Consider the following 72,089-nt stretch of genomic DNA (forward strand, 5'->3'; position numbering starts at 1 on the left):
GCCTCTACAGCTGACGAGATGGGACATAGCAAGGCCGTCGTTGGAGATCTTTTTGGCCGACTTGCCTGAGGTTATAAGAGTTCAGTCCTCTTCTTTACAATCCTAACCAAAGGCTAAGCCAAAGAGGGTAAAGAAAGCCCAAGCAAAGGCAACAGTGACTCAAATCGACTCTGAGGACACTTTGCCGATTTCCAAGTTGACCGAGGCTGAAAAAAGTACTCCTTCAGCCAGCAAGAGGCCAGCCAATGCCGAAGCGTCTAACCCATCATAATAAAAAAGGTCGAGAGCCAGTGGCTCCTCTGATCCTCCCAGTTTCCGTGCTGACGCTCCATGGAATCCTTCTATTATGGTCGGAGACAGACTACTTCTTGCTGGGGATAGTGCGCTTGACAGCCTAGAGGTTGGTGCCACCATATCCACTACTGTTCTACTCCCGGCCAATATCAACAGGATGACCGAGCTCTCGGAATATGAAAACTACGCCATGATGATGCAGCACTATGTCTTGGTAAGTCTCAACACTTGTAGTTTTTTTAATTTAACTTTAACTCTGGTTTTCATACTTTAACGAATTTTCTTTGCACTCTTACAGACTATCCAGCAGGGTCACTGTAGACGCGCCCGCGGGCCTCCACTACAGTTTGGACTCGATTTGTGTCACGGTTCTTAATCTGAACCAAAGAGTCCAAATCTGGCAAATCGTTTTGAGAAAACAAATTTTTTTTGAAAGAAGTGCCAAACATGGACTGCTTTGCCAGATACAGAGTCGTCACCTAAATATTTTTTATGGGGGAATTTAGGAAACCCTGACTCGGTGCCGAAGGCCACATGTCCGTCATCATCGGAGTTGTCTCGGCTCGGGAGCTTGGGTACGATCGGGGAAGGTCAGCTATGAGCACCCCCTCTCGCCCGATCCGAAGATCGACCTCTACTAACCGTGATATCCATTTTTGAAAACTTTATGTGTTCTTATTCCGGTTATTAGCCTAGAATTACTATGTTATGCGCACAGCAAACAAGTATAGACCAAATCACCTAAATTGGAACAAAACATCTCATGCTTGTTTTGAAAATGGTTTGCTACTCGCAAGTAAGCTAAAATGCAGGTTGTGCCACCCTCGAGTGGGCTTTTTAGAAAAGATGGTTTTGCCACTATCTAGTGGGCTTAAAATTCACAGTTTTAATGCGTTATCCCAATTTAAGCAATTCGACCTCCATCCACAGGCATTCAAGCAGTTATATCACATGAGCAGCTAGCCTCATGGTAATCATGCTGTCATGGCAACACTCACATGCATGCAAGGATGCTAAAGCAAAAGAACTTACAGAGTACTCCAAGCCAAAACAGAAACTAGTTAGTAATCATATGCATGATCCTAGTTCATGTTAAGATGGCTAATGCAACACATGAAAAATGCAACTATAATAGGCTCGGCTATCCTAAAGAATGGCATGTGAAATACTGCAACTAACAAGTACTCAACTTGGATTTGAAATACAAGTGCAGTTAGCATGATGTGCCGAGCCCGATGCATGTAAGACAAATGTATGGATGCACGCATGTATAGCATAAGGTATGCTAATTTAGATATGCCCTAATACTAACCATTGAAAGCAGGTAAATAAAAGGGAAGAAAGACGTGGGGTTGGAAGACATACACACACGCACCCACACTTATTACAAATTCGCCCTCGCCCGGAGGGACCAAAAGAATATACAATTTAATTAACCTACAAGCTAATTAAATATTACAAGCCCTTAATTAATTAATAAATTAACTAAGCCATGGAAAGCAGTAAAAGGCCTCGGGAAGAGGAATGAATGCATGCATGCTCGGCTTTGCTCGGAAATCCAACGCCATGCACAAGTTTGCCTCTGTTTTCCCTGCTCTGTTCCTTTGAAAATTGCACAACTCCCAAGGTTGCTTCTCTGAGTGTTTTGGAACACCACCGGCTGAGTGGGATCATCACCGGCCATTTAAAATGGTCATCGGCTAAACATTAGACTATCGGCCAAACACTCTTTGCCGGTCGGCACTCAACACTGCCGGCCGGCCAAATCTTCCTGCAAAAACTGGTTTGACAGCAGCAGAGGACAAAACATGGCATGGCAATGCATTTCAAGCAAATGTGTGCACCACCACACTCCATATCATGTTTAAGACTCAAGGGAGTATGGTGCTCGACCCTCGGACCACCAATCACGCATTTCAATGCATGATGGCCCAAGAAGCCAAAGTGTGCAATTTCAATGTGGAATGAAATGCACATAAACAAACAATGAACTCAACCTCTATCACACTCAATTCAAGAGGCAAAGTATGCATGCCAATGTAATGCAACCTAGGCATGTGAGCTAAGTGTGCAACATGATCATGCAAACAACAAAACCATGTGCAATGGGCCATGAACTAAACAAGTAAGCATGCAAGGCATATAACATCAATGTTAATGACACGCATGCCACATCATGAAAGGTATAACACATGTAAATGTGCAAAGCAACTTAACACAAGAAGCATGCCAAATGCGACGACACTTAAACATGCAACATGTTAATAGACTAAGTGCCTAAACATACAAACATGTATAGCATGCAACAACATGCCAAAGGGATGGTCTTAAACTAATTTGGACAGCTCTCTACTAGGTCCAAATCAGTGGCCAAATGCCATGGAAATGAGGGCCAAAACACATACAAGCATGCATGCACACAAGGTTCAACACTTAGGCACCAAAGAGCAACTTTTAAACACATTTAAAAGAGAATAAACATGGATACATGGCATGCATAGAAAGCTCTGAAATCATGTTATAGAAGGTGCAAAACCAAGTAAACAAGACAAGCCAAGCATGCAACAATGGTCTAAAACTCAAGGCAAGCCAAGGGGGATTACATGGTAGCTATACAAAGCAAAGCATGGATGACCCGAATGACCCAAAACAGATCTCAAGAACACTAAAACATGCAAAAAAGCTTCACAAAGCTAAGCCAAAACAAGTGAGCATGGTAGTCTAAATGCTAGGCACATGTTAAGGCAATTCATGGCATTACAAGACAAGTATGCAAAGCAAGCATGGTGTGTCTAAACCAATTAAAAATAGTGCTATATCATGGTAAAATAACCACAAATAATACTTAAGACATGGCCAACATGAACTTAAAAATGGTGCTCACACATGAGGCTAAAATGGCATTTTTTGAAGACAACAAGGAGAGGGGATGGCCCTCTCCTTCTTAGGACCTTAAACCACCATCCTCACCACTGAAATCCCTCAAGATTTCAGTGGTGAGGAGGCCCAAACAAGGTGGTCCCGAAACTCACCAAAAATAGCACAAAATGGGGCCAAACAAGGCCTAAAAAGGGGTAAACGACCCCAAAAACAAAAGTGACCTTAATGAAGTATCTTAAACACAAAAAAACAGAACTTTTTTATGTTATACACGAAGCTCAAAACAGCAAGCAAGACAGGCTAAAATGGTGTGCAAAAACGGAGAATAAAGAGGGAAAATGGGTTACCTTTGTAGCCAAAAGGGGACAGCAGCCTCTAGACCCAAAAATGCAACCCTCAACCTCTGAAAACAAGACCCAAGAACCTCCAAGTGATGATGGAAGTGTTGTGCTAGGAGGTGTAGTTCAAATGGCCAAGAACTAGACCCTTTTGGACCCTCTAACCCACCCAAATGTAGAGAGAGAGGGAGATATATAGAGAGAGTGATATATATATCTTATATATCAGATTTTCTAACCCCTAAAATGGAAGGAGAGGCTCTCCTTATATAGAGAAACCAATGGGGCAAAGCTTCTCTTAGAAGCTTTGACCAAAAAGGCCAAGCTTCTCTTAAAAGCTTGGAGCAAAAGGGCCAAGAAGGCCAAGCTTCTTGGAGAAGCTAGACAAAAGAGCCAAGCTTCTTGGAGAAGCTAGGCAAATGGGTCAAGCTTCTTGGAGAAGCTAGACAAGGGTCAAGAGGTGCAAGCTTCTCTTGGAAGCTTAGAAGGGTTCAAGCTTCTTGGAGAAGCTAAAAAAGGGTCAAGCTTCTTGGAGAAGCTAAAAAGGTTCAAGTTTCCTCAAGAAGCTAAAAAAAAAAAAGGTTCAAAAAGGTCAAGCTTCTTGGAGAAGCTAAAAAGGTTCAAGCTTCCTCAAGAAGCTAAAAAAAAAGGTTCAAAAGGGTCAAGCTTCTTGGAGAAGCTAAAAAGGTTCAAGCTTCCTCAAGAAGCTGAAAAAAGGTTCAAAAGGGTCAAGCTCCCTCAAGAAAAGGTCTCAGCCAGGAAAAGTGGCCGATTGATCAAAAACAGTGGCCGGCCGACCAAACACAATGCCGACCGACCATCAATAGTGCCGACCGGCCATCAAAAATGGCCGGTGGCGAGGAAACAAGGCCGGTGGCCTCAAGCCATGGCCGATGAGGTGTGGGGATGGCCTACAAGCTACTTCCCACCCTCAGAAGCAAAACAACAAGTGTTTGGTGCAAAACCAGACACAAAACAGTCGAGTCGAGAGATCCTGAGGCAGGGCGCGTAACCGAGACCTCCGGAAACTCAAGACGAACACGAACAAGGATGATCACCGAGTGTTCAAACGATGACGTCCAAGTCTTGAGGTCGGTCAAAAATGGGGTGTTTACAGTTGCCCCTCTTTGACAGAACTCGAAAGTCATAAAAATGACGGGAGTGAGTGTCAAAGCCCAGAGACGACCCATTTTTGACAAGGCCGAAGACTTAGACAAAAGCATACAAGCTACAAATAAAGGTATGCGCCCGAGGGCAGGGGCAAAATGCAAGACAATGCACAAAGCCGAGCATAACATATGATCATGCAAGAAACATAGGGACGTATCCCGGTGTTTCGGAAATTTACAAGCATTGGAACGTATTCCAAATGCTCTTAACCAAAGAGGGAGAAACATAGGGACATATCCCGGTGTTTCGAAGAGAAGGAGAAACATAGGGACGTATCTCGGTGTTTCGGAAGGAAGGAGAAACATGGGGACGTATCCCGGAGTTTCGGAAGGAAGGAGAAACATGGGACGTATCCCGGAGTTTCGGAAGGAATGAGAAACATAGGGACGTATCCCGGAGTTTCGCAAGGAACGAGAAACATAGGGACGTATCCCGGAGTTTCGCAAGGAACGAGAAACATAGGGACGTATCCCGGTGTTTCGAAAGGAGAGAGAAACATAGGGACGTATCCCGGTGTTTCGGAAAGAAGGGAGAAGAAACATAGAGACGTATCCCAGTATTTCGAAAAGAAGAGAGAAACGTAGGGACATATCCCGGTGTTTCGGAAAAAAAGAAACATAGGGACGTATCCCGGTGTTTCGGAAAAAGAGAAAGAAACATAGGGACGTATCCCGGAGTTTCGAAAGGAGAGAGAAACATAGGGACGTATCCCAGTGTTTCGGAAAAAGAGAAAGAAACATAGGGACGCATCCCAGTGTTTCGGAAGGAGAGAGAAACATAGGGACGTATCCCGGTGTTTCGGAAAAAGAGAAAGAAACATAGGGACGTATCCCGGTGTTTCGAAATGGAGAGAGAAACATAGGGACGTATCCCGAAGGTTAGGGACGTATCCCAAAATTAGGGACGTATCCCAAGGATTAGGGACGTATCCCAAGGATTAGGGACGTATCCCAAAGATTAGGGACGCATCCCAAAGATTAGGGACGCATCCCAAAGATTAGGGACGTATCCCAAGGATTAGGGACGTATCCCAAAGATTAGGGACGTATCCCAAAGATTAAGGACATATCCCAAGGATTAGGGACGTATCCCAGAGATTAGGGACGTATCCCAAGGATTAGGGACGTATCCCAGTGTTACGAACAAGGAGGAGCAACATAGGGACGTATCCTAGTGTTTCGACAAAGGAGAAGAAACATAGGGACGTATCCCGGTGTTTCGGAGAGGAGGAGAAACATAGGGACATATCCCATTGTTTCGAAATGGAAAGAGAAACATAGAGACATATCCCGTTGTTTCAGAATGGAAAGAGAAACATAGGGACGTATCCCAGTGTTTCGGAGAGAAGGAAGAAACATAGGGACGTATCCCGTTGTTTCGGAATGGAAGAAGAAACATAGGGACATATCTCAGTGCTTCGGAAAGGTAGGAGAAACATAGGGACGTATCCCGGTGTTTCGGAAAAGAAGGAGAAAGAGAAACGTAGGGACGTATCCCGGTGTTTCGAAAAAGGGATAGAAACAAAGGGACGTATCCCGGGGTTTCGGAAAGAGAGCGAAACGTAGGGACGTATCCCGGGATTTCGAAAAGAAGGAGAAACATAGGGATGTATCCCAATGTTTCCGAATAAGAGAGCGTGCAAAACAATGCAATGCAAGTGCACAAGACAGTGCGATAAAATGCATTTTCTAAGTATGGGGGCATTTTCTATGCAACATTGAAAGCATATTCTATGCAGAAACATGACGATGCGCGGCGCGCATGCAACCGAAGTGTATATGAAAGTTCACATTCTATGCAAATGGAAGGGCATTAAACACGTATTCTGGTGCCTCCGATTTACCTTTCGGAGGACTTGGCAACACAACTCTGCTCGAAAAAGGGACACCCTGTTTACATTGGCGAGAGATAACATTTGCTGCTGCTTTAATTGCCATTCTGACTTGAAGCAGGCTTAAGCTTGGAGTAGAGGCACACTCATTCTTCGGAGCACTGACAAGGCCTGAAGAGGTACATCCGGAGCACAATCACGGAGTTTTTCGAAGTTGAAGCACACTCAGATACTCGATATTTTCCTCTTTTGCTTTTGTTTTGTAGTCTGGAACCCATATAGCTTCAAATAGGTCCTGGTTTTACTGTTCTGACATGACTTGGGTTGAACCCTGCAGTTTTATGAAAGAACGAATCTTGTTTTGCACAAACGTGAAGAATGGCACAGCACTCTAAGCACAAAGCGATTTTATTTTTGAAGTTAAAAAATGAGTTCTTAGCCGGGTATTGAGTCTACGACTGAACACAGCGCACTACGACTCAACAACGGAAAACAAAAGGTAAACAACCTAAATACATCGAGACACGCTCGGAACGACTCAAAGCAAGAATCGAGACAAACAAAACAAAAGACACGACACACAGACGTGCACAGGGAGCCTGTTTCACCCGGTATTGTTTCCCACCCTTTCTCATTTGTGATCCTTACATCACTCAGCCCTCAAGCTCTATTTTTCTAAAAAAGCCCTTTTTCACTTTTTCTCTCATCGCACATCTCTTTATTCTTCAATCTCTCATTTTTTTCAATCCCTCCCCTGGGTGGTTGATGGATAAACAGGAAGTCGTGGGCCCTTTCCCCTGGTATTCTACCAGCTTTTGATTCTTGCTCACAATAGTGAATTCCTCTCACATAGGGGTTGCGCTACAACTGGGTATGTAGCAAATCTGTAGCTGACATCAGTTGATGATGCTCTGCTGGAAAGTTCGGACATGATCAAATCTATCCAGATGAGGGAGTGGAATATCTCGCCCCGTTCCAGTTCGTGCTTCGCACTTGTCTTGATACCTCGTTGCTTGGGGGATGAGAGAGCTTTCAGCCCTTTGTTGTTGACTTCAGTTGTGCCCTTTCTGGCAAGTAGAGTGCCCTTTCTGGCAAATGCATTGACAACAGGGAAAAGAGAGGAAGCCTGACTCAACTGTGCCCTTAGTTCATTATTTTGACCATTTTTTTGTTTTTGCTTCCTACTAAAACAATTTTGACCAACATGAGAGTTAGATTAACACACTTGTTTGATTTTTTATTTGAAATCATGCAAGTCAGGCTATGAGCACTGAAAATTTTCCCTTTTTGGGTCCAAAAAATGGTCCAGTTTTGGAAAAGATGGAATAATTTTTGAGAGATCAGTCAACCTCAGTAAAAAATTCTCAAAAATTGTTTTTGCAAACAGCCAATGCTTAACAAGCACGAAACCTACTCTTGAGACGCACAACCTTGGATTTGGAGGAAAATTGCCCCCTTGCTCGAAGAGAGCTGCATGGCAACGGAAAGTTGCCCCTTGTTTGAACGGCACGTCAGCGCATTGAATGGCAACGGAAAGTTGCCCCTTGTTTGAATGACACCGCGGTGCATTGAATGGCAACGGAAAGTTGCCCCTTGTCTGAATAGCACCGTAGTGTATTGTAATCAGTCCTCAGAGCGATGATTGCAACCGAACTCCCGGATACAGAAAAGACAAAGATGACTAAAACCATCACATGGACACAGTTGAATTTGAAGTATTTTACGGCTGGACTTCAGAATGAAGTTGCCTACGTATCCCAAAGATGGGAATCAAGCCTCACGTAGTTCGGGGTAAGGTACACTCAGGTATTATTCTCTCCTTTTTTGGCTCTAACTTTTGCCAAGGCGCCCGTTGCGGGTTTTCGACCTTGCGAGCTTTGTTCTTCTTTTCTTTTCAATTTTTTTCATTTCTTTTTCTCTTCTTTTTCTTTCTTTTTTCCTTTTCTTTTTTCCTTTTCTTTTGCATTTTTTTTTTGCTTCTTTTTTTTTTTGTATTTTTCTCTTGCTCTAACTTTTGTCTGGGTCGCCCTTCCGGGTTTTCGGCCCAGCGAGCCTCTCAAAGGGTAAAAGTGTAACAAGTCCACGCCAAATGGTTTTAGGGTTTTGAAGCCATCCGTATCCAGGAGAGTGGCTATTGTATTGATTTACTAAAGGATCCATCTTCGGCTCTTCGAGCATATCTGACATTTTTGCCCCTAGTTTGAGGGGGGGCTTATGTTCCAGCTTCGCAAGCCTCTTCTATGAAATCTGATCTTCTTGATCTGACTTCTTGCCTCTTATTCGAGGGCTGCTTTGAATCTGGCCACACAGGCCTCACATGGCGGTTAACCATTGAACGTTCTGAATGGGTTCAAGGTTCGAAAACAAATGGATTGAATCTTGAGGCTGAGAGTGATCCTAGGCTGCACAATCTCAAGAGCGATTCCATACAAGTCTTCACAGGACCGCGCAAAATATTTTTTGAAATTTTTTGAGAAAGCGACAAATCGCTCGCACCGAAGACAGTGTAGAACCAATCTGGATCAAGCCAGGATCCTTCTCAGTACTCACATTAACAAGCATGATCTCAATCATTAAGGGCTTAGCATGCCTCTCTTTCTCTCAATTGATCAAGTTTTGCAAAACCTGAGGAATTCCTTCCTCTTCGTTTTTATCACAATGTTTTGAAAAAAGTTTTAAAAAACTTAGGTCATTACAATGACTTCAAAGGCACAGAAAAGGCAGGCGAAGAGCACTGTCATTTCATTCAAACTTCTGGCACAACTGGCACACGACAGAAGAAAACACAAGAGTGTGAAAATCACTGCTGTTCCATTCAAATCTGTTGGCATAACTGGCTCCAAGGCAAAAACAGACTCAGAAGAAAGCAAAAAGACAAACACAAAACAAGATAGTGATGTCCGAGGTGACACCCCCAGAATCACCCGACTCTAACAAAACAGGACTGACTCGATACAACAAGACAGACCCGACCGACTCAGTATGAAAAGACTGACTCAATACAAATTGAGAAGACTAACCCAATACCCAAGTCAGAAAACACAAAAACTAGCATTCGCAAAATGCTCAAAACAGTGCGTGCCAAACGCCACATCTTGGAATAAACTGAGCGCCGCCTGCAGATGGTTCATCCCTCGATCACATCACATTATCCCCCACAAGTTCACTGGTCTAGTGTCGATAGACTTTGCAGGACCTGGTGCGGGGATGACCTTGTTGTCAATCAAATTTTGTATCTCGTGGCGGAGACGGACGCAACTGTCGGTGTCATGACCGGTTTGTTGATGGAAAGCACAGTACTTAGTCGGGTCATGCTTTGCAGGGAGAGGATCGGGTAGGGGCCGTTGTTCTAACGGTTTCAGATGCCCTTTCCTGACTAGGACCCCTAGAGCTTTAGACAAAGGCATAAAGAGCGGGGTGAAAACCCTCTTGCCTCGGGGTAGATAGTCTGAAGTTCGGGGGTTTGAAGTGGATGCACCAACAAAGGGGGTGGCTGCTCTCGGTGTGGTGGTGGCGACCATGCCCACGTCTGAAGTCCTAGCAGCTGCATCACCGCTGGTGGTCGCATTCGAACTGCAGGTGAACGCCCTCTTGGGCTGCTCCTTCTCCTGGTCAATGAGGCCCTGCTTCATGGCATCCTCGATCTGTACTCCCATCTCATGCAAATTTGAAAAGGTAGGGAAGGGGAGCACGATCATTTTCTGCATTAGTTTGGATTGGAGGTTGCGCACAACCATCCTTATCTGGTCTTTGTCGGAAGGCCTTGTAGCCATCATCGAGGCCTTTGCTCTCTACCTCGCCACAAACTCTGAAAAACCCTCCTTTGGCTCTTGGCGGGTGACTTCAAGATCACGAGTTGTGACCTCAATCTGTGTGTTGTAGGAGTATTGATCACTGAAGGCCTCAGCCATCTCTTCCCAATTCTGTTTCACAGAGTTCTCCAATTTCGCATACCAGATTGCGGCTATCCCAGACAGGGTCCGGCCAAACAATGATAGCTTCTGTAATCTGGTGAGGCCCATCGGCCTTAGAATGTCTGAAAACAGCCGCAAGTGTACCATGGGATCCCCGGACCCATCGAAACGGTCAATATGTGGCATCTTGAATCTGTCTGGCAGCGTCACAGCTGCATCTGTATACCCATCCTCGATGTTCGGGACGGATTTCATGCCTTGAGCCTTCTTGAACAACCTTTCAAGCTTGCTCATCTTTAGCGCCGTTGGATCCGTCTCTAACTCAAAAGGGGAGTCCGGTAGGTTGATGGGTGTCTTGGATAGCTGGGGTAGAACCGGGGGCGGAGCTGGCCCGACTGGAATGTCCGTATCATCCTGGACGTGGGTTGCCTCCCCGAGTATAGGAACTCTTGGTGGGGGAGGAGCCTGGTGCGAAGTAGATACTCCAGTTTGCTGCTCCAATCTGGCAATTGTCTTTGCCTGTTGGGCTATGACCACAGCCTGTTGCTTGGCGAATTCTGCTTGATGGACAGCGTCTTGCTGCATGGCTTTCATACTATCCTGGAGTTGGTTTACCATCTCTTCCAGACTCAACATACTGTTCTAATCTAACTGAGCAATCGGTATATCTGTGTCGGCAATAGGCTCGGAAATCTCAGCCCGACTGCTCAAAGATCACTGATCTGGTAGCTATTGTACTGGTGGTCTGTGCCTGACTAGCCTTCTCTGGCCCTGATTACCCTTGAACTGAGTCTATGACCTGACAAAGTCTATCAGTACAAGTCCAATGAACCTCGGGGGATATTGGAGCCTTCTGAAGCTATGGTTCCAGGACTACCTAGCAAAAGAGAAAACAGGCAGCATCTCAGCCCAATTTCATTAGAACAGGCATAGGCATAACTGAATAACTGTATTCTACTACTGATCACTGTTTCCAAAAATCGCTGCCCCAAATCTGAATCTGATACCCGCAGATATAACTGATTCTCAAAACACTGATGCCCGCAGGCCTGATACCCAGACTTGCAAACTGATATATGCATTCTTGTAGAGGCCAACTCCAAAAAGCACATAGCAAGAAAATGAGAGCCAAAACACCCCTATGTTGGGGTAGGGTTTCCCTGTCCTATTTTGTTAGGAACTAGGGTTTCACTACGCACACAGCGGTTTCAAACAACCTAACATCGGGTGAGCAACCTGTCCTAGTTTGGAATGGTCACTATGGATTTCAATATGTATAGCGATCCCGGGTTTACCCTTGTTGTACAGTGATCCGGACATGTGTCCGTGGATGTTGGTAGTTGTTTATTTTCTAGTTTGCATCCTCTTTACTTTGTATATTGAGTTATAAGATGTGTTGGGCAGGTTTGTTTCAGGTTGGTTGGGTGTGGGAGCCTAGTGTTGCTGCCCAGATTTTTGGTCCTTCGCTCGAGCGAGGAGTTTGTCGCTCGAGCGAGAGTGGTGTTGCGTCTGGTTCTGGACCTGAGAGTTGCATTTCCTGGCTCGAGCGAGCTTCTCGTGGCTCGAGCGGTCTGGGTTTTTCTTCGCTCGATCGAGAACTTCTTGGCTCGAGCGAGAGTTTTCTGTGTCTGGTCGCTCGAGCGACCAATCCTTCGCTCGAGCGAGCGTGTTTTATATCAGCGCACAGCAGCGTCTAAAACATAACTTTTTCACTTCTTTTCTTTGAGCAAACCCTTAATCCGACACTCTCTCTCTCTCTAAACTTGCACTCTCTCTAAGGTTTGATCTCCCTAGGGTGTGAATCTAGCCTAGGGCCTTTGTTAAAAAGGTAGAGGGTGTTGAGAGCTTCGATTTAATCTGAAAAAGTTTGGATTTGGAGCAAGTTGATCTTGGAGTCTTCATCTCCTTTTGGGCTAAAACTTCAAGGTAGGGATATCCTACTCCTCTCTATGGGTTTTGTCTTTAAATTTTGGTATTTTGAGATGTTGGGCTTGGTTTGGTAATTTTGTGAAAGTTTGGGGCTTTTGTGTAATTTTACAAAAGTTGGGGTTTTATTCATAATAAACCTAGATGCATGTTTGACATAGAAAAAATGGAATGATTGTTGAATCATTGATGAAAATGGGACCTAAGGGTTGAAATAGTAATTATGGAAAATGGCCTAATTACATTGTTTAATTAATTGGGATAATTAATTGGTGAGAAATGAGGAAATGAAATGTTGATTGAATATCCATTTGTGCATTTATTTTCTGTTTTAGAAATAACTGCTTGGGGCTATCGGTGGAGGATAGTCGTGATTGTTGTAGACAATGCATGATGATTAGGTAAACTGAAACTAATCAATGAAATGTGTCATGGAACTTGACGGTTGATAGAATACATTATTTGTATGTATTGGGTGATTGTATATAGAACCATTGTGTTTGTATACGTTATGTGTAGATGAGGAGATAGGGGATGTACTCCGCGGTTTAGGGGAAGATATGGGATGTACCTCTAAACCGGATAGGTATTGGGAGGAGATAGGGGATGAACTCCGTAGACACAGCTCATATGCTTGTCTAGAGAAGTGAAGATAGAGCTCATATGCTTATCTTTGTGAAGTGTGGATACAGCTTGTATGCTTATCTGTGGATATTGTTGATATACATATCTGTTGTAGAATGTGGATACAGCTTGTATGCTTATCTGAATGTGAGATATAGTTTTTATACATATCTGTGGAAATGATGATAGAGCTAGCATGCTTATCTGTTGAAAAAGGGAAAAATGAAAAGTAATTGGGACTTGTAAGTCGTTGACATAAATATGTAATTTATGTAATTGTATCAGTGTTGACCAACTATCAATTGCTAATGTTTTAGTCATTGTCCATGGTTGGTTTAGTCTATTTCTACTGGGCTGTGGCTCACCCTATATGGGAATATCATTTTCAGGTGCAGGAAGCATGCCACCTCCAAGGACATAGCTTGGGAGGCTAGAGGCGGACATAGTATAGTTGTTTTACTTTTGATGTATTACATGTAACTACAAGCCAAGGGCTTAATGTGTAAACGAGTTAGTACTCTTTTGTTGAAACCAAGTGTTAACTTGGAAAGCTGTAAGCCCGTAGGGCATTTTGTTTTGATGTTAACATGTAATACTTATGTAATGGAATTCTAATGAATGAAAGGAATGCGGTTAGTTTAAATGTAAATGCATGTCTTATCTGATGGGTTTATTGTTATTATTTTGAGGGCGTTACAACTTGGTATCAGAGCGTACCGGGTTCGAATACTTTGGGTACGTGGGAAGTGATTAGGATCACAATGGGTTTGTCTCGCTTGGTAGAGACTTAAATGTGGTATCATATGCTATGTGCTTAATTGATAACATGCTTATGTGACTATGTGGGTATGGGATTTAATTTCTGGGATGTTGATTGGATCCTTGAGTTTCTGGGAGTCTTGTTGGAAAGGCACTTGATCAATGCTGTTTCTAACCGGAACTCTAGTAACGCCTTGGGACTATCATTATCCGAAAATGAAATTCGTAAGTGCTTATGTGTTTATGTGCTTATGTGGAGTGAATTACAGTTGTCCATGCATTAGGACGTGAGTGTTTAGTTTCGGCACATTTATGAATGTGCTAACGTTCTATGTTGCCTTTATTAGGATGTCAGGACGAGGAAGAGGTGCTAGGCGTGGTAGACCTGCGAGGCAGGAAGTACCGTTACAGGGTGAGATTCCGGCAGTGCAGGAGGGAGTTGGGCAGGCCAATGTGGCCGAGCCAGTAGGTCAGCAGGCTATGGGTGCCTTGGCCAGAGAGATAGCAGGAGCTTTGGGTATTCTTAGAGCTGGGAATCAGGCAGCTGAGACAGGGCCTTCCTTCTTGAAGAGGGAGTTCTTCCGGTGTAATCCGGATGAGTTTATCGGGGATCCTAAAGAGCCGCTTAAGGCAGATGAATGGCTCGAACAGACAACGAAGACGTTTGAGATGCTTGGCATCGAGGACGGAGCACTGAAAGTGACCTTGGCATCCTTCCAACTGAAGGGAGATGCGGGTCAATGGTGGAAGTACGAGAAAGCTCGTGTTGGTGGTACTTGGGAGGCGTTTGTGAATGCTTTTCAGGAGAGGTTTTTATCAGCAGCAGCTAGGGAGAAGCTGAGGGATCAGTTTAGCCGGCTTAAACAGCAGGGCTTGTCAGTGGCCGAGTTTAAGGCTACTTTTACCAGTCTGTCCATGTTTGCACCTGAACTGGTGGCGTTTGAGGAACGCCGTTGCTATGAGTTTGAGCGGAAGTTGAGGCGGGGCCTCAAGTTGAGAATTGGTGGGTCTTATATTCGAGAGTATAGACACCTGGTTGATGCTGCTGCTCATATGGAGATTATGATGCAGGAGGAGGAGGAAGAACAGAGGGGCTCCAAGAGGAGCCAGGATAGTCAGAGTGATGGCAGAAGACAGAAGGGTTATAACCCTCAGCAGTCTCAGGGTGCAGTCTCTAGATCGACCTTTCCAGTGCCGAGTGTAGGCTCGGGGAGAGGCAGTCAGGGGGAATTCACTTGTTACAAGTGTGGCCAGCTGGGTCACAAGGTTTCTGTTTGCCCGCAGAAGGGTGGGGGTCAGAAAGCTGCTTCTTCTTCAGCTAGACCGCAGAGTCAGAGTTTGGGCAGAGGGCAGCTCTTGACTTGTTATCAGTGTGGACAACCTGGGCACATGAAGAGGTTTTGCCCACAGTTGAGTGCCACTTCGGGAGCGTCTGGTTCTAGGCAGACGCAGGGTTTTCAGCCAGCTCAGTCTGTGCAGGCCTCGAGGGCCAATCCGGGAGTTTCGTCATCCCAGTCTGTGCATCAGTCTTTTGCTCCGAGAGGTGAGCAGGTAGACCAGGGGCCTACGGGGTGCGTGTATGCTGTTACCGCGCAGGATTTAGTACCGGCTCCATCAGTAGTGAGAGGTACTTTTCTGTTTTGCAACTCAGTTGCTAATGTGTTGATAGACACGGGTGCATCTTATTCTTTTGTATCTGCTGCATTTGCATCTGTTTTGGAATTGGAGTTAGCACAGTTAGCATCTCCTATTTGTGTGGTATCGCCTTTGGGTGGTGAGTTGATCCTGAAACAGGGTGTTAGAGGATGTGATATAGAGGTCGCCGATTATAGGCTTCCTTTTCCGTTTGTTGTCATGCCCATGAAGGGTTTTGATGTTATTTTGGGTATGGACTGGTTATCGTCATACCGGGCTGTTATTGATTGCTACCGCCAGAGGGTCACGTTATGTACCTTGAGCGGGGAGTGGTTCCATTTCTTGGGAGACCGGGTTGGTAGTGTTTTGCCACCGGGGTATGATTCGCGAGGGCGAAGTGAGCTTAGTAGTCTACTTGCCAGCTTTGGGAGTGGTGAGAGTGGTGAGACCCAGGTTGTGTTACCGAGGGTGGTTTGTGAGTATTCGGATGTCTTTCCCGAAGATCTTGTTAGTTTGCCACCTCACCGAGAGATAGAGTTCTCTATCGATTTAGTGCCTGGTACGGCGCCGATTTCTATGGCACCTTACCGTTTTGCTCCAGCAGAGTTGGTTGAGTTGAAAGTTCAGCTCCAGGAATTACTCGATAAGGGCTTTGTTCGCCCTAGTGTTTCACCGTGGAGAGCACCGGCCCTCTTTGTTAAAAAGAAAGATGGTGCCTTGAGATTGTGTATAGACTACCGGAAGTTGAATCGGGCTACGGTTAAAAATAAGTACCCTATGCCCCGTATAGATGATTTGTTTGACCAGTTGAAGGGTTCCCGTTGTTTCTCTAAGATAGACTTGAGATCGGGTTACCATCAGTTGAGGGTCAGGGAGGAAGATATTCCTAAGACGGCATTCCGTACGCGGTATGGCCATTATGAGTTTTTGGTGATGCCATTCGGACTTACAAATGCACCGGCAGTCTTTATGGACTTGATGAACCGGATTTTCCGGGAGTTCTTAGACCGATTTGTGGTTGTATTCGTGGACGATATCCTTATCTATTCGTCTTCTGAGGAGGAGCACGAGGCACACTTGAGAGTGGTGCTTGAGTTACTTAGAGCCCATAGGCTGTATGCCAAGTTTGGGAAGTGTGAGTTCTGGCTGAGGGAAGTCAAATTCTTAGGCCACGTGGTATCCGGGGAAGGGGTGTCTGTTGATACATCCAAGGTTGAGGCAGTGCAAGATTGGGCACAGCCTAAGAGTGTGTTTGAGATCCGCAGTTTTCTGGGATTGGTTGGGTATTACCGTCAGTTTGTGAAAGATTTCTCCAGGTTAGCGTCACCGTTGACTAGACTGACTCGGAAGGGAGTCAAGTTTGTGTGGAGTGAGACTTGTGAAAAGTCGTTCCAAGAGCTGAAGTTAGATTGACCACCGCTCCGGTATTGATTATTCCGGAGAGAGGGTTGGGTTATGCGGTTTATTGTGATGCCTCACGAGAGGGTTTGGGTTGTGTGTTGATGCAAGAGGGGAAAGTGGTAGCGTATGGCTCACGTCAGTTGAAAATACACGAGAAAAATTACTCCACACACGACCTAGAGTTAGCAGCTGTGATCTTTGCCTTGAAAATCTGGAGGCACTACCTTTATGGTGAGAGGTTCGAGGTATTCTCGGATCATAAGAGTTTGAAGTATCTGTTTACACAGAGAGACTTGAATTTGAGGCAGAGGAGATGGATGGAGTTCATCGAGGATTATGATTTTGAGTTGCATTATCATCCTGGAAAGGCCAATGTTGTGGCCGATGCCCTTAGTAGGAAGACCATTAGTGATGTAGCTTGTATAGCCATCCGGGAATGGGAGATGTTGGGAGCACTTGGCGAGTTTGATTTGCTATTGGGCGAATCTGTTGAGGCTGCGGCCTTGTTTTCTGTTGTTGCGCAGCCTACACTTGTGATTAGAGTGTTAGAGGCACAGAGAGGTGACCTTGAGGTAGAATCCCTCCGAGAGAAGATCTCCAGTGGGAAGATTGAGAAGGGTTTGACGGTGTATCCCGACTTGAGTGTGAGATACCGAGACCGTGTGTTTGTACCGGAGTCTTGCCGAGAGGAAGTACTCCGAGAGTTTCACCATTCGCGCCTTGCGGTGCATCCGGGAGGTACTAAGATGTATCAGGATTTGGGTCGCCAGTTTTGGTGGCGGGGTATGAAGAGAGATGTGGCTGTTTTCGTATCGAAGTGCCTTACTTGTCAGCAAGTGAAGGCCGAGCATCAGAGGCCAGCGGGTTTGTTGCAACCCTTGCCTATTGCTGAGTGGAAGTGGGAGCATGTCACTATGGACTTCGTTGTAGGTCTTCCGAGGACTCAACGGGGTAGTGACGCTATTTGGGTGGTTGTAGACCGGTTGACTAAGTCGGCGCACTTTATTCCTATGCGAGTGAGAGATTCGGTAGATCATCTTGCCGATTTGTATATTCGGGATGTAGTGAGATTGCACAGGGTCCCAGTGACGATCGTCTCAGATAGAGATTCTCGTTTTACTGCTAGGTTGTGGCAGAGTTTGCAGAGTGCACTGGGCACTAAGTTGACCTTTAGTACGGCTTATCATCCTCAGACTGATGGACAGTCCGAGCGTACTATTCAGATCCTCGAGGATATGCTTCGGGGTTGTGTCCTGGACTTCAGTGGGACGTGGGAGAGGCACTTGCCATTGGTAGAGTTTGCCTACAACAACAGTTTTCAGTCTAGCATCGGTATGGCACCGTTTGAGGCCTTGTATGGCCGACCGTGTAGGTCTCCAGTTTGTTGGGCCGAGGTGGGTGATGTACCTTTGTTGGGTCCGGAGTTGGTTAGGGAGACGACGGAGAAAGTTGAGCTTATCCGTAGGAGGCTTGTTACAGCCCAGAGTCGACAAAAGAGTTATGCCGACCGTAGGAGGAGGCCTTTGGCGTTTGAGGTAGGAGATCATGTCTTTCTGAAGATATCACCTAGACGAGGCCTGATGAGGTTTGGGAAGAGTGGGAAGTTATCCCCTCGGTTTATTGGTCCTTTTGAGATCCTTGAGAAGATAGGTGAGGTTGCTTATCGGTTAGCCTTACCGCCGCAGTTGTCCGGAGTGCATGACGTGTTTCATGTGAGTATGCTTCGGAAGTATGAGCCAGATCCATCACATGTGCTGGATTGGAGCAATTTAGAGGTAGATGAGGATGCCTCGTATGAGGAGAGACCGGTTCGGGTCTTGGATAGGCGGGATCAGGTCCTGCGTGGCAAGACCTTTCCTTTGGTAAAAGTCTTGTGGAAGCATCACGGAGTGGAGGAAGCCACTTGGGAACGTAAGTTGGAAGTCCGTGAGAAATATCCGGACTTGTTTGTTGATGTGTGATCTTGTATTTAAATTTTACATTATGTTGAACTTAAGAGCTTTTATTTATGTCTTAAGTTGTAAAACATTGAGAATGTTTTGATTATTGGAAGCATGTTTTGAAACTTGCCTCATATGGTAGTTGGATGTAACACTATATATGTTGAATATATTGTTGACATTGGAAAAGTTAGTGCATAATGTTGGTGCATGTTAATAATACATATGTTGTTTACACATTGTGATATGTCTCTTGTTAAAGGGATAGGATGACCGGTAATGGGTCGAATTGTTGAATGTTCAAGTGTAACATTGTTTAAAAAAAAAACTTGTTTTTGAAAACTTGTACTTAATTTCGGGGACGAAATTCTTTAAGGGGGGGAGGTTATAGCGATCCCGGGTTTACCCTTGTTGTACAGTGATCCGGACATGTGTCCGTGGATGTTGGTAGTTGTTTATTTTCTAGTTTGCATCCTCTTTACTTTGTATATTGAGTTATAAGATGTGTTGGGCAGGTTTGTTTCAGGTTGGTTGGGTGTGGGAGCCTAGTGTTGCTGCCCAGATTTTTGGTCCTTCGCTCGAGCGAGGAGTTTGTCGCTCGAGCGAGAGTGGTGTTGCGTCTGGTTCTGGACCTGAGAGTTGCATTTCCTGGCTCGAGCGAGCTTCTCGTGGCTCGAGCGGTTTGGGTTTTTCTTCGCTCGATCGAGAACTTCTTAGCTCGAGCGAGAGTTTTCTGTGTCTGGTCGCTCGAGCGACCAATCCTTCGCTCGAGCGAGCGTGTTTTATATCAGCGCACAGCAGCGTCTAAAACATAACTTTTTCACTTCTTTTCTTTGAGCAAACCCTTAATTCGACACTCTCTCTCTCTAAACTTGCACTCTCTCTAAGGTTTGATCTCCCTAGGGTGTGAATCTAGCCTAGGGCCTTTGTTAAAAAGGTAGAGGGTGTTGAGAGCTTCGATTTAATCTGAAAAAGTTTGGATTTGGAGCAAGTTGATCTTGGAGTCTTCATCTCCTTTTGGGCTAAAACTTCAAGGTGAGGATATCCTACTCCTCTCTATGGGTTTTGTCTTTAAATTTTGGTATTTTGAGATGTTGGGCTTGGTTTGGTAATTTTGTGAAAGTTTGGGGCTTTTGTGTAATTTTACAAAAGTTGGGGTTTTATTCATAATAAACCTAGATGCATGTTTGACATAGAAAAAATGGAATGATTGTTGAATCATTGATGAAAATGGGACCTAAGGGTTGAAATAGTAATTATGGAAAATGGCCTAATTACATTGTTTAATTAATTGGGATAATTAATTGGTGAGAAATGAGGAAATGAAATGTTGATTGAATATCCATTTGTGCATTTATTTTCTGTTTTAGAAATAACTGCTTGGGGCTATCGGTGGAGGATAGTCGTGATTGTTGTAGACAATGCATGATGATTAGGTAAACTGAAACTAATCAATGAAATGTGTCATGGAACTTGACGGTTGATAGAATACATTATTTGTATGTATTGGGTGATTGTATATAGAACCATTGTGTTTGTATACGTTATGTGTAGATGAGGAGATAGGGGATGTACTCCGCGGTTTAGGGGAAGATATGGGATGTACCTCTAAACCGGATAGGTATTGGGAGGAGATAGGGGATGAACTCCGTAGACACAGCTCATATGCTTGTCTAGAGAAGTGAAGATAGAGCTCATATGCTTATCTTTGTGAAGTGTGGATACAGCTTGTATGCTTATCTGTGGATATTGTTGATATACATATCTGTTGTAGAATGTGGATACAGCTTGTATGCTTATCTGAATGTGAGATATAGTTTTTATACATATCTGTGGAAATGATGATAGAGCTAGCATGCTTATCTGTTGAAAAAGGGAAAAATGAAAAGTAATTGGGACTTGTAAGTCGTTGACATAAATATGTAATTTATGTAATTGTATCAGTGTTGACCAACTATCAATTGCTAATGTTTTAGTCATTGTCCATGGTTGGTTTAGTCTATTTCTACTGGGCTGTGGCTCACCCTATATGGGAATATCATTTTCAGGTGCAGGAAGCATGCCACCTCCAAGGACATAGCTTGGGAGGCTAGAGGCGGACATAGTATAGTTGTTTTACTTTTGATGTATTACATGTAACTACAAGCCAAGGGCTTAATGTGTAAACGAGTTAGTACTCTTTTGTTGAAACCAAGTGTTAACTTGGAAAGCTGTAAGCCCGTAGGGCATTTTGTTTTGATGTTAACATGTAATACTTATGTAATGGAATTCTAATGAATGAAAGGAATGCGGTTAGTTTAAATGTAAATGCATGTCTTATCTGATGGGTTTATTGTTATTATTTTGAGGGCGTTACAACTTGGTATCAGAGCGTACCGGGTTCGAATACTTTGGGTACGTGGGAAGTGATTAGGATCACAATGGGTTTGTCTCGCTTGGTAGAGACTTAAATGTGGTATCATATGCTATGTGCTTAATTGATAACATGCTTATGTGACTATGTGGGTATGGGATTTAATTTCTGGGATGTTGATTGGATCCTTGAGTTTCTGGGAGTCTTGTTGGAAAGGCACTTGATCAATGCTGTTTCTAACCGGAACTCTAGTAACGCCTTGGGACTATCATTATCCGAAAATGAAATTCGTAAGTGCTTATGTGTTTATGTGCTTATGTGGAGTGAATTACAGTTGTCCATGCATTAGGACGTGAGTGTTTAGTTTCGGCACATTTATGAATGTGCTAACGTTCTATGTTGCCTTTATTAGGATGTCAGGACGAGGAAGAGGTGCTAGGCGTGGTAGACCTGCGAGGCAGGAAGTACCGTTACAGGGTGAGATTCCGGCAGTGCAGGAGGGAGTTGGGCAGGCCAATGTGGCCGAGCCAGTAGGTCAGCAGGCTATGGGTGCCTTGGCCAGAGAGATAGCAGGAGCTTTGGGTATTCTTAGAGCTGGGAATCAGGCAGCTGAGACAGGGCCTTCCTTCTTGAAGAGGGAGTTCTTCCGGTGTAATCCGGATGAGTTTATCGGGGATCCTAAAGAGCCGCTTAAGGCAGATGAATGGCTCGAACAGACAACGAAGACGTTTGAGATGCTTGGCATCGAGGACGGAGCACTGAAAGTGACCTTGGCATCCTTCCAACTGAAGGGAGATGCGGGTCAATGGTGGAAGTACGAGAAAGCTCGTGTTGGTGGTACTTGGGAGGCGTTTGTGAATGCTTTTCAGGAGAGGTTTTTATCAGCAGCAGCTAGGGAGAAGCTGAGGGATCAGTTTAGCCGGCTTAAACAGCAGGGCTTGTCAGTGGCCGAGTTTAAGGCTACTTTTACCAGTCTGTCCATGTTTGCACCTGAACTGGTGGCGTTTGAGGAACGCCGTTGCTATGAGTTTGAGCGGAAGTTGAGGCGGGGCCTCAAGTTGAGAATTGGTGGGTCTTATATTCGAGAGTATAGACACCTGGTTGATGCTGCTGCTCATATGGAGATTATGATGCAGGAGGAGGAGGAAGAACAGAGGGGCTCCAAGAGGAGCCAGGATAGTCAGAGTGATGGCAGAAGACAGAAGGGTTATAACCCTCAGCAGTCTCAGGGTGCAGTCTCTAGATCGACCTTTCCAGTGCCGAGTGTAGGCTCGGGGAGAGGCAGTCAGGGGGAATTCACTTGTTACAAGTGTGGCCAGCTGGGTCACAAGGTTTCTGTTTGCCCGCAGAAGGGTGGGGGTCAGAAAGCTGCTTCTTCTTCAGCTAGACCGCAGAGTCAGAGTTTGGGCAGAGGGCAGCTCTTGACTTGTTATCAGTGTGGACAACCTGGGCACATGAAGAGGTTTTGCCCACAGTTGAGTGCCACTTCGGGAGCGTCTGGTTCTAGGCAGACGCAGGGTTTTCAGCCAGCTCAGTCTGTGCAGGCCTCGAGGGCCAATCCGGGAGTTTCGTCATCCCAGTCTGTGCATCAGTCTTTTGCTCCGAGAGGTGAGCAGGTAGACCAGGGGCCTACGGGGTGCGTGTATGCTGTTACCGCGCAGGATTTAGTACCGGCTCCATCAGTAGTGAGAGGTACTTTTCTGTTTTGCAACTCAGTTGCTAATGTGTTGATAGACACGGGTGCATCTTATTCTTTTGTATCTGCTGCATTTGCATCTGTTTTGGAATTGGAGTTAGCACAGTTAGCATCTCCTATTTGTGTGGTATCGCCTTTGGGTGGTGAGTTGATCCTGAAACAGGGTGTTAGAGGATGTGATATAGAGGTCGCCGATTATAGGCTTCCTTTTCCGTTTGTTGTCATGCCCATGAAGGGTTTTGATGTTATTTTGGGTATGGACTGGTTATCGTCATACCGGGCTGTTATTGATTGCTACCGCCAGAGGGTCACGTTATGTACCTTGAGCGGGGAGTGGTTCCATTTCTTGGGAGACCGGGTTGGTAGTGTTTTGCCACCGGGGTATGATTCGCGAGGGCGAAGTGAGCTTAGTAGTCTACTTGCCAGCTTTGGGAGTGGTGAGAGTGGTGAGACCCAGGTTGTGTTACCGAGGGTGGTTTGTGAGTATTCGGATGTCTTTCCCGAAGATCTTGTTAGTTTGCCACCTCACCGAGAGATAGAGTTCTCTATCGATTTAGTGCCTGGTACGGCGCCGATTTCTATGGCACCTTACCGTTTTGCTCCAGCAGAGTTGGTTGAGTTGAAAGTTCAGCTCCAGGAATTACTCGATAAGGGCTTTGTTCGCCCTAGTGTTTCACCGTGGAGAGCACCGGCCCTCTTTGTTAAAAAGAAAGATGGTGCCTTGAGATTGTGTATAGACTACCGGAAGTTGAATCGGGCTACGGTTAAAAATAAGTACCCTATGCCCCGTATAGATGATTTGTTTGACCAGTTGAAGGGTTCCCGTTGTTTCTCTAAGATAGACTTGAGATCGGGTTACCATCAGTTGAGGGTCAGGGAGGAAGATATTCCTAAGACGGCATTCCGTACGCGGTATGGCCATTATGAGTTTTTGGTGATGCCATTCGGACTTACAAATGCACCGGCAGTCTTTATGGACTTGATGAACCGGATTTTCCGGGAGTTCTTAGACCGATTTGTGGTTGTATTCGTGGACGATATCCTTATCTATTCGTCTTCTGAGGAGGAGCACGAGGCACACTTGAGAGTGGTGCTTGAGTTACTTAGAGCCCATAGGCTGTATGCCAAGTTTGGGAAGTGTGAGTTCTGGCTGAGGGAAGTCAAATTCTTAGGCCACGTGGTATCCGGGGAAGGGGTGTCTGTTGATACATCCAAGGTTGAGGCAGTGCAAGATTGGGCACAGCCTAAGAGTGTGTTTGAGATCCGCAGTTTTCTGGGATTGGTTGGGTATTACCGTCAGTTTGTGAAAGATTTCTCCAGGTTAGCGTCACCGTTGACTAGACTGACTCGGAAGGGAGTCAAGTTTGTGTGGAGTGAGACTTGTGAAAAGTCGTTCCAAGAGCTGAAGTTAGATTGACCACCGCTCCGGTATTGATTATTCCGGAGAGAGGGTTGGGTTATGCGGTTTATTGTGATGCCTCACGAGAGGGTTTGGGTTGTGTGTTGATGCAAGAGGGGAAAGTGGTAGCGTATGGCTCACGTCAGTTGAAAATACACGAGAAAAATTACTCCACACACGACCTAGAGTTAGCAGCTGTGATCTTTGCCTTGAAAATCTGGAGGCACTACCTTTATGGTGAGAGGTTCGAGGTATTCTCGGATCATAAGAGTTTGAAGTATCTGTTTACACAGAGAGACTTGAATTTGAGGCAGAGGAGATGGATGGAGTTCATCGAGGATTATGATTTTGAGTTGCATTATCATCCTGGAAAGGCCAATGTTGTGGCCGATGCCCTTAGTAGGAAGACCATTAGTGATGTAGCTTGTATAGCCATCCGGGAATGGGAGATGTTGGGAGCACTTGGCGAGTTTGATTTGCTATTGGGCGAATCTGTTGAGGCTGCGGCCTTGTTTTCTGTTGTTGCGCAGCCTACACTTGTGATTAGAGTGTTAGAGGCACAGAGAGGTGACCTTGAGGTAGAATCCCTCCGAGAGAAGATCTCCAGTGGGAAGATTGAGAAGGGTTTGACGGTGTATCCCGACTTGAGTGTGAGATACCGAGACCGTGTGTTTGTACCGGAGTCTTGCCGAGAGGAAGTACTCCGAGAGTTTCACCATTCGCGCCTTGCGGTGCATCCGGGAGGTACTAAGATGTATCAGGATTTGGGTCGCCAGTTTTGGTGGCGGGGTATGAAGAGAGATGTGGCTGTTTTCGTATCGAAGTGCCTTACTTGTCAGCAAGTGAAGGCCGAGCATCAGAGGCCAGCGGGTTTGTTGCAACCCTTGCCTATTGCTGAGTGGAAGTGGGAGCATGTCACTATGGACTTCGTTGTAGGTCTTCCGAGGACTCAACGGGGTAGTGACGCTATTTGGGTGGTTGTAGACCGGTTGACTAAGTCGGCGCACTTTATTCCTATGCGAGTGAGAGATTCGGTAGATCATCTTGCCGATTTGTATATTCGGGATGTAGTGAGATTGCACAGGGTCCCAGTGACGATCGTCTCAGATAGAGATTCTCGTTTTACTGCTAGGTTGTGGCAGAGTTTGCAGAGTGCACTGGGCACTAAGTTGACCTTTAGTACGGCTTATCATCCTCAGACTGATGGACAGTCCGAGCGTACTATTCAGATCCTCGAGGATATGCTTCGGGGTTGTGTCCTGGACTTCAGTGGGACGTGGGAGAGGCACTTGCCATTGGTAGAGTTTGCCTACAACAACAGTTTTCAGTCTAGCATCGGTATGGCACCGTTTGAGGCCTTGTATGGCCGACCGTGTAGGTCTCCAGTTTGTTGGGCCGAGGTGGGTGATGTACCTTTGTTGGGTCCGGAGTTGGTTAGGGAGACGACGGAGAAAGTTGAGCTTATCCGTAGGAGGCTTGTTACAGCCCAGAGTCGACAAAAGAGTTATGCCGACCGTAGGAGGAGGCCTTTGGCGTTTGAGGTAGGAGATCATGTCTTTCTGAAGATATCACCTAGACGAGGCCTGATGAGGTTTGGGAAGAGTGGGAAGTTATCCCCTCGGTTTATTGGTCCTTTTGAGATCCTTGAGAAGATAGGTGAGGTTGCTTATCGGTTAGCCTTACCGCCGCAGTTGTCCGGAGTGCATGACGTGTTTCATGTGAGTATGCTTCGGAAGTATGAGCCAGATCCATCACATGTGCTGGATTGGAGCAATTTAGAGGTAGATGAGGATGCCTCGTATGAGGAGAGACCGGTTCGGGTCTTGGATAGGCGGGATCAGGTCCTGCGTGGCAAGACCTTTCCTTTGGTAAAAGTCTTGTGGAAGCATCACGGAGTGGAGGAAGCCACTTGGGAACGTAAGTTGGAAGTCCGTGAGAAATATCCGGACTTGTTTGTTGATGTGTGATCTTGTATTTAAATTTTACATTATGTTGAACTTAAGAGCTTTTATTTATGTCTTAAGTTGTAAAACATTGAGAATGTTTTGATTATTGGAAGCATGTTTTGAAACTTGCCTCATATGGTAGTTGGATGTAACACTATATATGTTGAATATATTGTTGACATTGGAAAAGTTAGTGCATAATGTTGGTGCATGTTAATAATACATATGTTGTTTACACATTGTGATATGTCTCTTGTTAAAGGGATAGGATGACCGGTAATGGGTCGAATTGTTGAATGTTCAAGTGTAACATTGTTTAAAAAAAAAACTTGTTTTTGAAAACTTGTACTTAATTTCGGGGACGAAATTCTTTAAGGGGGGGAGGTTATAGCGATCCCGGGTTTACCCTTGTTGTACAGTGATCCGGACATGTGTCCGTGGATGTTGGTAGTTGTTTATTTTCTAGTTTGCATCCTCTTTACTTTGTATATTGAGTTATAAGATGTGTTGGGCAGGTTTGTTTCAGGTTGGTTGGGTGTGGGAGCCTAGTGTTGCTGCCCAGATTTTTGGTCCTTCGCTCGAGCGAGGAGTTTGTCGCTCGAGCGAGAGTGGTGTTGCGTCTGGTTCTGGACCTGAGAGTTGCATTTCCTGGCTCGAGCGAGCTTCTCGTGGCTCGAGCGGTTTGGGTTTTTCTTCGCTCGATCGAGAACTTCTTAGCTCGAGCGAGAGTTTTCTGTGTCTGGTCGCTCGAGCGACCAATCCTTCGCTCGAGCGAGCGTGTTTTATATCAGCGCACAGCAGCGTCTAAAACATAACTTTTTCACTTCTTTTCTTTGAGCAAACCCTTAATTCGACACTCTCTCTCTCTAAACTTGCACTCTCTCTAAGGTTTGATCTCCCTAGGGTGTGAATCTAGCCTAGGGCCTTTGTTAAAAAGGTAGAGGGTGTTGAGAGCTTCGATTTAATCTGAAAAAGTTTGGATTTGGAGCAAGTTGATCTTGGAGTCTTCATCTCCTTTTGGGCTAAAACTTCAAGGTGAGGATATCCTACTCCTCTCTATGGGTTTTGTCTTTAAATTTTGGTATTTTGAGATGTTGGGCTTGGTTTGGTAATTTTGTGAAAGTTTGGGGCTTTTGTGTAATTTTACAAAAGTTGGGGTTTTATTCATAATAAACCTAGATGCATGTTTGACATAGAAAAAATGGAATGATTGTTGAATCATTGATGAAAATGGGACCTAAGGGTTGAAATAGTAATTATGGAAAATGGCCTAATTACATTGTTTAATTAATTGGGATAATTAATTGGTGAGAAATGAGGAAATGAAATGTTGATTGAATATCCATTTGTGCATTTATTTTCTGTTTTAGAAATAACTGCTTGGGGCTATCGGTGGAGGATAGTCGTGATTGTTGTAGACAATGCATGATGATTAGGTAAACTGAAACTAATCAATGAAATGTGTCATGGAACTTGACGGTTGATAGAATACATTATTTGTATGTATTGGGTGATTGTATATAGAACCATTGTGTTTGTATACGTTATGTGTAGATGAGGAGATAGGGGATGTACTCCGCGGTTTAGGGGAAGATATGGGATGTACCTCTAAACCGGATAGGTATTGGGAGGAGATAGGGGATGAACTCCGTAGACACAGCTCATATGCTTGTCTAGAGAAGTGAAGATAGAGCTCATATGCTTATCTTTGTGAAGTGTGGATACAGCTTGTATGCTTATCTGTGGATATTGTTGATATACATATCTGTTGTAGAATGTGGATACAGCTTGTATGCTTATCTGAATGTGAGATATAGTTTTTATACATATCTGTGGAAATGATGATAGAGCTAGCATGCTTATCTGTTGAAAAAGGGAAAAATGAAAAGTAATTGGGACTTGTAAGTCGTTGACATAAATATGTAATTTATGTAATTGTATCAGTGTTGACCAACTATCAATTGCTAATGTTTTAGTCATTGTCCATGGTTGGTTTAGTCTATTTCTACTGGGCTGTGGCTCACCCTATATGGGAATATCATTTTCAGGTGCAGGAAGCATGCCACCTCCAAGGACATAGCTTGGGAGGCTAGAGGCGGACATAGTATAGTTGTTTTACTTTTGATGTATTACATGTAACTACAAGCCAAGGGCTTAATGTGTAAACGAGTTAGTACTCTTTTGTTGAAACCAAGTGTTAACTTGGAAAGCTGTAAGCCCGTAGGGCATTTTGTTTTGATGTTAACATGTAATACTTATGTAATGGAATTCTAATGAATGAAAGGAATGCGGTTAGTTTAAATGTAAATGCATGTCTTATCTGATGGGTTTATTGTTATTATTTTGAGGGCGTTACAATATGCACTAGGTCGAATAGTCAAAAAGGGTGCCCCAGAAAAACCGGGGTTTGTGTTCCCATACTGTCAGAGCCCATAACCGGTCAGCCTTATGGTCATGTCTTGACAAGACAAGCCTCCGGCAAACCGTTCAGGAATAGCAGATGGCAAACACGGTGTCCTAGGCGTACCAATGCACATGCAATGCAAAGAAACACATAAGTGAAATCAAAACGGGATATCACGAGTTCGAGTCAAGCTCTCTAAATTCCCCAGCGGAGTCGCCAGAAACTGTAGACGCGCCCGCGGGCCTCCACTACAGTTCGGACTCGATTTGTGTCACGGTTCTTAATCTGAACCAAAGAGTCCAAATCTGGCAAATCGTTTTGAGAAAACAGATTTTTTTGAAAGAAGTGCCAAACATGGACTACTTTGCCAGATACAGAGTCGCCACCTAAATATTTTTTATGGGGGAATTTAGGAAACCCTGACTCGGTGCCGAAGGCCACATGTCCGTCATCACCGGAGTTGTCTCGGCTCGGGAGCTTGGGTACGATCGGGGAAGGTCAGCTATGAGCACCCCCTCTCGCCCGATCCGAAGATCGACCTCTACTAACCGTGATATCCATTTTTGAAAACTTTATGTGTTCTTATTCCGGTTATTAGCCTAGAATTACTATGTTATGCGCACAGCAAACAAGTATAGACCAAATCACCTAAATTGGAACAAAACATCTCATGCTTGTTTTGAAAATGGTTTGCTACTCGCAAGTAGGCTAAAATGCAGGTTGTGCCACCCTCGAGTGGGCTTTTTAGAAAAGATGGTTTTGCCACTATCTAGTGGGCTTAAAATTTACAGTTTTAATACGTTATCCCAATTTAAGCAATTCGACCTCCATCCACAGGCATTCAAGCAGTTATATCACATAAGCAGCTAGCCTCATGGTAATCATGCTGTCATGGCAACACTCACATGCATGCAAGGATGCTAAAGCAAAAGAACTTACAGAGTACTCCAAGCCAAAACAGAAACTAGTTAGTAATCATATGCATGATCCTAGTTCATGTTAAGATGGCTAATGCAGCACATGAAAAATGCAACTATAATAGGCTCGGCTATCCTAAAGAATGGCATGTGAAATACTGCAACTAACAAGTACTCAACTTGGATTTGAAATACAAGTGCAGTTAGCATGATGTGCCGAGCCCGATGCATGTAAGACAAATGTATGGATGCACGCATGCATAGCATAAGGTATGCTAATTTAGATATGCCCTAATACTAACCATTGAAAGCAGGTAAATAAAAGGGAAGAAAGACGTGGGGTTGGAAGACATACACACACGCACCCACACTTATTACAAATTCGCCCTCGCCCGGAGGGACCAAAAGAATATACAATTTAATTAACCTACAAGCTAATTAAATATTACAAGCCCTTAATTAATTAATAAATTAACTAAGCCATGGAAAGCAGTAAAAGGCCTCGGGAGGAGGAATGAATGCATGCATGCTCGGCTTTGCTCGGAAATCCAACGCCATGCACAAGTTTGCCTCTGTTTTCCCTGCTCTGCTCCTCTGAAAATTGCACAACTCCCAAGGTTGCTTCTCTGAGTGTTTTGGAACACCACCGGCTGAGTGGGATCATCACCGGCCATTTAAAATGGTCATCGGCTAAACGTTATACTCTCGGCCAAACACTCTTTGCCGGTCGGCACTCAACACTGTCGGCCGGCCAAATCTTCCTGCAAAAACTGGTTTGACAGCAGCAGAGGACAAAACATGGCATGGCAATGCATTTCAAGCAAATGTATGCACCACCACACTCCATATCATGTTTAAGACTCAAGGGAGTATGGTGCTCGACCCTCGGACCACCAATCACGCATTTCAATGCATGATGGCCCAAGAAGCCAAAGTGTGCAATTTCAATGTGGAATGAAATGCACATAAACAAACAATGAACTCAACCTCTATCACACTCAATTCAAGAGGCAAAGTATGCATGCCAATGTAATGCAACCTAGGCATGTGAGCTGAGTGTACAACATGATCATGCAAACAACAAAACCATGTGCAATGGGCCATGAACTAAACAAGTAAGCATGCAAGGCATATAACATCAATGTTAATGACACGCATGCCACATCATGAAAGGCATAACACATGTAAATGTGCAAAGCAACTTAACACAAGAAGCATGCCAAATGCGATGACACTTAAACATGCAACATGTTAATAGACTAAGTGCCTAAACATACAAACATGTATAGCATGCAACAACATGCCAAAGGGATGGTCTTAAACTAATTTGGACAGCTCTCTACTAGGTCCAAATCAGTGGCCAAATGCCATGGAAATGAGGGTCAAAACACATACAAGCAAGCATGCATACAAGGTTCAACACTTAGGCACCAAAGAGCAACTTTTAAACACACTTAAAAGAGAATAAACATGGATACATGGCATGCATAGAAAGCTCTGAAATCATGTTATAGAAGGTGCAAAACCAAGTAAACAAGACAAGCCAAGCATGCAACAATGGTCTAAAACTCAAGGCAAGCCAAGGGGGATTACATGGTAGCTATACAAAGCAAAGCATGGATGACCCGAATGACCCAAAACAGATCTCAAGCACACTAAAACATGCAAAAAAGCTTCACAAAGCTAAGCCAAAACAAGTGGGCATGGTAGTCTAAATGCTAGGCACATGTTAAGGCAATTCATGGCATTACATGACAAGTATGCAAAGCAATCATGGTGTGTCTAAACCAATTAAAAACAGTGCTATATCATGGTAAAATAACCACAAATAACACTTAAGACATGGCCAACATGAACTTAAAAATGGTGCTCACACATGAGGCTAAAATGGCATTTTTTGAAGACAACAAGGAGAGGGGATGGCCCTCTCCTTCTTAGGACCTTAAACCACCATCCTCACCACTGAAATCCCTCAAGATTTCAGTGGTGAGGAGGCCCAAACAAGGTGGTCCCGAAACTCACCAAAAATAGCACAAAATGGGGCCAAACAAGGCCTAAAAGGGGGTAAACGATCCCAAACACAAAAGTGACCTTAATGAAGTATCTTAAACACAAAAAAACAGAACTTTTTTATGTTATACACGAAGCTCAAAACAGCAAGCAAGACAGGCTAAAATGGTGTGCAAAAACGGGAAATAAAGAGGGAAAATGGGTTACCTTTGTAGCCAAAAGGGGACAGCAGCCTCTAGACCCAAAAATGCAACCCTCAACCTCTGAAAACAAGACCCAAGAACCTCCAAGTGATGATGGAAGTGTTGTGCTAGGAGGTGTAGTTCAAATGGCCAAGAACTAGACCCTTTTGGACCCTCTAACCCACCCAAATGTAGAGAGAGAGGGAGATATATAGAGAGAGTGATATATATATCTTATATATCAGATTTTATAACCCCTAAAATGGAAGGAGAGGCTCTCCTTATATAGAGAAACCAATGGGGCAAAGCTTCTCTTAGAAGCTTTGACCAAAAAGGCCAAGCTTCTCTTAGAAGGTTGGAGCAAAAGGGCCAAGAAGGCCAAGCTTCTTGGAGAAGCTAGACAAAAGGGCCAAGTTTCTTGGAGAAGCTAGGCAAATGGGTCAAGCTTCTTGGAGAAGCTAGACAAGGGGTCAAGAGGTGCAAGCTTCTCTTGGAAGCTTAGAAGGGTTCAAGCTTCTTAGAAAAGCTAAAAAAAGGGGTCAAGCTTCTTAGAGAAGCTAAAAAAAGGTCAAACTTCTTGGAGAAGCTAAAAAGGTTCAAGCTTCCTCAAGAAGCTAAAAAAAAAAGGTTCAAAAGGGTTAAGCTTCTTGGAGAAGCTAAAAAGGTTCAAGCTTCCTCAAGAAGCTAAAAAAAAGGTTCAAAAGGGTCAAGCTTCTTGGAGAAGCTAAAAAGGTTCAAAAGGGTCAAGCTCCCTCAAGAAAAGGTCTCAGCCAGGAAAAGTGGCCGATTGATCAAAAACAGTAGCCGGCCGACCAAACACAATGTCGACCGACCATCAATAGTGCCGACTGGCCATCAAAAATGGCCGGTGGCAAGGAAACAAGGCCGGTGGCCTCAAGCCATGGCTGGTGAGGTGTGGGGATGGCCTACAAGCTACTTCCCACCCTCAGAAGCAAAACAACAAGTGTTTGGTGCAAAACCAGACACAAAACAGTCGAGTCGAGAGATCCTGAGGCACGGCGCGTAGCCGAGACCTCCAGAAAGTCAAGACGAACACGAACAAGGATGATCACCGAGTGTTCAAACGATGACGTCCAAGTCTTGAGGTCGGTCAAAAATGGGGTGTCTACAGTCACTCTCTAGCAGTTAAGGCCAATGATTTCAAGAAGGAACTAACCAAAAAGACCAAGGAGGTAGCCAAGCTTCTTACTTCACTTAATAAAGTTGAGGCTCGCATCCGAGGTCTATTGGATCAGGCCAAGGCTGCTGAGCTTTCTTTGAAGACAGTCAAAGACCGCGCTGAGGCTGTAGAAAACATTGGTGAGGTTGCTCAGGCTGTGGCTAAAGAGGCCAAGGAAAAAGAGGCACAGGTCCAAACAGAGCTTCAAACAGCTCTGGCTACAAAGGAGGCTGAGATTAAGGCGACTGATGAAAAGGCCTACGCCGAGGGGGAGACCGATGTACGCGATGAGTACAAAAAACAAGTGAGGCAGGCATGCAACAAGGGTTACACCCTTGGTTGGATGGCTGCCTTGAAAGAGCTGGCAGTCCCTGAAGGTTCGCCACTGCACAATGTCAGCCGACTTGTTTTACCATTCCCCCCTACTCCAAGCCAGTCTGAGGATGTGGCTAAGACAGAGGAGGACGCCGAAGCCGATAAATCTGGTGGAGTGGCACCTGTTGGGGCCAAGTCCCAATCCCTAAATGAGCAAGTCCTAGACTTGACTCAAGATGAGGAGGACGGGGTCTCCAAGAGTGCTTCTCCTAAGAAGAGGACGTCCAAGGTTCTAACCGCCGAGAAGAGCCTTGATCAAACTCTTCGAGAAATTGATGCCAAGCTTAAGGCTGAGAAGATTGCCGAGAAGACTTTCCAGTTGTCTTCTAAGGCCGAAACACAGCCAGCTACTAACGCCAAGTAGTTTAACTTAAAGCATTTGTTTCTGTACTTTGTGCTTTTCCTTTTAGTTGTATTTTGTCTTGTCTGAACAATGTTTAGCTGCATATTTGGCCGATGTGCCCCTTCTGTAATTGAACAAGTAATCTTTTGCCAGGCCGAAGTGCCTTTTTTCTAAATGCAAGTCTCTTCCTCTCTTTTATGTGTTTGAATGCCTTCTTTTCTCTTATGTATGTTTTCTACTTTCATACTTAGAATAATTTTGTATGTCTTTAAAGTATACCTTTATCTATATAAGCTCTTCAGAGTACAATACCTCAGACATAACTTCTAATTATTTATCTCGACCTTGGCTTAACACTTGAAAACATTGTAAAAATATTTTCACAAGTGTTGTTTTAAACTTTCCACTTCACTCTTACTTATCAAGACTTCTGTGTTCTATACTCCCTAAGTTTGGCAACCTGGTCATCTCGGCAAGTATGTATGTACTTCTTGCAATATTACCTTGGCCTGACTTCAAACTTGTAAATTTTTCTGAAAATTTCAACAAGTGTTAAGCCAACTCTAGCTTGTAAATTTCTCCCAATCACTTTAAACTTTTACTTACCATTGTCTAGTTCCTTGCCCCCAATGTGAACTTAAGTTTCACTTATGTCCACATTAAGTACGTATAGTTTTTGGCGAAGTCAAATTCAAACAAAGACTAGTCGAGGTTCTCAACCTTGGTTTCTTTGTTAATCTAATTAAAATGCCCGTAGTTTCATTTTAAGCTTAATTCTACCAACATGGTAAGGTTATGCTAAACCAACTTAGTTCAACTCCATTATATGTAAGTCTAATTTCCTCTATGCCATATAATAAGTCTAAGTTATTCATCATGTGTCATTCAGAAACATCGCCAACTTAGTTCAACTCTATTATATGCAAGTATAATTCAATTGTGCCATATAATAAGTCTAAGTTATTCGTCATGTTTCAATCAGAAACATCGCCAACTTAGTTTAACTCTATTATATGCAAGTATAATTCAACTCTGCCGTATAATAAGTCTAAGTTATTCGTTATGTTTCAATCAGAAACATCGCCAAAGGACTGGTCAGCCCGACCACACAAATTTTCAAATTCTTAAAAAATCAAGCTAAAAAAGAACTTTATTTCTACCTCGGCTAAGAAAGTTATGACATAAATTTTGAAAAAACAAAAAAAGTCTAATGATAGAAAAACTTTAAGTTGCAAGTGTTCTAAGGTCTTGGCAACTCTTTGCCTTCGCTGTCTCCAAGCTAATATGCCCTATTGTCGGCGACCGAGATAATTCTATAAGGTCCCTCCCAATTTGGGCCTAGTTTTCTCTCTCTGGGATCCTTCTTGTTGCCGACCACTTTCCTCAACACAAGATCCCCGACTTTGAATTCTCTTGTGTTAACCTTCTTGTTGTAAGCCCTAGCAAGTTGTTGCTGGTATGCCCCCGGCCGAATTGCTGCTCTCTTCCTTCTTTCTTCCAACAAGTCCAGATCTCGGGCTAGGAATGCCTTATTAGTCTCATTCTCTACTTCTTGGGTTCTGATCCCTGGGATGCCAACTTCTAGTGGGATGACTTCTTCGGTGCCATAAGCCATGGCAAATGGGGATTCCCCAGTTGATCTTCTCGGCGCAGTTCGATATGCCCAGAGTACATTGGGCAAGTCATCTACCCACTTTCCCTTTGCTGCTTCTAGCCTTTTCTTGATACCATCCAGAATTATTTTATTGGATGCTTCTGCTTGACCATTACTTTGAGAAAAAGTTGGAGTGGAGTAATAGTTCTTGATTTTATACTTTGCACAGAAACTTTTGATTAGCTTACTGTCAAATTGTATACCATTGTCTGTTATTATTGCCATTGGGATCCCAAACCTGGTAATGATGTTCTTCCATATGAAGTTCTTTACATCAATATCTTGAATCTTTGCAAGGGGTTCAGCTTCTACCCACTTTGTGAAGTAATCAGTCACTACCAGCAGGAACTTCCTTTGTCCAGTTGCTTGGGATAGTTATTCAACAAGATCCATGCCCCACTGGGAAAATGGCTAAGGGTTGGACACTGGGTTCAAATCTGCGGCTGGTTGATGTATCAAAGACTCGAACCTTTGACACTTCTCGCACTTTCTAACATAGGCTTCAACATCCTTCTGCATATAGAGCCACTAGTACCCCTGAGTAATGGCCCTATGAGCGAGTGATCTACCTCCAATGTGGCTTCCACATACTCTTTCATGTATTTCATACAAGAAGTCTTCAACTTGTGAAGGATGCACACATCTCAAAAGGGGACCAGTAAAAGACCTTCTGTAGAGATGTCCTTCTACTGTCAGACTGAACCCCGCCGACTTCAGTCTGGTCTTGTGTGCCTCTTTTCTGTCCCCTGGTAGCTTCCCATCTCTAAGGAACATTACTATTGCGTCCATCCAACTTGGGCCCATCTCTAGACACATTGTTTCATACTCTGTGATCAGTGGTTCCACACTTGGGCCCAAGTGGGGTTTTTCATTCCCAGCTGGGTTTCTTCTTGTTCACCTGGACATCCTAAGTCGCGGCTTACCGGAGCCCGACGTGGGATGGCTCCAGGTGTGAACTCGGCCATGAAGTCGGCCAAAACCTAGCCTTTGATTGCTGTTCTGGGTCTGAACTCCAAATCGTATTGGCCCAATACCACTGTCCATCTGGCCACCCTGCTTGTCAAATCTCCTTGTTGTAGTAGGGACTTCAAGGAGTGTTCAGTCAATACCACAATCTTGTGGGCTTGGAAACAGTGGTTCAACTTCTTAGAGGCCATTATTAAGGCTAATGTCAATTTTTCTAGGGGTCAATACCTGGTCTCCGCACTCGCTAGGGTTTTACTTACATAGTAAACTGCCCTCTGTTCCCCCTTCTCTTCTCTAATTACCACTGCACTCACTGCATGCTCCGAAACTGCAAAGTATAAGAAAAGTTCCTCTCTAGGTACAAGATTTGAGAGAACTAGAGCTGTGGCTAGGTATTTTTTTAAGTCGGTCAAGGCGACTTCGCACTCTTCTGTCCACAAAAAATCTGTGGTCTTCTTTACTAAACTAAAAAATGGTTTGCATTTGTCAGAACTTCTGTTTATAAACCTATTTAGGGCTACGACCCTTCTAGTCAACATCTACACTTGTTTTGCTAATTCTGGGCTTTTCAAATCCAGGATGGCCTTGATTTGATTTGAGCTTGCCTCAATGCCCCTTTTGGTAACCAAGTACCCTAAGAACTTACCAGACCCAACTCCAAATGCACATTTTGAAGCATTGAGTCGGAGCCGATATGTTTTTAGGATATCAAAGATTGTCTTCAAGTTGACCAGATGATCCTCAGGTTCTTTGGTCTTCACGACCATGTTGTTGATGTAAACCTCCACTGTTTTGCCGATATAATGTCTAAACATCTTGGTCACCAACCTCTAGTACGTTGCTCTTGCATTTTTTAACCCGAAAGGCATCACTTTGTAGCAATACAACCCTTTTGGGGTGATAAATGCAGTCTTCTCTTCATCAGGGGGGTACATTGCTATCTGATGGTACCCCTGTATGCGTCTAGAAAGCTCATCCTTCCATGCCCCAAGGTGGCATCTACCAATTGATCAATTTTGGGGAGTGAGAAACTGTCCTTGGGACAAGCCTTATTTAGGCTAGTGAAGTCCACACAGACCCTCCGCTTCCCATTCTTCTTCTTCTTCTTCATAACAATTGTGTTTGACAACCAAGTTAGGTAGTTTACCTCTCTAATGGCTTTGGCCTCTAGCAGTTTTCTACCTCTTCTTCTACTGCCTCAACATGCATCAATGTTGGCCTCCTTGCTCGTTGGATGACAGGTTTAGCCGACTTGTCCACATTCAGTCTATGGCAAGTGACCTTGGGGTCAATGCCAGGCATCTCGTATGGCGTCCAGGCAAACAGCTCAATGTTTTCTTGTAAGAAGGCTTCTAACTCCTTTTCTTCATCCTCGGCTAATCCTGAGCCGAGAAGGAAGAAACGATCTTCATTCCCTTGTTGGACTAGAATCTTCTTCAAGGCTTCCTCACTTTTCTCAGCGGTTCTTTGCCGACGTCATCCAGGACCTCCATGTCCTCGTCCTCAATCTCGACTATGTTTACTTCTCGTACGTTGCAGGTGAATTTCATAGTTTTTATGGAGCAATTCTTTGCCTGCACCCGATCTCCTCTAATCTCCTCAATTTCCTGTTCTGCTGGGAACCGCAATAGTTGGTGCAATGTTGAAGGAACAACTCTCATTGCGTGCAACCACGACCTTCCCAAGATAACATTGTAAGGTGAGGGGATGTCAATAATTGTAAACTCTGTGCTCACCTTCCTAGTGTCTGCCTGCACCTCCAAATTTATTGTCCCCAAGGGCCATGTCGGCGTTCCTTTGAACCCAATCATTAGACTGTTGGACTGTTCCAGATCGTCTTGGTGAAGGCCGAGCTCCTTGTAACATCTGACATACATGATGTCACAAGAGCTGCCTTGGTCAATTAGAATGCGCCTTACCTAGCACTCTCCAATCTTCAGGAATATCACCAAAGCATCGTTGTATGGATGCTGCACCATATCTAGGTCGACTTCGGTAAAAGACACCATTGGTCGTTGGTACTCGTCTGCCTTAGGCTTTTTTTGCTGGACCTGATACACATGTTGTAAGTGTTTCACCCTCTGAGTTTCCCTACGTACCTCATTCTCATTAACCTTCGAGTGAATCACATTAATCACTCGAGGTCTGTCTGCTTGCGGTTGTGGTATTGGGGGAGATGGTTCTGCCGGTGTCTGAGGAAGCCTTGCTTGCTCTTCCTTTGTTCTGGAATCATCTATCAGGTCCCTTAAGTGACCTTGTCTTACCAGGTCTTCCAGATGTGTCTTTAGGGCTCTGCAACCCTGAGTCAGATGTCCATCCTCATTGTGGTAGACACAGTGCTTCCCAAGGCTTCTTTCCATAAATTCCCTAGGAATCTTCTCTGGTGCTCTATAGTAAGGCTGATTCCTGATCCTTTCCAGGACTTTATAAACTGGGATCCGGAACACTATGGTGACTGCATGTGCAGCTCTTAATCCTGTTTCTTGTCTATTAAAATTTGTATCACCTCGGCATCGCTTCGGCGAGCCGTTCCTCTTCTCTTGCTTTGACGCATTTGTCCCTAGCTTGTCTTCTTTTGCTCTTGCATATTTCTCGATCTTGGCCATAAGTTCCTCCATACTTTTTGGCAATGTCTTTGCTAATGACTTTTGAAGCAGACAGTCATCGTTTAGGCCATTCTTAAAAGATACGACTGCCACCTCTTGGTTACACCCTGGTATTCGATTAAACACCTCATAGTACCTTTTGGCATAAGCCTTGAGGCTTTCATCCTCACCAATGCTCAAAGCCATTAGGAAGTCTACCCTCAACGGCTGCAGTTTGTTTGTAACAAACCTGGCCACAAATATCTCGGCCAGGCCTTCCCAATTTTCACAGTTCCTTTCGGCAACTTGTGAAACCAATCTGATGCGATTTCCCCAAAAGATAAGGGGAACACCTTGCAGAGCAACGACTCATTCCCGGTATACAGTGCCATTGAGTTCAAATACAAGCCGACGTGAAAATTGGGATCAGACTTATCGTCATATATCTGGAATCTCGGCATGTGGAACCTTTTCAGGGACTCAAACTTGTCCGATTCTATAGAGAACGGTGTTCTCAGCTTAACCGGAGATGTTACCTCGGCATCCTGTCGCTTCCTCTGGAGGTAATCCCTCAAATCCTCTTTAGTCCGTCTGGGAGCTTGGCTGTCAACGGATTTTAGCCTTTTTGATGCGCTGCTCCCGGTGTCGTTGTGAGTCCTCTTGGACTTCCCTCCATTCGTCGTGTCAAAGCAAAGCTCATTCCCTTGAACATGCCGATGTTCTTTGGCGTAGGTTTCTTTGACACAATGTGTCTTCTGAGACTCTCCTCTCATCGATTCTCCTCGTCTGACCTCTTGTGAAGGTTGATGAGAATGCTCCCTCGCCCTGTCATGCTGGGGGGCTGCGGGGATTGCTTTCTGCCCCGCTTTCTGGGCATCGTTCTTCGCCGCTGGAATCGGCGTGTCCTCCTCCAATAGGAACGGTGGTTGCATGATGTTGTTTTGCATCATGAAATTGACAACCGATTGTAGGTCTGCCAATTTGTTTGCCATCCTGTTTATCTCGTCGTCCCTCCTCAGGCATCTATCTTTCCATTCTTGGAGGTCGCTTTCGTTGTAATACCCGCCCTGACATGCTTTCTTCGGTATGTCTCCCTCTTGGCCGACGTTTTTTTTTTTCGGGATTCTTATCCTGAGGTTCTTCGTTGCAGTTGTCCTCCTTTACGTTAGGTTCGGTGTTTTTACCACTCCCACTAGGGATGTCGCCCCCAATTCTTTCTTTCTGCCAGTCGTTGGCCATCTATTATTCTTACGTTTTCCACAGACGGCGCCAAATTGTGGGGGCTGATTTCTGACCACACTACCAAACAGGTACTCAGTAGGAGAGCATAGGCAGAATAGACTGTGCCCGACTAACCTGGTACAAAAAGGTAAGAATTTCGGCGGTGGTTCGTCTACCCGAGGGTACTCCAACGATCAAGTTAGTAATTAGTTATCTCTTAAAGATAGCAATTAGTGCTTAACTCACTAGCCATAATACAAAAAGCATACCTTAGACCAATGAGGGTGCCTTTTTTTTTTTTGTAGCTAGCACTAACCTAATCCCTGTAGAAGCCTAGCTTCACTTGGACTCAGGCTCAATGCCTATCCTAGACCCTTAGTTAGATAAGGATAAACTCCCTAAAAGCTTTATCTTTATTCAGACTAAGATCCTCTCCCATTCTAGGACTTCTGTTCCTTATCCAATTATCTCGGATTCTGGTATCTCCGTAGATAACCTCGGCCTAGCCGAGTTAACCTCAGTACCATGACCAAGACACATGGCACCTCGGTTGACACTTCGGTGTCACTTTAGCCACGTGTTGTCATTCACAAAATATGTTTCCACAAAGAGGTACGGAGAAATTTGGAACATGTAATCGTTTGTTATGCCAAAACCAAAGTAAAGAAAGGGAAGCCATAAAGATCAAAGCCCAGTCATTATAGGATGTAAACCAAGGTGGATAGGCGAGATTAAGATCAACCCACTTAAGCAACGAAAGTGTAAAGAATTGGAGCTAGCAAGAGGGAGGAATAAGCTTTTCCCACACTTTCTTGGCACTTCACAATCCCGCAAAGCATAGAGTGTAGTCTTACTGTAGTACCCATAAAAAGGACATGTTGAATCAGAACTCAAATCTCTACGTAACTGAAGGGCATTGGTGAGAATACAATCATTTCAGACTAGCCAAACAAAGTGTTTCCACTAACTAGGACCGCGGTGACGCCAAAGAGATTGCCATCCTTGAGTACCCGCATGACTAGGAGGGGAAGGTCGAATAATATTATATGCTGATTTGGTAGAAAACATGCTAGAAGGAGAGAGTTTCCAAATTTCCAGATCACTATAATCCATGTGGAGTAGAAGAAATACTCTTTGAAGAAAAATCCATATAGAGATGAGGCAAAAGAGGAGGGGGGGAGGGGGACAGAAAGGGCCAATCCTAACCACTACCATCAACCCAATATCTAATCACCTTCTTTCATAACTCAACCTCAAAAAGAATGGCATTAATAACTTAGGCTAACAGTAGCTCTCCTAACTAAACATCCCTCTAGAAGTTGATGCTTTTCCCATCTCTCACCCGCCATTTTAATTCATCTTTAAGCATTTGAGCTCCTTTGTTAATACTTCGCCAAGTATGCGAGGAGTTTGAAGGGTAGGGATCCCAAACCCGCTTACATTGTCCTAAATATTTCTTGTCCAACACTTGGGCCTAAAGAGAGGTATCATCTTGAGTTAGCCGCCATCCTACCTTAGCAAGTAAAGTAAAGTTCATATGTTTCATACTATGTAAACCAAGCCTTCATTCGCTTTTTGGCTTGCACACATTATCCTAAGTAACCATGGACAATTTTTTGTGTTAATCATCACCTCCCTATAGAAAACGCCTATGACTGCGATCAATGGTCGTACAAATAGAGGTGGGCAAAAGAGTGGATTGTATCGTGTATGTAGGCAGGAATAGTAATGGTGACAGATTGTATAAGGGTTACCCTTCCCGCCAAGGACAACTGTTTAACTTTCCAGCCTGTTAATCGACCACGAACGCGATTAACTAGGTGATTATAAGTGGACTTTGAAACCTTACCATGAATAAAAGCACCCCCACATACCGTTCTAGATCTGTAATGATAAGGATATTGCAACTGTATCCCAGATCTCTACTCCAAGTGCAAGAGATATTCGATGCAACAAAGAGTTTGGACTTCTGAAAGTTAATCCTCTTTCCAAATGCCAAACAAAAGTCTTGAAGGATCACTTTCATTGTGTTCATCTGATTGTCTGTTGCTTCTCTAAACAAGAGCATGTCATCAACAAAAAAAGGTGTGAGAAAATGAGGGACCTTGCCTAGCCAACTTGATGGGTTTCCAAAACCTACATGTCATCGCCTCCTAAATGCGGCGACCTAATTTTTCAATACATAATAGAAAGAGGTAAGGTGAGAGTGGATCTCCTTGGCGAAGTCCATGAGAAGGCTGAAACAACTGGTTGCTTCCCCATTCCAAAGTATCGCTAATTGTGTTATCGAAGCACAACTCATGATCAAGTTGAGCCAAATATTGAAAAAGCCCAATTTTTCTAAAACACTCTTAACAAAACTCTATTCAGTGCGATCGTAGGCTTTCTCAAGATCTATTTTAATCGCAACAGAGCCTCTCTCACTCTTAGACTGTTTCATAGTATGTAGCAATTCCTACATAATAATGATGTTATCAGAGGTTTGATGGCTAGGGATAAAACTTCCTTGAAAGAGGCTAAACAACTTAGGCACTAAAGGACGAAGCCGACCAACCAAATTTTTTGGGATGATACGCATGATAACATTCCAAAGAGAAATGGGGTGGAAGTGGCTCATGGTTAAGGGTTGGTCCACATTAGAAATCAGAGTGATAAAAGTTCTATTCAACTCATTAGGAATGGTGCCTGTTTGGAAAGTCGTTTATATAACCTCAATCACAAATGGGCCAATCGTGTTCCAGTATTTCTGGTAAGAGAATGGCTGCAGACCATCCGGTCTTAGGGCCTTGAAAGGACTCATTGCAAAAACTGCCAATTTGACTTCCTCTCCTAAAATTGGCCTATCCAGCTGAGAAACCTCTTCCACCGAAAGAGGGGTAAGAAAATGAGATAGCAAATGAGGGTTTACCATTGGCTCAGTTTGAAAGAAATTTTGGAAGTGTTAGATTGCCCTCATACGAAGTTCATTCTGATCATTACACCAAGTACCATCCTGATTTTTTAAGGCCATCACCTTATTTCACCGTCGACGGATAATAGTACTAGAATGAAAGAACTTGGTGTTAACATCGCCAAAGATGAGCCATTGAAAGCGGTATTTTTGATACCAATGTATTTTCTCTTGAAAAGCTCTCACGAGCTCACAAATTGTCCTCATTGGTTCATTACTACCAGCTCCTCTACAATTCTAGACAAGAATCTCCATAGGATCTACAAGTATTTTTGGGCCGAAGGCCTGGTTATAAATCCATCGCGGCTGGCTCGCGCTAATCAAGGTCACTTGAGACAAGTAACTCATCTCCTCCCGTACCTCCGTAGGAAGGGAGATTTCCATCTCGAATACTCTGAACATTCCTAGTAAGGTCCGCTGTAAATCTCTTATCTCACAGGTTGATGGGTCAGGTAGGCTACTCGAGGGTAGGGTGGTCGGTTTGTCGGGGGGTGAGACGTTCAGTGATAAATTGAGGTACCATGGCCGATCCATGTGGGGTTATACGTTTAGAGTTACTAGCTGAGAAGGTAATTAGTGGAAGAAAATCAGTGAGGTTGGTAAATGGATTGAAGGGAGCTACGTTTGGGGAGTTGTCTAAGTTTTGACTTCGTCTAGAAGGATAGGGGACTAGGAAAGTATTTTGGGACAAAATGGGAATACATAGGGTTCTGCTATCTGAGGAATGCTTTAGGTAAGAGCTCTAAGTCTAAGATTTCTTGGCCAGGGTCCTCTTAGAAGATGAGGGTTCGCTCATAGGCTCATTCTTATCTTTAGCCAATCCAAACCCATAATCTAAGCCAACCGTAAAGGCTCCCAATCCAGAGAAAACAGGGGATGTACACTAGGCCCATCTTTAGGAGGGGGCCCAAAATTGTGAGGCTCTGCAAGAACTACAAAATGAGAGCCCATGGAGCCAGCTATTACCATCGTCTTTCCCTTACTGACCACTGCACGAGTACTGACATTCTTTTGTGCACTATCCGTCCTAGCAGACATAGTGGGTGAGGTAGTGGTACCACGTGGATTCCTTGTCGGTCTTCTGGCTCAAGATGGTGCCATTATCCATGGCCCAAGCTGATGAGTGGGAGTCAAGTTGATCGAGTTAACTCTGGTTTCAATACCACCAGTGGCCTCTCCGTTGGTATCACCACCTGAACCAGAGGATAACAGGGATTGTTTAAGAGTGGGACAGCTATCAATCTTATGGCCACACTGAAAACAAATAGAATGTAATCCCTCATACTCCATGTTAAACTTTTCTGAGTTGATATCGATTTTAGAGATCAAGGAATCTTGCAAATTAAGCCCGATACAAACCCTGGAAAACCTTCCCCATGCTATCTCTATCGTGGGTTTATTGGTTTTAACCACCTGTCCTATCAGGTTACCCAATCGAAGAGGAGTTTTTTCTCGAAGTACTCAATAGGGATACTTGGGAAGCAAATCCAAACAAGGGTTGAAGGTATCTCATTTTCACCAAGCCTAAAGTCTAGCCGCCGTTTGTTAATGGTGAGATACTGTCCCATTATAAACCAGGGGCCATCAAGGGGCATATGAGTATGATCAGCCTTGCAAGAGAACCTAATGAGATAGAAACCTTCCCTATCATCAACCGTCACAAAGGATTCCTATGGCCTCCACATTTGATTTATCCTCTGAATTATTAAGTTGTACCCAACTGTTCGACCTAGTAACTTAACAATAAGGGCTTTTTTCCATGGTGCTTTAAGTTTGGTGAGCTCCTCAAGGAAAATAACCACTTTGGGCCAAAGGTGGCCAGATGAACTTTGTAAACGTCCCCGAACGCCCCGGGAGGGTGAGTCCTGTTCCGTTCGTTATTGGGCTCACTACAGCTCGGACTCTCAAATTGTCACGGTTCTAAATCTGAACCAAAGAGTCCAAATCCAGCAAATCGTTTTGAGAAAACAAATTTTGAAAGAAGTGCCAAACATGGACTGCTTTGCCAGATACAGAGTCGCCACCTAAATGTTTTATTTTGGGGAAATTTAGGAAACCCTGACTCGTTTGCCTAAGGCCACGTGTCCGTCATCACCAAAGTTGCCTCGGCTCGGGAACTTGGGTACGATTGGGGAAGGTCACTTCGTGAGCACCCCCGCTCGCCCGATCAAAGATCGGCCTCTACTAACCATGATATCTATTTTTGAAAACATTATGCGTTCTTATTCCGGTTATTAGCCTAGATTTACTATGTGATGCACACAGCATACAAGTATGGACTGGATCGCCTGAATTGGAACAAAACGTTTCATGTTTGTTTATTTGAAAATGGTTTGATGGTGCTACCCGCAAGTAGGCTAAGACGTGGATTTGCCACCCTCGGGTGGGCTTAGAAAAACATGATTTTGCCACTATCTAGTGGGCTTAAAAAAAAACTCACAGTCAACGAATTGTTCCAATCCAAATAACCCAACCTTCACCCACAAGCATTCAGGCAGTTATATCACATAAGCAATTAGCCTCATGGTAAGCATGCTATCATGGCAGTCACTCACACACATGCAAGGATGCTAAAGCATAAAAACTTACCGAGTACTCCAAGCCAAAACAGAAGCTAATTAGAAATCCAAGCATGATCCTAATTATACAGAAATGCCAAATGCAACACATGCAAAAATGCAACTATAGCAGGCTCGGCTATTCTAAACATGACATATTAAATGCTACAGCTAACATGTATTCAACTTAGAATTGAAAATACAATGCAGTTAGTATGATATGCCGAGCCCGGTGCATGCAAAACAGATGAATGAATGCAAACATGCTATCATACTGTATGCTAATTGAAACATGCCCTAATCTAACCATCATAAGCGGGTAAATAAAAGGGAGAAAGACGTGGGGTTGGAAGACATACATCACACACACGCACACTTATTACAACATTGCCCTCACGTAGAGGGTCCGAATAAATTATTCTTGGGATGCATGCCAGGCTCCGGAAGGTTGCTGATTTCTGATTTGCTGCAACAGAGAGCAACAAAGGGGCATGGCAAAGTATTTTCACATATGTATGCATGACTACTCTTCAGGGAGTGTAGTCATCGATCCTCGTGCCACCAATCACGCATATCGATGCATGATGGCCGAGGAGTCGATTTGCACGACTCAATATGAAATGAATGCACATATGGACACAACAAGGCCTAGACTCCATCATGGATAATCCGGAGTGTCGGCGACCAGGAATTGAGATACGTTCCGTCACTCGAAGTACGAAACGTACCTCGTTTCCCGTGCTTGGGCTAACTCCTATCCCAAACACTATGCAATATGCATGATATGCATGAATGCTACCCTAACATGCAACCTAGCATACACAATGCTATGAAATGACATACACAATGCACGATGTAACGAGGCATACACAATGCTCTAACATACAACCTAGCATACGCAATGCTATGAAATGAAATGGCATACGCAATGCATAATGGACTTACACTAACATGAGTGGACCTCAGCCACACTCACATCAGTAGCCATTAGATGAAAAATGAGACACTCGAGATGCGTGCACACATGCACGCAAACCGAGGACCGATCCTAAGGCACAAATGCCACTCTAACAAAGCATGGCAAGGCATGGAATATGGTATACAAACATGCAAATTTCAGCGCTAAAATATGCTACAAAAAAGCCCCGAAACATGGAAACATGGCACTCGATGCATAGAACGAACTCCGAAATTCGAAACTAGGCGCATGGAATGACTTACAGCTATACAAAGCATGCATTATTTGATCATAAAGAATGAAGACAGATGCAAGACAGTCCCAAAACATGCATATTTCCAGTTTATAACAAGTCTCAAAAATGAACACAAATAGGGCTAATCTATCATGCAAAAATGGCCCTAAAAGAGAGGTTAAACACAAAGGGACAGCAGCTGGCCCCAAATGGCAAAGAGCCCTTCAAAAAAGTTGAATAGGGGCTTAAAAAAAGGCACTTTACAGTTTACATCAAGCCACGAAAATAATAAAAAATAAGGCCAAACTATCATGCAAGAAAAGGCCTAAAAGAGGGGTAAAGAGACAAGTGGTAGCTTCTGTTCTCAAACAGAGGAGATCCCTTCAACAATGTTAAAGAGGGGCTCAAAAAAAGATATTTCACAGTTTATGGAAAAGTCCAAAACAGCCCACAAATAAGCCTAAAATACTATGCAAAAATAGGCCTAAAAGAGAGTTAAAGAGGCAAGTGATAGAAGGAGGCCTCAAACAGAGGAGAGCCCTTCAACAATGTTGAAGAGGGGCTCAAAAAAAGTTATTTCACAGTTTATGGAATGGTCCAAAACAGCTCACAAATAGGCCTAAAATACTATGCAAAAATTGACCTAAAAAATAGTTTAAACACAAAGGGTGAGGAGGGGACCTCAAAAAGAAAAATACCCTTAATCAAACATGGAGATGAGCACAAAATATGACTATTTACAATTTGGGTCAGAGCCCAAAAATGCTAGCAAGTATGGCTTAGATACAAAGCAAAATAAGGCACAAAAGAAGGAAAATGGGACTCACCCCTGTAGACCAATGGACCAGCAGCTCTTGGACCAATTTTGGGAGCTCTTCACCTCTGGAAAGCAGCCTCAAGTTGCTGTAATGGAGGATGGAGGCCTTGTGCTATGAGGTGTAGGGTAAATGGTGTAGGGCTAAGGGTGTTTTGGTGCTTGGAGTAGAGAGAGAGGGAGATTTAATGCAAGAGCTCCAAAAAAAATCTTGTAACCCTCTAAAATGCAGCTGGGGGTGCTGGTTATATAGGCAAAGGAATTGAGGAAAGGGGGGGAAAATCAAATTCAAATTCCCTCCCCAAAAGACCCCCCTCGGATACAGGATCTGGGGGGAAACAGAGGGTGCAGCTGTAAGTAACCAGGTGAGAGGGTCATGGCCGGCCAGGTTTAGAAAGTTCAGGGGGCCGGCCGACCACCTCCCATGGCCGGCCGACCAAGGGTCAAAAGGGTCAATGACAATTGCTGGTCGGCCACCTCAGAAAGGTGGCCTCCCATGTGTGCACAACACAACTATGTGGTTGAAACCCAGAAAAAGTGAACCAGGAGAGAGAAAAGACCATTTTTTAGAGGGGGTCAAAAGGGTCAGGCACAATTATTGGTCGGCCACCAAATATTGGTGGCCTCTCAGGTGTGTACAACACAAATATGGGGTTTAGGGTTCAAGAAAGTGGCCCCGGGGTGGTCAACATTGGTTTTCAAGTGAGGAAAACGGGCGTCGGAGAGCGATGAAGGAAAAAAAGATGGCTTTCGGAACAATTGCTGGCCTCCCACCCTCCTACAAGCTTCCTAACTATGAAAATAAGGTCTCCACCAAAAATGAACCAAAACGGATGCAAAACGGAGGTTCGGGGGACTGAAACGCGTGGCCCGGGGCCCCGAAAATGGGTTGTTAAGCACCAGAGGTGGCGTTCGACCACGAAGTTGGTCTCTCGGGCCACAGTGTTCCTCAAAAGGGATGAAATAAGGTGTATGCCAAAAACTGGAGCAAACGGAGGTGGTTAGGCGGTCCCGAACCGAGGCACACGGCTGTCAGCTCTGAAAAATCAGAAACCGGGCTCCAAACAGGAAAAATGCCCTACGACCACAAAACGTAGCCTACAGTCGTTGAGAAATGATCTATGAGACCTCTCCCTCCCTTCAGGAAGAGAAAACAGAGCCTGGTTCGCAAACCGAGGCAAGGCACGGAAGAGTCCCGAAGTCTGGAGGCAAGGCTCGCAGCCGAGACTCCGAAACTTCTGAATGAGCACAATATGCAATATCACCGAGCGCTCAACTGGTGACGTCTGAGTCTTAAGGTCGGTCAAAAATGGGGTGTCTACAGTTGCCCCTCTTTGACCGAACTCGGAAGTCATAAGTGACAGGAGTGAATGTCAAAGCCCAGAGACGACCCATTTTTGACAAGGCCGAAGACTTAGACATACAGGCAAGACAAACAGAGATGTGCCCGCAGGCACCCCCGCAGGCAGGGGCAAAATGCAACCAACAATGCAAGAAGCCGAAGGTATCTCAATGATCATGCAAATGCAGCAAGCTGTAATGAAGCACATATTCACAATAGATGCAACAGTTTTAAGCAAGAACGTAAAGCAACAACTACATTTCATGCAGTTAAGAATGCGAAGAATTATTCAATTCTCGCCACGTCTCACACGGAGAAGATACGATACCTGCGCGGTTCGTCTGGTCGCACCAGCCTCAAATGAACTGTACATACAATATCGTGCCTGCAAAAGAAAGAAACTCGACAAGCACAACATAATTAGCAACACATGTTCAAAGCGATATTGAATGCAGACAATCGCGGCGTCGATAGAAAAGTGCATCGCTATGCGAGGAGTAACGTGCGTGACAACGTGGGTTAAGCACGAGGATTTGACAACACCTGTGAAATGTGCACAATGGTATGAGTGGTGTGCATGAGAATGCAAGTGACGTGCATAACAGTGCAGAATAAATGTGAATTCGAATACGATTTTGTCGCAAAACGACGAGCAAAGAAATGCAAGTTTTCGATGAGGGTGACTCAATTGCGACCTCCGGCTTACCTCCCGGAGGGGTCGCAACATGTTAGAAAAGGATACATCTCACTTTTGACGAGTAACGATGAAAAACGTATCGAAAGTTGGAGTCGAAGTTCCGGTAGAGCGATTTCGTGACGGAAAGTGCACTTCTCTTGTACTTTTTCAGGTCCCGGGGACTCCAATCCTTCCCAAAATTTGCAGAGAGCTTGGTGGGCACTTGGGGAACACCGCCGACCAGGTCTTGTCCCAGGGAGAGGCCACCGACAAGCATCTTGCAAAGGGGGTGGTCGGCCTGCCACAAAAGGTGGTCGGCCGACCCCCTAGCCCAAATCCGGGGCAATTTGGTCTTTTTACTCCCATTTCTTTAAATATACTCGGCCAAAGCTTCATTCCTCACAACCTCAGCGCCGAAAACACCTTCTCTACCTTCCTAGACCATTTTCCCCTTCAGATCTGAGCTCTAAACGCGTTTTCCAACGCCCCACACAAGTTGTTTTCGCGAAATCTTTCAGTTTTCATCACTTTGGACCGATTAAATTTTGATTTCGGTGCTTCTTTTCTCATTTTCACCACTTGAGGTAAGTTTGTCTCAACATTTGAAAGATTTCCTCGGGGGTTGACTTTTGTTGACTTTTTCATTTCCCGAGAGTTGACTTTTGTTGACTTTTTTTCAATTTTGGCTCATTTTGCTCATTTTTGCTCCCTTTTGCAGATTTTCTGAAATGGCCGGTCATTTTCCTCACGGTGGAGGTCCTCCGGGCGCTGGGGATGATCCCGATATTATGGCTCTGCCTCCGAGGGTTCGACCTTTCATACCCGAGAGGTACGCCCCTCGGGCACATATCCTTCCACGGGCTATTTTTTATCACTTCACTGATTTTGATGATCAAGCGCCTGGGGATTTGCTTTTGCGAGAGCCAAAGTCTCACCTCTCTCATGAGGCACGAGAGGTATTTACTTCGCCTTTTTTACATTTCTGCAACGTATTCCGCATTTTTGTACGTTTCATGCCTCTTGCTATGCATATCTGCTCCTTTTAGCACGTAGCTTGTTCTGATGCTTAGCCCATGATACAGTATTCTGTTTGCGTTTTGAACGCTTGAATTTCTGATTATGTAGCCTATAACCTGATGGTGAACACACAGCACACATATATGTTGACAGTTGAACACACAGCCCAAACTCTGAATTTCTGAACACGCGGCCCAAGTTAAAGGTAAACACACAGCACACACTTGTTGAGAGTAGAACACGCAGCCCAAACTTTGAATTTCTGAACACGCAGCCCAAGTTGAAGGTGAACACACAGCACACACTTGTTGAGAGTAGAACACGCAGCCCAAACTCTAAATTTCTGAACACGCAGCCCATTGTTGAGGTGAACACACAGCACACACTTGTTGAGAGTAGAACACACAACCCAAACTCTGAATTTCTGAACACGCAGCCCATTGTTGAGGTGAACACACAGCCCACTGATTTGTTGAGAGTAGAACACACAGCCGAAACTCTGAATTTCTGAACACCAGCCCAAGTTGAGGTGAACACACAGCCCATTGATTGAGAGTAGAACACACAGCCCACTGATTGAGAGTAGAACACACAGCCCAAACTTTGAATTTCTGAACACGCAGCCCAAGTTGAGGTGAACACACAGCCCACACTTGTTGAGAGTAGAACACGCAGCCCAAACTTTGAATTTCTGAACACGCAGCCCAAGTTGAGGTGAACACACATCCCACTGATTTTGAAATCTGAACACACAGCCCAAACACTTTGATGTTGAACACTCGGCTCGGACTTTGAGGTGAACACACAACCCACTAGTTTTTGAAATCTGAACACACAGCCCAAACATTTTGAATTTTGAACACGTGGCTCATTGCTGAGGTGAACACACAGTCCACATTGATTGAGAGTCGAACACGCAGCCCGAACACGTGAATTCTGATTTGATTTCGCATATAGCTTATACATTTCATTTGCACGCAGCTTCTTTATTTCATTCTGAAACTGAATATATGCATTCACCGTGAATGCAGGTGTCCTCCCGTGTTACACGGGGATATGGCTCCATTGTTGCGAGAGATTGGTACGCAGAGCTCCCAGAGGCCGTCCGCGATTGGGTTGATCTAGCAGGATTCGGGCCTTTTTGTGCCGGGATATCTCGTTATCCAACTAGCAGGACGTTGATGGGCGCCCTGGTGGAGAGGTGGTGGGACACCACCAACTCCTTTCATTTCTCATCCACCGGGGATATGACCATGACCCCGTTCGATTTTGCCATATTGACCGGCCTTGATGTGGGAGGCTGGGCGATCCCATATGACGAGGATATGGGCCAGTGGGAGGCCGCTTGGATCTATTTACTAGGAGCTCGTCCACCGGTCGACCGATCCTCGGGCCGAGTCCGGTATACTTGGTTTTCTTCATATTTTAGGCATACTGAGCCCGAGACTCTGGAGGAGATTACACAGTACGCCCGCGGGTTTCTAATGTTCCTCTTCGGGACCACTCTGTTCTCCGACAGGGGGAACACCGTTGGGCTATATCTGCTGGGTGCCCTGCAGGCCTCACACAGGTTAGTCGGTATGATTGGGGTGGCGCCAGCTTGGCTACCCTTTATTGCTATATGAGCGCGACCTCCCGCGGGCAGGGGAACATAGTTGGCGGCTACTGGAGAGCCTGGGAGGTATCTTCTGCCCTCTTGATTTACATTTCTGCTTTTCAATGTATGTATATTGTACACACGGCACACTTTATACTCTGTCCTGACATCCTGCACTCAGCATTCTGTATTCTGATGGCTTTTGCCCCGTTTTCCGCAGTTGTGGGTTTTCGCATATTTTCCCATACTAGCGCCAGAGCTGGAGGTGGAGGCGCCCCTTGTGACCCCTTACTCGCTTGTTTTCGAGGGCCAGTACCGGCCGCGGCCTCGGGAGACTCTTCTCTACCTACGGCAGTACTTTGACACTGTGCGGCCGTCAGAGGTAATCCAAAACTCCCAATTCCCAATGTTTTCATCTTTGGTTTATTCCGTGCATCTGCGATTTCTGATCAGCCTATGCATTGGTTACCCGCAGATTACCTGGCAGCCCTGGTTGCCTTTGGATGGGGACCTTCGATTTCAGTTTGCCGGAGGGTGGGGTTCTTCCCGGTATAGGATCTAATTCGAGGGGCCAGTCGGTAGGGCTTGGTTCCTGGGGGAATGCTTCCTTCGTCAAACTATGGGCTTTCTTGAGCCGAGTGTTCCCTCAGCACCTCCAGATGGTATGCGGCTCGCTGATAGGCTCACTCCCCAGGGTGTCATTGACGCTAGGCTGGGCACTGATGCACTGCTGTATATAGAGGACGGGGAGTACGCGACCTACCATCACACCTACTTGATGCCTCCGTTGACAGGTGTCCGTACTCCCTCGAGGAGGTCCACTGACACGCCGTCTTTGAGTCAAGCTCGGGCTACAGGTCCCCCTTCTACTAGCAGGGCTGGCACATCGAGAGGAGGGGTTGGACTGGTCCCCCCGATTCCTCCGACTCATCATCATACCGGATGGCCAGACATGCCGACCGAGTTGACAGGATGGCGATACGGGACCTCCTACCCGATTCTGATAGAGCCTCCCATGCCTGATCATCGATATGCCATTGATCCCGACTCACCGCCGGTATGCCCCCACTGCTTTTCATCTATCATTCAAATACTTAGACATTCCTTTATTCATTGATGATTTGAGCTTGTATTTGCAGCCACCCAAAGAGTACATGGAGGGGGTGATCGGATTGGGGGCCTCACTCGAGGGCATGGTCTTGCGGAGAGAGGCGCAGCTGTCCATCATGGGTTTCCAGGTACTCTTTAGTTTTCTCACATTTATCGTACTTCTGACGACATGTTGATCTTGAACATTTTACTGCTTTGATTAATTGTATGTGTAGAGCACATCTGACACATCACATTCATATACTATATCTGCATGCACCCTCATTTCATGTAGTTTGCTTGCATCTGTATCTGATACACACATTTTGAGCTGATGTATTCAAATTGCACTTTTATTTTCAGATGCCTCCAGTATATCCGCCACAGACCGGGCCATCTCGACCTTCTCGGGGAGCCGGGCCATCTCGGCCTTCTCGCGGGGCCGGGAGAGGGGAGTCATCCCGCAGACGCAGGGCACACATCGTAGAAGAGGAGTCTGATGAGGACGAGGAGGAGGAGAAGGCTACAGATCATCAATCAGAGACCTCTACTGACAGAGATGAGGGTTCCGACCCTGGTTCCGGGAGTGGAGAGGAGGCTGAGGAGGATCCTGAGGATGACAGTTCCGACTCAGATGGTGCTGGTGGTGCAGAGCCTGTTCCGCAGAAGAGGACGAAGAGGGTCCTCTTATTCCTGCTCTTGAGAGCATTGGGGCAGCTGTTTCCTGCTTTATTTATCTTTTTTTCTAGTAGTTGTAGCACATTGTACATTATTAGGTAGTTTTATTTTCTGTAAAACTTGTACCTTTGCTGTAAAATGTTGTAACAAAGGAAGCATGATGGAATAAAACAGCTTTTTTGAAAAAGTGTTGTACTTTATGTTCTCAACATCGCATCGCATCATTTTGCAAGTAAAGAGATTGAACGGTAAATGTGCATTGTGTATGTGCCAAGTCAGGTAGTGAACCGACACGACAAACCTAACAACCTAATCTTATTGAACTTCAGCAAGTTTACAACTCGATAAGCAAAACACAACAAAATTGATAAACAAAGAGTAACAACTCAAATGCACAAAACTCGACGACTCGATTAAACAAGACTCGGTAAACGAAACAGCTTGACCAACAAAATAACAACTCGATAAGCAAAACAACAACTCGATAAGCAAAACAACAACTCGATAAGTAAGATTTAACAACAACTCGATAAGTAAGATTTAACAACAACTCTTTAAACAAAGTGTATTTCAGACGATCTGGGCGACAGGACGGATCCAAAATTGAGGAAAACTCGCGCTTTCAACACACCCGGTACATGGAAATGCTAGGGACTTTCTTCCAAAGGGTAGAACAGGACCAAAGACATAGATTGCAGCATGGCCGGCCACCTTTTTGCATTAGAGGGAAGGGGGGTGGCCGGCCTACCAGAAAAGGTGGCCGGCCGGCCACTTTGCTCAGGCACCACCAGTTTTTCGACACGTGTCCCTCCGAACAATGCCTTATCCCCTTTAAAAGTTCTAGCTCCATGGCTCATTCATTTTATCTCAGTTTTGCACCAAAATGGAAGCGTTTCTCGTCAAAAATCTCACAGCTTGGATTGCTTCTTTAGACAGCTCAAAAAAGTTGAATTTCCGGGGCTTTAGCTTGAATGCACTATTCACGCTGAGCCGTACTCCGCTACACCTTCCCTTCCTTCATGCCGCGGCAAGGTTTTGGAACCCGATAACACATGTCTTTAGCTTCGGCGGGCAAGAGGTATGTCCAACTTTCGAAGATTTTCAAGCTTTGATGGAATCCGAAAGTTGTGAAGAGATCTTGCCTCAGTTTCGCTTTGGTCACGCCCAAGCTTTAGGGCGGATGTGTGGACTCACCACGCATGACGCTCGGTCTCTGACCTGTAATGGGGAACTGGACATCCTCAGATTGATTTATCGCTTTTCTGACGCCGGTGACCGTGGCGACCATCATTGGCAAGGTTTCCGACAACATGCCCTTTGCTTGTGTATGCTATCTTACTTTCTGCTTGCGTCGGGCTTTGGTGGATCTAGCATTCGCCTGATTGAAGTTGCTCAAGGCTTGAAGGATGGAAAAAGTTGTATTGCGATGACACTGGCTGAGACGCTGATGGGCTTGGATGCTTTCCATCGCCGGGAGACGACCAGATTTGCGGAGAGTCCACTACTGCTGCAAGTAATGTTTCCCACCCAATCTCACATATGTAATGCTCACATCACTCGGCACTCAGGCTCGATTTTTCTCACAAAATCCTTGTCTTATTTTTCTCTCATCGTACATCTCTCTGTTCTTTATTGTCTCATTTTTCATCCCTCCCCAGGTATGGTTGATGGATAAATTGCAAGTCGTGGACTCTTGCCCAACCTACTCAGCTCGCGGCTACTTCTTTCGACAACGCCTAGTTGATGCCTTTGATGAGGGATGGTGGTTCAACTGGATGTGCAATTTGTCTACAGATCACATCACCTGGCGCTGCCCTTAGCTCAATCTCCCGGCAATGAGCTATAGTATGTTCCGGCAGACCGGGATCCAGTTGGTTGGTCTGACTCACTGTGTATTCTACTTTCCGTTCCGGTTCCAACGCCAGTTTGGTCATGATCAGACTTGCCCGCCAGAGGGGATAGAGTATCCAGCTTCATTCCCAGTTCGAGGTGCACAGCTTGCCTGATATGCCACAGCATAGAGGATGAGGGAACTCCTGGCCCCCGCTCCTACTTTCAGTTACACTTTGTCTAATGAGTGCTTGGATTGGCTCAATGAAGAGGCACAAATTGGGCCCAGCTCGGTATCAGAAGCTTCGACCAGCTCTGGAAGGGGGCGCAGGGACACCTGACTTGACTATGCCCCGGACTTATTGCTTTATTAGTACTTTCAAGTTTTCTTTATGAATGTAATAAAAAGCAACTTCGATTGTATGCAAGAGCAGGAGATCTCTGTTTTGAAATCAATGAAATTGAAGGTTGTGGTACTGAAAATTTTCCGTTTTGGTCCAAAATGGTCTTAGTTGTAGAAAGATTAATTTGAACAAAGTCAACTTTTACTAAAACTTTTCAAAACCATTTTCGATATGGATCAGAACTGGACACGCCCGAGATCTGTCACTGAGATGCACAACCTCGGATCCCTGCAACTGAAAAGTTGCCCCTAGTCTGAAGAGTACCGCGGCACTGCATGGCAACGGGAAGTTGCCCCTAGTCTGAATAGCATGGCACCGGAGATTCAAACAGAAGCTGATAGACAAAGATGACTGAGACGATCAAATGGACAAAGTTGATCGGGAAAAAGTTTATGGCTGAACTTCAGGATGAAGTTGCCTACGTATCCCGAAGATGGGAATCAAGCCTTACGTAGTTCAGGCTTAGGTTCACTCGAGTATTTTCACTCTCCTTTTACGCTCTAACTTTTGCCAAGGCCGCCCTTTGTGGGTTTTCAACCTTGCGAGCTTAGTTTTTATGTTTTCCAATTTTTTTATGCTCTAACTTTTGCCTAAGTCGCCCTTTCGGGTTTTCGGCCTAGCGAGCCTCTCAAGGGTAATATTTCTTCAACTTGTCCATGTTGATCGGTTGGGAGAACTCTAGGCCATCTAGATCTATCAGAACCACAGCCCCACCTGACCAGATAGCTTTAATGATGTAAGGACCAGTCCAATTGGGTCTGAACTTGCCCCTTGGGTCGTGGATGGGAGCTCGGTTGTCCTTGAGCACCAAATCTCCTTCCTTTAGATTCCTGGACTTAACTTTCTTGTTGAAAGCCCGGGCAATTCTGCGCTGATAGCCTTGAACATGGTACAGTGCTTTCAGTCTTCTCTCATCAAAGAGCATGAGTTCCTCAAACCTGCTCTGCTACCAATCTGCTTCGGCTATTTGACACTCAACCAATACTCGCAATGACGGAACCTCAATCTCGATAGGTAGAACGGCCTCCATCCCATAAACCAATGAATACGGAGTCGCTCCGGTGGAAGTTCTAATTGAAGTCCTGTAGCCCCACAGGGCAAATGGCAACTTATCTGGCCAATCCCGGTAGGTTTCCACTATCTTCTGCAGTATGTGTTTGATATTCTTGTTGGCGGCCTCGACCGCTCCGTTGGTTTGCGGCCGGTATGTGGATGACTTATGGAAAGCCACATTGTATTTCTCCAACAAGTCAATCACTTCCTTCTTGAAGTGGGAACCGTTATCCGAAATGACCTCGTTTGGGACCCCGTAACGGCAGATGATGTTGTTTCTGATAAATTTTGCAACGTGCGACGCCTTCAACACCGCATACGATTGGGCCTCGACCCACTTCGTGAAATAATCTATCGCGACCAGGATGAACTCATGCTCGTTCGACCCCTTCGGAGTGACGGCCCCGATCACATCGATTCCCCAAACTGAAAATAGCCATGGCGAAGTCATGTTGTATAGCTTCGACGGCGGGATATTCATGCGATTTGCATGAATCTGACACTTGTGGCATCGCCGGACAAAACCGATACATTCCTCCTCCATGGTGGACCAGTAGTAACCCTGTCTGAGGATCTCCCGTGCTATCATTACTCCGTTCATATGTGCACCGCATTCTCCTCCATGGATGGCCTCTATCAGGCGCTTCGATTCCTCGGTTTCAACACACAGCTTATGCATTCCCAGATGACCTCTCTTATACAGCTTACCCCCACAGATGATGAACTGAACGGCCATTCTTCTGATTGCCCTTTTATCCTTGGCATTTACCCCTCGCAGATATGCTTCATTCTCCAAGAAATTCCAAATGTCATAATACCAGGGGTTTTCATCCTGAACCTCATCTATAGCAGCAATCGACTCATAGGCTGGCGCAAATTTATGGTCAATGATGACTGGACGCATCCGGACTCCAAACGGGATGTCTATCATGGAAGATAGTGTTGCTAAAGAATCTGCGAACCTGTTATTCTCTCTTGGAAGATGAGCAAAGTTTAGCTTTTTAAACCGAGGAATTAATAAGTCCAAGGTCTGGTAATACATCATCATCTTTTCTTCTTTGACCTTCCAGTCTCCTTTTGCTTGAGACACAACAAGGTTCGAGTCCCCGATGACGTCCAACCATCTTACTCCTAGTTCCAGGGCTGCTTCTAGATCGGCAATGCATGCCTCATATTCTGCTTCGTTGTTCGAGACTTTGAACCGGAGTTTGAAGACTAAAGGGATACAAGAATTGTCGGGTGCTATCAGCAACACTCCTATCCCATACCTGTACTAATTTGACGCTCTGTCAAAGTACATCGTCCAATACTCGTCGTTGATGTGCAAAATGGCTTCATCCGGGAATAAGTATTCAACTGTTTCACCTCCTTCCACTGGATGATCGGCTAAGAATTCTGCTACTGCTCTTCCCTTGACTGACTTGCGTGTCACATATTTTAGGTCGAATTCGGAGAGCAATAGCAACCAACGAGCTAGCCTACCCGTAAGTACCGGTTTCTCGAAAAGATATTTGATGGGATCGAGTTGTGAAACCAACATTACGATGTGAGCTAACAGGTAGTGCCGCAGCTTCCTGGTAGCCCATACCAAAGCTAAGCAAGCCTTCTCCAATGGCGTATAGCGAGTCTCATACTCTAGCATCTTCTTGCTTAGATAGTAGATGGCTCTCTCCACTTTGTCCTCTGATTCTTGCGCGAGCATACAGCCCATTGTGGTCTCGGTCACTGAAAGGTATAATATCAACGGTTTCCCCGGCTCTGGCGGTGACAACACGGGCGGGTTCTGTAAATATTCTTTGATCTGTTCAAAAGCAGCTTGGCATCGGCCGTCCCATTGAAATTTCTTGCCTTTTTTCAGGAGACCAAAAAGTGGTTCACAAGTCAAGGTTAATTTTGAGATAAATCGTCTTATGAATTGCACTTTACCCAGAAAGCCTCACACCTCCTTTTCAGTCCTTGGTGGTGGCATTTCTAAGATGGCCTTGATCTTTGAAGGATCGACCTCGATGCCTCTTCGTGTAATCAGAAATCCCAGCATTTTTCCCGCTGTAACACCGAATGTACACTTCTGAGGATTTAGCCGCAACCGAAATTCTCTGATCCTTCGAAAGAACTTTTGCAAGGCGGTGTAGTGGCCCTCTCTTTCTTTGGACTTGACAATCATGTCGTCCACATACACCTCAACCTCTTTGTGGATCATATCATGCAATATTGTAGTCGCGGCCCGTTGATATGTAGCTCCAGCATTCTTTAACCCAAGCGGCATCACTCTGTAGCAGTAAGTCCCCCACGGGGTGGTGAAAGTAGTCTTTTCCCTGTCTTCTGGTGCCATCACTATCTGATTGTAACCTGAGAAGCCATCCATGAACGAAAGCAAAGCATGCCCCGCTGTGAAATCCACCAACTCATCAATATGCGGCAAGGGAAAGTCGTCCTTCGGACTAGCTCTGTTCAAATCCCTGAAATCCACTCACACTCGGATCTTGCCATCCTTTTTTGGCACTGGGACGATGTTGGCCAACCAAGTCGGGTATTCGGATACCAGCAGGAAGCCTGCGTCGATTTGCTTGGTGACCTCTTCCTTATTCTTGAGAGCCCAGTCGGAGCGGATCCTCCTGAGTTTCTGCTTGACGGGTCGGGCCTCGGGGTCAAGAGGGATCCGGTGCTGTACAATCTCAGGATCGATTCCAGGCATGTCTTCGTAAGACCACGCAAAAATATCTTTGAAATCTTTTAATAAAGCGACTAAGGGCTCGCGTTCCTCTGAAGACAACGTGGACCCGATCTGGACTAGCCGCGGGTCCTCCTCAGTACCAATATTCACTGTAGTGATTTCATCAACTAGGGGTTTAACAAATCTTTCCTGCTCTTGTTCAATTAAGCGTTGCAAAACCGGAGGAACTTCGTCCTCGTCGTTTTCATCAAAATTTTGAAAGTCTGAGTTAATGCAATAAATCAAGGGCACAGAAAAGTACTCAGAAACCACAGCTACTTGATTCTCATTAAGCACATCCAAATCGTCCGATTCCTCGGTTACAGCAGACTCAAAAGAGAAAGAAAAAGACGACCTGGACAAGACTGTGGCATCCGGGTTATCATCCCCAGGATTACCAGACTCAGACTCAGTCGAGCTGGAACCTGATTCCAACTCACAAGACTCGGTGGAATCAGATTCCGGCTCATTACCTGACTCGGTACTGCTGGACAAAAATCCCTCTTCATACTGCCAAATGAGAGAGGGTGGCGGGCCCGCAGCCGTTCTATTCCCGATCACGCATACCGAGAAGTTATCCCCCAAGCACTCCTGGTCGATCGGAGGATCTGAAAGTAGACACGCCAGTGCTACCCCCATTTCAAGTTCGGTGTCCTCAGACTGCACTTTCTTACTCTGTTCAACCTCAGCTGATGGGTCTGTCTGCTCTTCGGCAACGTCATCCCCGGATAACTGCAGGTCAAAGAAAATCTCAAACCCCGGTACGCGCTTCCTCTCCGCGTTCAGCCACGGCTCTGGGAAGCCACAAAATGGAAAGTCCTCCCCCTCCCGGACGAAGCGTCCGTTTAGGGTACCCTGAATGGGCCTATGCATCAGCTCAAAAGGTTTCCCGGCCTGCTTTACTCTGGCTCTTCCAGCCATTTCCTTTCCCTTTCTCACCCAGTCCTCTTTGGTGGGCAGATATCCCAAGCCAAAGGTATGAGGGTTGTGTGGCACTTCGGCCAATGCTGCGACGCCCTTCCGGCCACTCCTTCCTAATCCCATCCCGGGGATGTGTTGTAGATTGTTCATGAGGTATACAGATTGAGCACTGACATATACTCCCTCATTAACGGCCATGATATTCTGCACAACCCGGGCCTCAGCCAAAGTAAACCCTGATAAGAACAAATCCTCCATGCCATGTTCAATTTCCAAGACTGGTGTAGACACTTCTAGCGGTGGATGGATTGATGAATTCCCGAAAACAATAGCTACCCCTTTCCCGTGAGGGTGCTTCAACATCTGATGCAAAGTGGAAGAGACTGCCTTGACCTGGTGCAACCACGGTCGCCCCAAAAGTAGGTTAAAGGTTGCGGGAACGTCCAAGACATGGAATTCAATGTTGTGTTGTCCTAGACCAACCTGGGTCTGAATTTTAACAGTCCCCATTACCTCCCTGCTTGTATTATCATAGGCTCTGATCACTTGAGTAGTTGGCACGAAGTCCGCGGGCTTCAACCCGATTGCATATGCCGTCCTTGACGGGCACACGTTAATGGCGGATCCCGTGTCGATAAGAACCACTGGCACCCACTTGTCTCTATATTCCACGGAGATGTAAAGGGGTTTGTTATGATTTGTGCCCTCAGGCGGTAGTTCTTTGTCAGAAAAGGTCAACGTCGGGGAACCTCCTCCCGAAAAAACCAATCCAACTAGCTGCTCTGGTGTGGTGTCTATAGAAAGCTTGGCCTTGTCCATGGCTAAAAGGACAGCCTGCCTGTGCACTCGTGAAGCCATAAGCAGTCCCCAGATGGAGATGTTTGCTTATATCTTCTTTAACTGTTTGAGTACAGCCTCCTCTTCAAGCTGTTTCTCCTTCTGTTTCTCAGCTTCTTTATCCTTCCCAAATACCTCTGGCTAGTCCAGGTGCGGGGGCTTGAAATACCGCCCACTTCTTGTCATATGATCGACCTCGCCGATATACCAAGTATCATCTGGCTGGTTACTTCCCCAATCCTCATCTGTGTGGGCAAGACATAAATCATCGTCTTTCCACCACATTCCGTCGGCGGCCGACAGACACCTGTCCGGCCCCGGTATGATCGTACTCGCAGTACCTTCAGTCCACATGCCCGCAGCATCTTCTATTCTTGTGCCCACAGCACCCTCGGCCCCTTCATGGGCTTTTGCCTTCCTGATTCTCTCGGAATCCCAAAACTTTTCTTGTTCTGCCTGTGTCAGTGTGGTTTGTTGTTCAACTTTCTGTGCATCCACATTGCTCAAGTCCCGAGCGAAATTCTTCGTACCGGCGCTCTCCGGCAATGTAATCTGACTTCCGGCCCTTCTGGCCGCAATTGATACTCTCGCCCCTGCCGGGCCTTGTTCTGGTTGGGCCTCTTCCACCATATCTGGTTGATCATCTAGCCATCCAGTGGCCTCTGCCGATTCCTCATAATCAAACCAGTTGACTGCCGCGTCCCCTGATTCTTGGTCATCGAAAAACTGTAGGTTAGCAAAGTCCTCCTCCACAGCCATCAAATCATTTGCCCCTTGCTCAAATCCATCCCCCTGGATCACACACAGCTCTTCCTTCTCTGGCAATTCTATACCCAGTCCAATCTGGCCTGTTGACAAAATGTACTCACTCGGATCGTAGGCTTCCCCAGCAAAACTCTCAGACTGTTCAATCCTAGACTCAACAATTCCATTCTTTTCTGAAGTCTGCCCTGCCCCATCTTCGATGGTCACCACCGTCGGCTCTGGTTAGGTTGTGGAGATGTCCAATATGCACAAAGAGTCGGTGCAGTCAGGAATGAGCACCTCCGGCTTGGGTAGGTGGGATGGGGTGATATAGATACTAGGATCGTAAGATGCGACCCCAGTTTGGATAAAATTGATTCTATTGGGAGGGGGAACTTGGTTATGCGGTGGGAGAGGATTGGTTGTGACATTGGGTTTGTCGGGAGGCGCAATCACCTGCTTGTCAATAAGATCCTGGATCTCGTGACGCAATCTAAAACAACGGTCGGTGTCGTGACCGTGTTGTTGGTGATACGCGCAGTATTTTGCTGGGTCATGAGAGGGAGGGAATGAATTTGGTAGTGGCCTCGGCTCCAGGGACTTCAAATGGTTTTTCCTGATTAATACCCCCAGAGCTTTGGACAGGGGCATGTATAAGGGTGTGAAGGTTCTTTGGCCTCTGGGTTGGTATTTGGTGGTCTGCGTGTTGCTTCCGGATGCACCGGAGAAGGGCGTAGCTGCCATGGGTCTCGGAAGGGGAGGGGGAATGGTGGTGACCATGCTCACCTCTGAAGCTCTTGCAGTTACAGCGCCACTCGGGACTGTATTGTTGTTACGGTTGAAAGTCCTCATTGGTTGCTCCCTATCTTGGTCGATCAGACCCTGTTTCATCGCATCTTCAATCTGTACCCCCATCTCGTGCAGATCTGAAAAGGTAGGGAAGGGGAGTACAATCATCTTTTGCATCAATTTTGGCTAGAGATTGCGCACAATCATCCTGATCTGGTCTTTATCGGTGGGCCTTAAAGTCATCATCGAAGCCTTCGGCCTCCACCGGGTTACGAAATCCGAGAAACTCTCCTTGGGCTCCTGCCTTGTTGTTTCGAGATCACGAGTTGTAATCTTAATTTGGGTGTTGTAAGAGTATTGTGCAACAAAGGCTTCAGCCATTTCATCCCAACTCCGCTTGACATCATCCTCCAATTTTGCATACCAGATGGCGGCTACACCCGACAGGGTCCGACCAAATAGTGAAAGCTTCTGGGGTCTAGTTAGGCCCATTGGCCGTAATATATCTGAGAATAGCCAGAGGTGAACCATGGGATCACCAGATCCGTCAAAGCAATCAATTTGCGGCATCTTGAACCTATCTGGTAGCGTCACAGCCACATCAGTATATCCGTCCTCGATATCCGGGATAGCCTTTACCCCCTGGGATTTTTTGAATAGTTTCTCGAGCTTGCTCAATTTCAGTGCTCTATGGTCTACCTCGAACTCGAAGGGAGAGTCCGGTTGATTGACAGGCGTAGGTGCCTTAGATAGCTGGGGCAGAATTGGGGGCGGAGCTGGCCCTGTTGGTATGTCCGTATCTACCTCGACATTTGGAGCCTCCTCGGGTGCTGGGATTCCTGATGGGGAAGGAACCGGGTGTGAAGCAGATGCTCCGGCTTGTTGTTGCAGCCTGGCAATTAATTCTTCTTGCTGGGCCATGATCTCGGCCTGTTGTTTGGCAAACTCATCCCGGCGAACAGCGTCCTGCTGCATGGCTCTCATGGTCTCTTGCATCTAACGCATCATTTCCTCAACTCCTGTCGGTGCCGCCATACTACCCTGATTTGTCTGAACTATTGGCAGGTCTACTTCTATAGCAACAATCAGGATCTCAATCTGACTGTCCACTGATGGGGTAATCCACTGCTCTGGCAACCTCTGCTCGGATACACTGCATTTTCTTGGCCTCCGTCTGATAACTGGGGGTAAGGAGTGAAACACTGGCTGTCCGTCAACCAGATCCTCGGATGGATTGAGTCGGCGACCTCTTGTCCAGAGTGCTTGGGGAATATCTATTTGGTTGGATGTAATTGTGCTAAAACTGCCCTAGTAAAAAATAAATAAAGCAATAAGGAAATAAATAAACAGATAAACGGACAGCATATCAACTTAAAGTAAATGCACAACACACAGCCGGGCATAACAACACACGGTCGGTAAGCTGAACACACACTGTCCTCAATCACTGATCATTATCCCTGAATCACTGTCCCCAAAGACTGAATCTGATACCCGCAGATAACTGATTCCCAAACACTGACTGATGCCCGCAGGCCTGATGCCCTAAACTCTCAAACTGATACATGCAACCCCTGTAGAGACGCACTTTGACAGCACATAACAGATAATTGAGAGCCAAAACACCCCTATGTTGGGGGAGGGTTTCCCTGTCCTATTTTGTCAAGAGCTAGGGTTTCACTACGCACGCAGCGGTTTCAAACAACCTATATCGGGTAAGCAACCTGTCCTAGTTTGGAATGGTCACTATGGATCCGAATATGCACTAGGTCGAATGGTCAAAAAGGGTGCCCCGGTAAAACCGGGTTTGTGTTCCCATACTGGCAGAGCCCATAACCGGTCAGCCTTATGGTCATGCCATGACAAGACAAGCCTCCGGCAAACTGTTCAGGAATACAAGATGGCAAACACGGTGTCCTAAGCGCACCAATGCAAATGCAATGCAAAGAAACACACAAGTGTAGTCAAAAACAGATATCATGAGTTCGAGTCAAGTTCTCTAACTCCCTAGCAGAGTCGCCAGAAACTGTAGACGTCCCCGAACGCCCTGGGAGGGTGAGTCCCGTTCCGTTCATTATTGGGCTCACTACAGCTCGGACTCTCAAATTGTCACGGTTCTAAATCTGAACCAAAAAGTCCAAATCCGGCAAATCGTTTTGAGAAAACAGATTTTGAAAGAAGTGCCAAACATGGACTGCTTTGCCAGATACAGAGTCGCCACCTAAATGTTTTCTTTTGGGGAAATTTAGGAAACCCTGACTCGTTTGCCTAAGGCCATGTGTCCGTCATCACCAAAGTTGCCTCGGCTCGGGAACTTGGGTACGATTGGGGAAGGTCACTTCGTGAGCACCCCCGCTCGCCCGATCAAAGATCGGCCTCTACTAACCATGATATCTATTTTTGAAAACATTATGCGTTCTTATTCCGATTATTAGCCTAGATTTACTATGTGATGCACACAGCATACAAGTATAGACTGGATCGCCTGAATTGGAACAAAATGTTTCATGTTTGTTTATTTGAAAATGGTTTGATGGTGCTACCCGCAAGTAGGCTAAGATGTGGATTTGCCACCCTCGGGTGGGCTTAGAAAAACATGATTTTGCCACTATCTAGTGGGCTTAAAAGAAAACTCACAGTCAACGAATTGTTCCAATCCAAATAACCCAACCTTCACCCACAGGCATTCAGGCAGTTATATCACAAAAGCAATTAGCCTCATGGTAAGCATGCTATCATGGCAGTCACTCACACGCATGCAAGGATGCTAAAGCATAAAAACTTACCGAGTACTCCAAGCCAAAACAGAAGCTAATTAGAAATCCATGCATGATCCTAATTATACAGAAATGCCTAATGCAACACATGCAAAAATGCAACTATAGCAGGCTCGGCTATTCTAAACATGACATATGAAATGCTACAGCTAACATGTATTCAACTTGGAATTGAAAATACAATGCAGTTAGTATGATACGCCGAGCTCGGTGCATACAAAACAGATGAACGAATGCAAACATGCTATCATACTGTATGCTAATTGAAACATGCCCTAATCTAACCATCATAAGCGGGTAAATAAAAGGGAGAAAGACGTGGGGTTGGAAGACATACATCACACACACGCACACTTATTACAACATTGCCCTCGTGCAGAGGGTCCGAATAAATAATATACAGTCCCAAATGAATAATTACAGTCCAAATATGTACAAAACCCTAATTAATTAACAAATTAAATTAGGAAAGCAATAAATTGGCATGAAAGCCAGGGACTGCCTCAAATCTGCTCCGGATGGTGAATGATGCATGCTTGGGTTGCCTTGTGCGGATAATCCCTTGCGATGCTCCGGTTTGCCTCTGTTTGCAATTATTCTTGGGATGCATGCCAGGCTCCGGAAGGTTGCTGATTTCTGATTTGCTGCAACAGAGAGCAACAAAGGGGCATGGCAAAGTATTTTCACATATGTATGCATGACTACTCTTCAGGGAGTGTAGTCCTCGATCCTCGTGCCACCAATCACGCATATCGATGCATGATGGCCGAGGAGTCAATTTGCACGACTCAATATGAAATGAATGCACATATGGACACAACAAGGCCTAGACTCCATCATGGATAATCCGGAGTGTCGGCGATCAGGAATTGAGATACGTTCCGTCACTCGGAGTACGAAACGTACCTCGTTTCCCGTGCTTGGGCTAACTCCTATCCTAAACACTATGCAATATGCATGATATGCATGAATGCAACCCTAACATGCAACCTAGCATACACAATGCTATGAAATGACATACACAATGCACGATGTAACGAGGCATACACAATGCTCTAACATACAACCTAGCATACGCAATGCTATGAAATGAAATGGCATACGCAATGCATAATGGACTTACACTAACATGAGTGGACCTCAGCCACACTCACATCAGTAGCCATTAGATAAAAAATGAGACACTCGAAATGCGTGCACACATGCACGCAAACTGAGGATCGATCCTAAGGCACAAATGCCACTCTAACAAAGCATGGCAAGGCATGGAATATGGTATGCAAACATGCAAATTTCGGCGCTGAAATATGCTACAAAACAGCCCCGAAACGTGGAAACATGGCACTCGATGCATGGAACGAACTCCGAAATTCGAAACTAGGCACATGGAATGACTTACAGCTATACAAAGTATGCATTATTTGATCATAAAGAATGAAGACAGATGCAAGACAGTCCCAAAACATGCATATTTCCAGTTTATAACAAGTCTCAAAAATGAACACAAATAGGGCTAATCTATCATGCAAAAATGGCCCTAAAAGAGAGGTTAAACACAAAGGGATAGCAGTTGGCCCCAAATGGCAAAGAGCCCTTCAACAAAGTTGAATAGGGGCTCAAAAAAAGGCACTTTACAGTTTACATCAAGCCACGAAAATAATCACAAATAAGGCCAAACTATCATGCAAGAAAAGGCCTAAAAGAGGGGTAAAGAGACAAGTGGTAGCTTCTGTTCTCAAATAGAGGAGAGCCCTTCAACAATGTTGAAGAGGGGCTCAAAAAAATATATTTCACAGTTTATGGAAAAGTCCAGAAAAGCTCACAAATAAGCCTAAAATACTATGCAAAAATAGGCCTAAAAGAGAGTTAAAGAGGCAAGTGATAGCAGGAGGCCTCAAACAGAGGAGAGCCCTTCAACAATGTTGAAGAGGGACTCAAAAAAAGTTATTTCACAGTTTATGTCAAGGTCCAAAACAGCTTAAAAATAGGCCTAAAATACTATGCAAAAATTGGCCTAAAAGAGAATTTAAACACAAAAGGTGAGGAGGGGATCTCAAACAGAAAAAGACCCTTAATCAAACATGGATATAAACACAAAATATGACTATTTACAGTTTGGGTCGGAGCCCAAAAATGCTAGCAAGTATGGCTTAGATACAAAGCAAAATAAGACACAAAAGAGGGAAAATGGGACTCACCCTTGTAGACCAATGGACCAGTAGCTCTTGGACCAATTTTGGGAGCTCTTCACCTCTGGAAAGCAGCCTCAAGTTACTGGAATGGAGGATGGAGGCCTTGTGCTATGAGGTGTAGGGTAAATGGTGTAGGGCTAAGGGTGTTTTGGTGCTTGGAGTAGAGAGAGAGGGAGATTTAATGCAAGAGCTCCAAAACAAATCTTGTAACCCTCGAAAATGCAGCTGGGGGTGCTGGTTATATAGGCAAAGGAATGGAGGAAAGGGGGGGAAAATCAAATTCAAATTCCCCTCCCAAAAGACCCCCCCTCGGATATAGGATCTGGGGGGAAACAGAGGGTGCAGCTGTAAGAAACCAGATGAGAGGGTCATGGCCGGCCAAGTTCAGAAGGTTCAGGGGGCCGTCCGACCACCTCCCATGGCCGGCTGACCAAGGGTCAAAAGGGTCAATGACAATTGCTGGTCGGCCACTTCAGAAAGGTGGCCTCCCATGTGTGCACAACACAACTATATGGTTGAAACCCAGAAAAAGTGAACCAGGAGAGAGAAAAGACCATTTTTTAGAGGGGGTCAAAAGGGTCAGGCACAATTACTGGTCGGCCACCAAATATTGGTGGCCTTCCAGGTGTGTACAACACAAATATGGGGTTTAGGGTTCAAGAAAGTGGCCTCGGGGTGGTCAACATTGGCTTTCAAGTGAGGAAAACGGGCGTCGGAGAGCGATGAAGGAAAAAAATCTGGCTTTCGGAACAATTGTTGGCCTCCCACCCTCCTACAAGCTTCCTAACTATGAAAATAAGGTCTCCACCAAAAATGAACCAAAACGGATGCAAAACGAAGGTTCGGGGGACCGAAACGCGCGGCCCGGGGCCCCGAAAATGGGCTGTTAAGCACCGGAGGCGGCGTTCGACCACGAAGTTGGTCTCTCGGGCCACAGTGTTCCTCAAAAGGGAGGAAATAAGGTGTATGCCAAAAACCGGAGCAAACGGAGGTGGTTAGGTAGTCCCGAACCGAGGCACACGGCTGTCGGCTCCGAAAAATCGAAAACCGGGCTCCAAACGGGAAAAATGGCCTACGACCACAAAATGTAGCCTACGGCCACTGAGAGATGATCTACGAGACCTCTCCCTCCCTTCGGGCAGAGAAAATAGAGAAAACAGAGCCTGATTCGCAAACCGAGGCAAGGCACAGAAGAGTCTGGAAGTCCAGAGGCAAGGCTCGCAGCCGAGACTCCGAAACTTCTGAATGAGCACAATATGCAATATCACCGAGCGCTCAACTGGTGACGTCTGAGTCTTAAGATCAGTCAAAAATGGGGTGTCTACAAACTTATATCTGGTGGAGTGTTGAAATTGAAATTTGGGCTCTTCTCATCACTGTCTCCGTAGTACCATTGATGTTGTCGGTCATCTGTAAGAGCATCCCTAAAGGATGAGCGAAGCTGGAGGGAGGTACTAAGTGGGAGATCCAGACCTACCTCACATTCCATACCAACATATTCATTACGCTCCACTTCAATTTCCTCCAACGAGCCGTCATCTCGTCACTACTTCACCTTCTTCTTGATCCGGCAAAGTAAATCAGCTTCCTCCGTTGAGATGTTGTCGCCCATTTACTAACTCCCCTAATTGGATGGTTTTACCCCTTAGGAAACCTTTCCTCATCCAACTTAAGTATGTTTCTTATCATACCGCCGAATTACCCAACTTAGAAATATTATATCAAGTTTGATATTCATTTTTATCTCGACGACTCATATTGTATCACGTAACATCTGTTCAAGATTCCACCATATAAACCGACCTCATAGACTACCTAGTCCTACTTAAAAACATGTCCTCACATCTCTTATCGATTAGTTAAAAACAATGTTTAATATTTGATTTATGTAGTGATAAACATGGCACCAAAAACTCAAAGCAAACCATCAAAGTAGCTTTGGACCCCAAATGACATGATAGTGTACATGTGGGAGGTACTTGACTAAACATCAACGACCCACATGAACTAACATAAAGCTTGCTTAAAGGGAGACAAGAATCTTGCTAAAAGCTAAATAATGGAGTGTAGTATGGAGACACTAATGAATGTGGTGGTTACTTTTTGACCAATAAATCTTCAGTATAAAGCCCCCATGTACCCATGAGGTCAATGAAGCGAAACCCACAAAAGATTGTTATATAACTTGGAAAAGCTTTGGAATCCTATGTGAAACTATATATTTAAATATGTTTTCACTAAGATCTTCTTGATTGGAAGTACATTACATTAATAAGAGATGGTCCCTCCCACAACATTGAAAGACATACTCAAAAGAAAAAGAACTACTACTTACTATAAAGACTCATTTTGCAGAGAGGGGCATCTCTCTTTTTACAATGAGTCTATCTATACAAAATCAATTACATAAAATAATTTTAATTATATATATCAGATAATGAAACTCATCATAAAAAGATATAATTTTATTGAAGTTATTTTATCTGTGTTATGTGATTATTAAAGATATGAATAATTTTATTATTTATATTTTCATAAATAATTTTTTTTATCAATTTATTATCACGATATAAAATAACAATCACGCAAAAAAAATCCCATATATATATATATATATATATATAAATTTATAAATTAGTGAAAAGAGTCGGACTATAATCTCATGTAGGATTCTTGGATAATATATTGGCCCGTTTGTGATGATTACATAATTTTGCTTTTTTCAGTGTTGTCAAAATTTAACTCTTTTTTCTCATATGACTTTTGCAGTTTATTTTTGTTTTTTTCCTTGTTCTCTTTGTTCTTTTGGTCCAATCCTTGTCATTATTTAGTCCTGATTCCAAAACATAAAACTACCAATAATTGCATGGCATTTTGTTTTCACAGTAGTATCAATTAATAACTGGCAAATGAGCTGATTTTTTTGCTTTTGTTAAAACAAGGATAAAGTAAAAAGTTCATAAAATCACAATGATGGAAGAGATTAAGAGGTTTGATCATCAGTCATATAAAAAAAAAATTACACTAATCTCTCTTAAAATTTGAAAAAAAATATATTGACACTCACAAATTTAACGTAATTACATTGAATTCTTTAATATTTTAATTCATATTAATCTTATTTTCATTAATAAAATAGTTCTGACTAAGGGTTCTTGTTGAAGTTCTAGTTATAATTTGTTAGTGAGATTTCTTTTTCAATTGTAGATCAAAGAAATATAGAATTGCCAATTAATAATGGACACAATTTTTTTAACATGGTATATAAGAAGTGTTGCTTGAGCCTAGACAATAGGTCAAATTCTCAAATGGACTGACATGGCACATTCCTAGTTAGGGAATTGGGCACATCAGGCTGCTGTGAGGCTCGTTGAGGGTGTGTCCCGAGTATTTTTTTTTATAATTCGAATTGTTCATATTGTAAGGTTTGTCGAGTAGATCAACCATGCAAAACATCAAGTAAATTGGACATTTGTAGCCTCATAATAAGAGCACATTTGTTTTTCAAAAAATAAGCAGTTAACATGATTTTCATAATTTTTAAAAAACAATTAGGACTAGATCATGGGGTTACAAATGTCCGATTAACTTGATTTTTTTAATAGATGATATACTCGACAAACCTTACAATATGAATAGTTTAGATTATCAAAATACACTCGGTAAATACCTTTACAAGCCTGGCACAGCAGCAACTCTTAACCCCGTTAGTATCCATGTCAGTTTTTTTTTTTAGATTAATAATTCATCCACACAATTCTTCCTCCCACGGCGGAATGCTCCCGAATAAGCCTCTTCCCCCCCTCTCCCCCCCCCCCCCTCGGCGGGGAATGCTTCCAAATGAGACTCTTACCATCTCATTCGTGTGGATTTGGGAAATTTTTTTTTTTTTTATGAATGAATCATTATTGTTTTTTTTTTAATAGATGAAGAAAAATGATTTATGTAGCCAACTCTATTTGATAAGACTTG

The sequence above is a fragment of the Camellia sinensis genome, chromosome 13, assembly GCF_055761805.1.
Source record: "Camellia sinensis isolate YWXY chromosome 13, ASM5576180v1, whole genome shotgun sequence".
NCBI classification, from domain to species: Eukaryota; Viridiplantae; Streptophyta; class Magnoliopsida; order Ericales; family Theaceae; genus Camellia; species Camellia sinensis.